This window comes from Vigna unguiculata, chromosome 5 (assembly GCF_004118075.2).
Source record: "Vigna unguiculata cultivar IT97K-499-35 chromosome 5, ASM411807v1, whole genome shotgun sequence".
Classification (NCBI taxonomy): domain Eukaryota; kingdom Viridiplantae; phylum Streptophyta; class Magnoliopsida; order Fabales; family Fabaceae; genus Vigna; species Vigna unguiculata.
The window spans coordinates 42,410,737-42,481,388 of record NC_040283.1 but is presented as its reverse complement, the minus strand read 5'-3'; the positions used below and the strand labels follow the sequence as shown (position 1 = coordinate 42,481,388).

General features: G+C 32.0%; 8 protein-coding genes across 21 annotated transcripts in view; 3 read left to right on the top strand and 5 right to left on the bottom strand.

Annotated features, from left to right (window-relative positions):
- Positions 1–6,840, bottom strand: part of LOC114185145 (serine/threonine-protein phosphatase BSL3) — a 12,507-nt gene extending 5,667 nt beyond the window's left edge. The window contains exons 1-10 of the mRNA XM_028072695.1: positions 5,937–6,840; positions 2,886–2,946; positions 2,706–2,784; positions 2,532–2,611; positions 2,350–2,444; positions 2,152–2,251; positions 1,250–1,319; positions 500–601; positions 334–415; positions 1–158 (exon numbers count right to left, since the gene is read on the bottom strand). The exon at positions 1–158 is cut by the window's left edge and continues 22 nt beyond it. Coding sequence (XP_027928496.1) covers positions 1–158; positions 334–415; positions 500–601; positions 1,250–1,319; positions 2,152–2,251; positions 2,350–2,444; positions 2,532–2,611; positions 2,706–2,784; positions 2,886–2,946; positions 5,937–6,336 — 1,227 coding nt within the window. The 5' untranslated portion in view covers positions 6,337–6,840. The remainder of the gene's footprint in view (positions 159–333; positions 416–499; positions 602–1,249; positions 1,320–2,151; positions 2,252–2,349; positions 2,445–2,531; positions 2,612–2,705; positions 2,785–2,885; positions 2,947–5,936) is intronic.
- Positions 6,841–14,890: 8,050 nt separating this feature from the next.
- LOC114185978 (tRNA-specific adenosine deaminase TAD3) lies at positions 14,891–20,850 on the bottom strand. The gene is made up of 10 exons (XM_028073968.1): positions 20,582–20,850; positions 19,682–19,787; positions 19,537–19,588; positions 19,382–19,455; positions 18,880–19,001; positions 17,880–17,962; positions 16,913–17,009; positions 16,244–16,693; positions 15,494–15,606; positions 14,891–15,192 (listed from the first exon to the last, which is right to left on the bottom strand). The coding sequence occupies exons 2-10, from the start codon at positions 19,749–19,751 to the stop codon at positions 15,027–15,029; spliced, it is 1,227 nt and encodes a 408-aa protein (XP_027929769.1). The 5' UTR covers positions 19,752–19,787; positions 20,582–20,850; the 3' UTR covers positions 14,891–15,026.
- Positions 20,851–23,848: 2,998 nt separating this feature from the next.
- Positions 23,849–28,330, top strand: LOC114183796 (outer envelope protein 80, chloroplastic). The gene is made up of 11 exons (XM_028070935.1): positions 23,849–24,078; positions 24,197–24,263; positions 24,369–24,404; positions 24,566–24,710; positions 25,291–25,449; positions 25,584–25,654; positions 25,738–25,816; positions 25,958–26,073; positions 26,252–26,399; positions 27,128–27,197; positions 27,840–28,330. The coding sequence occupies exons 1-11, from the start codon at positions 24,045–24,047 to the stop codon at positions 27,995–27,997; spliced, it is 1,083 nt and encodes a 360-aa protein (XP_027926736.1). The 5' UTR covers positions 23,849–24,044; the 3' UTR covers positions 27,998–28,330.
- A 7,484-nt stretch (positions 28,331–35,814) lies between these two features.
- LOC114185374 (glycosyltransferase BC10) lies at positions 35,815–39,275 on the bottom strand. Of its 2 annotated transcripts, none has more exons than XM_028073064.1 (2): positions 37,668–39,275; positions 35,815–36,670 (listed from the first exon to the last, which is right to left on the bottom strand). In XM_028073064.1, exon 1 carries the CDS (start codon positions 38,785–38,787, stop codon positions 37,681–37,683), a length of 1,107 nt encoding a protein of 368 aa, XP_027928865.1. In that variant the 5' UTR covers positions 38,788–39,275; the 3' UTR covers positions 35,815–36,670; positions 37,668–37,680. The 2 variants fall into 2 exon arrangements, with proteins under 2 accessions (XP_027928865.1, XP_027928864.1); XM_028073063.1 differs by having other exon boundaries at positions 35,886–36,667; positions 37,668–39,270.
- A 3,264-nt stretch (positions 39,276–42,539) lies between these two features.
- On the bottom strand, positions 42,540–48,957 carry LOC114185532 (protein IQ-DOMAIN 1). Of its 10 annotated transcripts, none has more exons than XM_028073311.1 (7): positions 48,740–48,957; positions 47,407–47,524; positions 46,351–46,584; positions 45,698–45,925; positions 44,850–44,963; positions 43,784–44,273; positions 42,540–43,089 (listed from the first exon to the last, which is right to left on the bottom strand). In XM_028073311.1, the coding sequence occupies exons 2-7, from the start codon at positions 47,488–47,490 to the stop codon at positions 42,947–42,949; spliced, it is 1,293 nt and encodes a 430-aa protein (XP_027929112.1). In that variant the 5' UTR covers positions 47,491–47,524; positions 48,740–48,957; the 3' UTR covers positions 42,540–42,946. The 10 variants fall into 10 exon arrangements, with proteins under 10 accessions (XP_027929112.1, XP_027929113.1, XP_027929111.1 ...); XM_028073312.1 differs by having other exon boundaries at positions 48,748–48,957; XM_028073310.1 differs by having other exon boundaries at positions 48,698–48,956.
- A 7,333-nt stretch (positions 48,958–56,290) lies between these two features.
- Positions 56,291–58,548, top strand: LOC114185577 (dnaJ protein homolog). The gene is made up of 6 exons (XM_028073392.1): positions 56,291–56,648; positions 56,915–57,083; positions 57,184–57,322; positions 57,408–57,684; positions 57,764–57,962; positions 58,049–58,548. Exons 1-6 carry the CDS (start codon positions 56,499–56,501, stop codon positions 58,369–58,371), a joined length of 1,257 nt encoding a protein of 418 aa, XP_027929193.1. The 5' UTR covers positions 56,291–56,498; the 3' UTR covers positions 58,372–58,548.
- Positions 58,549–61,017: 2,469 nt separating this feature from the next.
- LOC114186107 (probable receptor-like protein kinase At1g49730) lies at positions 61,018–63,792 on the bottom strand. Its single transcript, XM_028074131.1, has 7 exons — positions 63,532–63,792; positions 63,139–63,403; positions 62,749–62,801; positions 62,595–62,662; positions 61,593–61,682; positions 61,448–61,508; positions 61,018–61,350 (listed from the first exon to the last, which is right to left on the bottom strand). The coding sequence occupies exons 1-7, from the start codon at positions 63,593–63,595 to the stop codon at positions 61,043–61,045; spliced, it is 909 nt and encodes a 302-aa protein (XP_027929932.1). The 5' UTR covers positions 63,596–63,792; the 3' UTR covers positions 61,018–61,042.
- A 3,437-nt stretch (positions 63,793–67,229) lies between these two features.
- On the top strand, positions 67,230–70,377 carry LOC114184149 (putative phosphatidylglycerol/phosphatidylinositol transfer protein DDB_G0282179). Of its 4 annotated transcripts, none has more exons than XM_028071407.1 (4): positions 67,230–67,411; positions 67,702–67,800; positions 68,208–68,368; positions 70,120–70,377. In XM_028071407.1, exons 1-4 carry the CDS (start codon positions 67,312–67,314, stop codon positions 70,222–70,224), a joined length of 465 nt encoding a protein of 154 aa, XP_027927208.1. In that variant the 5' UTR covers positions 67,230–67,311; the 3' UTR covers positions 70,225–70,377. The 4 variants fall into 4 exon arrangements, with proteins under 4 accessions (XP_027927208.1, XP_027927207.1, XP_027927210.1 ...); XM_028071406.1 differs by having other exon boundaries at positions 68,193–68,368; XM_028071409.1 differs by having other exon boundaries at positions 67,259–67,411; positions 67,592–67,800.
- The last annotated feature ends 275 nt before the right edge of the window (positions 70,378–70,652 follow it).

Genomic DNA, 70,652 nt, shown 5'->3' with positions numbered 1-70,652 from the left:
AAAAATCAAGTCACCAACTGCTGCAGCTGCATGCCTACAACGCCGAGTCAACTCAACTGCAGCATCTCCTCCTGCTGCATCAGCACTGTACCTACCAGTTCTTGGACTAGTAACAACAGATTTCGTATCACACCAAACACCAGCAGCAGTGTCCAATACTACAAACAGGAAAAGGAATTCAAAAATACAGTTCCAATTAGAATAATGCCAAAAGATACCTCCTAGTACAAAAAAAATAAATAAAACAATAGTCCACTAACGCACAATCCATGTAGTATCGAAAAAAGCAGAGCAGCAGTGAACAAACAAAAAATTTAAGCAAATGATCAGCACCTGCAACACTTGATGAGTCTTCGACCATCCTTCCTCCACCAAGTGCCCCACCAGATACATGGAGTCTTGCATTGACAAATACCTATAATCATTAAATTAAGCATCATCCCTGAATGTATATTCAATGAAGAAAAATGAGAATAAAATAATATAGACTGAATCAAACCGCTGCATGCTGATATCTTGATGATGGTGAGACACCTGGGGCAATTGCCCATTCCCAACGACCATCTCTATGCTTAGCAAGTCCATATGCACTTGCCAATGGCTGCAAACACAAGTGGTAAACAAATATTCTCAGAAAAGTATAGGAAGAAATAATCCAGCCGCAACAAATAACTATCATTGAATAGGAATTCAGTTAGAGTCTGTCTGAATAAGGATAGGCCCAAAACAGAAAGCAACAATGATAGGAGCAATTTGCTGCCAACATTTGAACTCAAACATAAAATGATCGCAACTATGAATGCCATCTGTAAATAATTGAATTTTACAATCAGGTAAGCAAGCTGGAACTTGAACACTCAATAACTCAAAGAACTCCAGTAGTTTACGAATGTTTCTCATCACTTAAATGCAAACATCAATATGAAAAACATTCAATTAACTATCAACAGATTTTGTTCAATTATGGACCAGTTTCATTAAATTTAAAATAAGTGTTTCTGAAATCAACAATTTAAAAAGAAATCACTTATTTAATATGCGGATAGAATTTACCACTTTAAAAGCAGAAAAATGTTTATTTTTAAAATAAACAAATTAGATAAACACATAAAAAAGTAAGACTTATTTTAACAAAAAAAAAAAACACTTGTTTTGAAAAAACAAACTCAACCCTATATAAAGGAAAGTGGAATACTAGAAATTAAAAAGGAGAAGTCTCATGAATCAACAGAATGAATAGATAACTCACTACACTATTGGCATCTCTCCCTCCACAAAGCAGAAGAAGTCCATCCGAGCGTGCACTTGCAGTTGCATACCTAGTCATGATTAAATGGGAATACGAAAATCACATCATGACAAGTTGCACTGAACAATAGCCAATTTCATAAATACATGGTAAGTCTACACTCCACGTAATCCATTTGCTTACATGTTTTACAGTAAGATATTTAAAGTATTGAAAAGAAAGCAATAATGATATAACTTTGTTCCAGTTGAGCTAATACTAAAGCTATTTCAAACCCTACTTGAGCTGCAGTTTAACTATAGTTTTGTACATAAAACCAACTAGAAGAGGAATGTGAACATACTTCATAATCACATTCTTCACACAACGAGTAAAGAATAAAGCAAACACAAAATAACATCACAGTCCAACTTTACAAAGTAATAATAAACAAATGGACATTACTGCTACATGTAAAGACTACTGTTAGAAGTAGGCTTAAACTCTACTTCTAACATGGTATCAGAACCATCAGCAGCTGCATCAGAAACTGCTTGCCACTGAATATTTCTGACAATTCAACTTTCATTAACTTTTGTATAAATATAGAAAATTTTCATTTAAAGAAAAGGGCAAGGTGAAAACTATGAAAATATGAACATTTAAACCAATTTAACGACAAACAAATCTACAAAACTAACATTTAAATCAATTAATATAAAAGCAAACTAGAATAGAGTGTTTGATTTAGCCACTAAACAGTTTGGCTAGAGAAGACAGTCTTCAGAACTTATTGCATGATGTCAATTACTAAAAAGTACACAAACCCTATTTCGTGTTTGTAAAATCTTAAAATCATTATGCAGATAGGGACAACAAAACATCAGTCAAAACAAGTAGAATTCACGGAAGCAGAAGCACACATGCATGGAGGTGGACCCTCTCCTTCTGGCTCTAACTTGCGCCATTCATAAGGCTTGGCAGCTGTGTCCAAGGCCCATACATCCGCCAAAGGTCTCTTTCCTGGAAAGCAAAGACCAAGAAGTGTGACACCCTTTAAATTTTCACTCACAAAACAACAAAGGCACACATTACAAAAGGAGTGGCCTTTGAATAGTTACCATCATTGCCTCCAATTGCCATTAGATACCTCTGCCCCACCAAAGCCATTACATGTCCATAACGTGGCCCAGGTCCAGGGCCCTGAACAGACACTCTACATGAAATTCAGAACCCTAGATTAGATAAATAACATTGGTCACATTAAGTCGTTAAGGGAAAAAACACAGTTTACAATCCAAACCTATGCCAGCGTGGCCATTGTTGAGTTAGATCAAGAACATGAAGGTCCTCAGCGGACAAACCAGCAGGACCAATGCCACCCTGTGTAACATGACAATATTCCCTAATGAAGCAAGCTAATCATTTAAAGAAAGGGAATAAGTTCAGAAACAATAAGGTATACTTTCCATGTTACCTGAATAACCACCATAGTTCCCACAGCAGTGGCCACATGTGCGGCCCTTGGAGTCGGAGGTTCTCCAAAGGGAGTTAACCTGCATGTATTTCCCTTATCAAGCACTGATTTAAAGCAGGTAAGTCTATAAAAACATTAAGTCTTAAAGGAGGTGAGAAAGAATGACTTGGTTAAGCTCACCTAGACCACTTATTAGTCAAGACATCATAACAGTGGACATCAGCTGTGGCACCAGCTAAACCTGAAAAGCAAATCATATACCATGATAAATTTTAAGAAAACACATTATAACACTCAATTGTTAAAGGAACAATAAATGCTATTTTATTCACATAAGAAACTCCCCTAATCCAATCAAAATGAACTTTTCTTAAAAGGGAAACATGCATAAATCTATATAAATTATTGTTTGTCTTGTACCACTCCTCTCAGGAAGAAGATATGCAGATGTAGGCAACTCCTAAATAATCAAGAATGTTGGGGTGAAATCAAGCTTTTTTTTAGCAACATTGATATGCACCACAAATAATACATATTGTTCTGAACCGTTTCCTTCTAGGATGACTAATTTTGAAATTTGAGGAACAAAGGCAATTTGGCACTTCAAATTAATAAAAGCACAATATAGGGCGTGGAAACAATAATCAATTATTAATATAGGGCGTGGAAACAAATAATACATATTTTCAAGACATCAAGGTATACTATTCACAACATATAATGAGATAATCATTCTTTCTCAAGAAAAGAACAGGATTCATTGAGCTCCTTATACCACTAAACCAAAGATGACACTTCATATGACTTATCATACATGATAACCAAAAAAATTATATGGAAAATTGAAGGAACCAATCCAAACTTATTGACAAGTTCTCAGACCTCAACCTAAGTGCTTGGCTTTGAGCATTGTTAGTGTAAAGCTAATAGTTAGTGGTCAACTATGGATGGTCAACCATAAACAGTGGTCAACCATAGTCATTATTAGTTTTAAATTCTTTGTACAGCAGCACATATTGTATCATGTAGTATAAATACAAGTTGTAGAGAAACATTCAAGTGTGAAATTCATTCAATCAATTCAATGTGTTTCTCTCCTCTTTATCTCGTTCTAGTTATTCAACATGGTATCTAGAACTTCTTCTCCATCGATCCACTCTCCTCAAATCTGCTTTCACTTAACCTAGTTCACGGTTTAATCGGTGAAATGTGTCTTTCTCTTCTAGCAGAGCTCGTGACATTCGTTGAAATGTTCGTTAATTGCAACGATGCTTTGCTAACCACCACTTCACTTGTTCGTTCTTAGTGATTGTCATTTTTAGGAATTTAATTGGTGCAGTTGTCTGGCAGTCTTGTTCGCAATTAATTTCATGGTTAATTCAAGTTGAGATTGAAGTTTTGTTTCACTCTGGCTCACACCTCTCATTAGCGGTTCATTTCGCGGCTTAACTACAGTTTGAACCTCTTTTCTCTCTGTTTCTGGCTCGCAACTTTCAACTCTCACATTTACGCCACAAATCTTTCATTTTGTTCAGTGAATTGTTTGTTCAAGTTTTATCTTCTATTTTCTCACCTCGTGCTTCTTCTACTAAAGCTATGGCTTCTACTTCTACTTCACTCAATTTTCTTACTTCCATTGCTGAGAAATTGGATGATACAAATTACCTTCACAGGAGGTAGTACGTTGAACCACTAATTAAGTCTCACAAACTGCAACGTAACGTTGTAATTCCAGTTATTCCTTCTAAGTTTCTCAGTGAACATGATAGAACACTTGATATTGTTAATCCTGAATATGAAGGTTGGGAAGTTCAGGATCAGACTTTACTTGTGTGGCTTCAATCTACACTCTCAAAGTCTATTCTATTGCGAGTGCTTGGTGCAACTCATTCTTATGAAGTTTGGGATAGAATTCATCAATGTTTTGGTCTGCAAGCTAAATCTTGTGCATGACAACTGCGTACTGCAATGCGTGCTATAAAACTGGAGTCTAAATCCATGGAAGAGTATCTTCTTAAAATTAAAGGCTACGCTGATGACCTTGTTGGTGTAGGTATGCCCTTGATCAATGAGCAGAAGTTTTGACCAAACCACTATCTTAAACTCGATTTGCTTTACTACATGGCCAACTCAATGTGAAGAATTTCTCTTCCGACAAATCTTCTCCTTGAGTTTGAGGGGGGGTTCTTAGTGTAAAGTTAACAGTTAGTGGTCAACTATGGTCAATGGTCAACCATAGTCAATCATTATTAGTTTTAAATTCTTTGTACAGTTGTACATATTGTATCATGTAGTATAAATACAAGTTGTACAGAAACATTCAAGTGTGAAATTCATTCAATAAAATTCAGTTCAATTCAATGTGTTTCTCTCCTTTTTCTCTCGTTCTAGTTATTCAACAAGCATTATAGAAGAGTTGGTTCTTGACAAGGTACAAAAGACCAAGTGGCCAAGAATTAAACCTTGCCACTTGCAATCACCACTCCCCAAAATTAAAGTAATCTATAAGTAAATTGAATTTATGCATTGTCTACAACTCAAATGTGAGATTATCTTGCTTGTAGGGTGCGTTAGATATAAAATCATCCATGGCCTCCCACCTAAGAGAGTTTATCTGTTAAGAGCAGTAGTTCTTGACAATCTTGTTTGGGTGAATGCAAATGCTATGAAGTGGAACAGAACAGACACTGAGTGTTCCCTACGACATATTTTTCGTTTACTTATTATTCTCCTCAAAAATAGGAAAACAAGTAAGATTTATGGAAAGTGTTCTAAATAATTTTTTATGACATTTCAAATGACAAACAACCATAAAACAGAAAAAAGTTGCGATGTAAATAATTCAATTCATTCCATTTAATTGCATCACACAAACTCATTTTTTCCCTAAGATGGGGAATGAAATATTTGCAAAGAAGGAGTTTCACTTAAAATATAAAAAACAGTAGAAACTAAACTGATGTGGTTTGATCATGAGAGCAAAAGAACAACAAATGCAAACGAGAAAAGTAAATCAAATTGAATATAACTTAATTAAAAGGGGTAAAGAAAATCCAAAGAAGACTCCACAGCGGTTTTACTTCAAAACACATCGAGCATGCAAAGCTTGTAGTCAACAAACTAACAATACCAAAACTCAATTCTCAACCACAAAATTCGGAGGAATGTTATATTAACTTCATAGCATATGTTAAGGAAAATGAAACCACAGTATAATTATTAAATACATACGTATGCCAGCATTTCCAGCAGATGAAGGAGTCCCTGAAGCCGCAGAATTTCCTTCAAGAGCAGTGGCACCGCCGAACAGAATCAGCCTAGGGCCAATGTACCCCGGCGTCCCCTCCTCTCCGACCGCCGCCACCGCCGTCAACGTATGGCCGCACCTCGGCCCCGGTCCGTCCTCTTTCTTCTCCAAAATTGCATTCACCACAGTATAAGTTGGCGCCAGCCTCGGTCCACCCGACGGACTCTGCGGCGCCGCAGCAGGCACCGGAGATCCGCCTCCAGACGACGGAGGCTCCTCTAGCTGCTCTCCCTCCGTCTCAGCCGACGGCGGAGCAGCGGCGGCGTGGTTCTGCACAGCCGGATCGTGATCGGTCTCCGGCACCATCGAGGAATCGACATCCATTGCTTCAACCCTAAGATTCGAGCAATTTCAAAAGATCGGAGCTAAAATTCCGGCGAAATCAAATTTCGAACCAACATTTGAATTCGCTTCGCGGAATCCGAACGCCTCAAACGAACTCGCTACTCGCTACCTTCAATAACACGCACAACGAACAAAAGCCAACAAAATCAATGTTCGCAATAGGCAAGCCTCGGCTCGGACGATTCTCCAATTCGAAGACGAAAATCCGAAACAAGAAAATTTCAGAAACAGTAACCAGCAAAAGGAAAACAGTCTCTAGGTTTTCTCTCTCTCTTCTTTCTCTCTCTTCTGCGTTGAAAGTTGAAACTCAGAAAAGAAAGGAAAAGAAGCGGTCGACTCACACTATCGAAACCACAGCTACAACAACAACAACGAAAAACACACTCGCAGCCCCAAAGCCGAAAAAGGAAAAGAAATTAAAATAAATAAATTCAAACACTTTCTTTGGGGTTGAGTCGAAGGTGTTGTGTCTTTCTCTCTCTAGAATTTATTTTATTGCCTTTTTGGTTTTTCCAATTTTTTATATAAAATATATTTTTATTACGTATATTCTGCTTTTTTAGAAAAGTTGATAGGGTGACCCAATGAACCGGTTAGGACGTGTACAGAGTGGCTAGCGGTGGCGGCGCCCGCGTTACGGCGGAGAACGTGAAATGGGTAACCGGGGACTGCTTAAACCGTTTATTTAACGGCTCAGTTAGGAAAGCGCAATGTGAAAGCACGCGCTGGACAAAGCGCTATGCTATGCCGCTCTATATTGCTTTTGATTCTCTCTGTCATGTGTGTTGTTGGGTTGTGAGTAAGTTATTAAAATTTTCCTTTCGTTGTTATTATTAACCTTCACCTGAATTGATACCCTTTTTGACTGTTTTTCTATACACATGTTTGGATAGCTGGTAGCATGGAGTAAAATACTACTATTCAACGAAAATGAAGTTGCATTATTAAAATTTGAATATGGGTTTATATGAAGTAATAGTTAAAGAAATGTATTAAATACTAAGGAATTTAGTAGTGTATGTGAAGAGGATCTTCCTCCAAAAATTTAGCAACAATCACACAAATCATGGAATCATCAAACATCTATTAGGTCTCGTTGATTTTGTATTAAATATTTTAACTTGATATTTTATTGTTAAATATAGTTGTTAATTGATTGTTTGAGAAAAAAAAAGATGTTAAATGATTTTTCCTTCCGGAACTACTAAGATCCACGGAATAAATAACCTCAACTTTGATTAAATTACTACTAAGAAGTGTTTACAACTTTTACGATAATTAAAAACAACAGTAAATTTGTTTTATTAAATGCGATATTTCCATAGAAAAAGCCTATAACCGTTCTTGAAAAAGTTCTAATTCAAATTACCGTATGTCCACTCTAGAGTTATATTATACTATTTATATCAAAATATTTATATCAAAGCATGCACAGTATACAGCATAGAGTAAGCTACTCGTTCAAAAAAATGATATATTTTATTTTAATTAAATTGTGTTACCTATATTTATTATCAATCATAACAATCTCTTTATCGATGTGTTATCTACTTCACTCTCGTATTATCCATTATAAACATTATATATAATAGATAAATTTACTTGATTTTTGGAAGACTTGTTTAATAAATTAAATTGAAATTTTATATTATCTATGTGACTTTCTACTCCAGTATAATAACATCTTAAAAAAATTGATGTATTTCTCGTATGATAAAGTAAATTTCTTTTATCTATGAGACATAATTATTTTTTACATCGTCTCTCTAAATTATTAGAATATTCATCAACTCTCACTACCTAATTTTTGTCTTCTGATTAGCAAAGAAATATATATATATATATATATATATATATATATATATATAAAATATAAAAAATTGTAAAGTTTTTTGGGTTATGTTATTCTATTACAAAAGTATTTATCTATTGTAAAAATCATACACTTAAACTTAATAAAACTCATCTAACTCTCCGTTTAGTACATTTATATAGAGTGACTACAAAGCTACATTAGGTCCAAAGTTTGGGTTTGTAATTAAGCATCATACTCTTAACAAATCCATAATACATTGTTCAGTCCTCGATATCCATTTATTGATACACCTTTGTTTTGCATCTGATATTGTTGGTATTTTTAGTTGCCTCTAAATATTATAAGGGTTGCATGAGACAAAATCTTCCCTGATTTCCTGCACAGACAAAATGAGCACCAAACTAAAAGTCTTACATGGTTAGGTTGTCTTGAAAAGGGACAAAACACCTAACTCACATTTTTGACTTCCTGATAGACATTCTTAGTCCCTACCCAGTCCCTTATTTGTGATTGTGGTTATATTTTTAAGTAACAGAATGAATGCATTGAATTGGACAAAGAATTCAGTCTGAATAAGAGAAATTAGTGTTACCAATTTTATACTTCATTTAAGCTCAAACATTTAATTGTGTCAAAGTGAATATTTATTCTACATCTATTTTCCCTTGCCTAAACAATATTTTGTTTCTATGATCCCATATGTTCCTTATAATTGAAATCCACCTTCTATGCGAATCCAATATTAGTAGGATTAGGATAACTTCATCGTCAGAATTCTCATTCAATGTCATTCTAAAATCACTTAATATATAATTTTCTCCTTGGAAATAATCACATTTACATCAACATATATCTAGTTGATATTTCCTAGTAGATTATGACTAACACTCAAATTTTATTCGTCTCACAAACATCAACAGCTAATCTTAACTAATATTTATGCTTTATTCAACCTCACACACCTCCTATTGTAGATTTTAGCTAACACATTGACTTTATTTGCTCACATATCCACACATTTTATTTTAAAACCTTCAAATCATTTTTTTCTAAATCTTTTCCTCTCGCTCAGCAAGCACTCAAGCTCACCCAATAGGACAAAACTGAGAGTTTTTCATACTTAGGCTCAACTAGCAAGCATCCTCACTTGCTCAACAAGACATCTCCAGAGGTATACTCGCCTATAATTCACTTAACTTGTCCAACGTCTAATCTCCCATGAGCCATAAGGATTTCAATATTTTGAGTTTTGCTTAACAAGAGTATTGGCTCACCAAGCAAGCAAGTAGTGGAATCTCTCAAAAAAAATAATTCACCAATGAGACCAAACTCGCCCAACACTTTAACCACGTTGAGCTCTCTGAATTTTGGTTAAATCAATTTTTCTCAACAAGTGATTACTCGTCTAACGACCCAAACTCTCAAAGCCTTATTTACAAGGATTGCTTAGTTAGTTAAGGGACTTGGCTCTTTGAATTTTAAATTTTGAATTTTCGCTCAACAAATGGTTAGCTCGCCCCAATGAGTCTATGTAATTTAAAAATTTTCATAAACATATCATATCATCAAATTGGTCTATCTAGACAATTATACTTCTTTCTCATGTTAAAGGTAATACCATTTAGTTCAAAAATGTCTTCAAATAGAACAAGTAGACTAAAATGATATATCAAAATTGTTCAATAACTCGCTCAACACAAAATCATCTAATCAATACTATTTTCATTCAACATCAAAAATCCTTATCCATATCTTGTCTAAAACAATCTTACCACAACTAGTGTTACTCAAACCAAGAAAAGATAAAACATTTTAACATATATCATTCCAAATTCCATAAGTACACAAATTCAACAATTTAGAGGAAATTATGTATAAATCAACTCATTCACATTAATCTCATAAAAAATTAACTAGATAAAACATGCACAGAGTATATTTATCAAATTTATCAAGTTTAGTAGCCAAGTCATCGCTTACTAAAAATTATCCAACTTGAAATAAAATTCACTAACTTCCCTTAGATTAAACTCTAACTCAAATAAGCTCGTATAACTCTTACTCTCACATAATATTATATTTGTACACAAAAAACATATATCAATGATTTGAACATATTCTACTACTCCCAAAGAAACATATATTCATCTTAAATCCTTTAGAGTCACATAAAATCATTTAACCAGACATGCATGCAAAATTCTAAAAATAACTCAAGAAAAGGATAAAAGATTAACTCATTTTTACAAAAATTATAATTAGACAAAATTATTATTTCCTATACTAAGACTCTTATGGTAGACTATAATCTTCAAAAAGATTAATAGTTTAGTTGAAATTTTTAAAAGAATATAATAAATAAAAAATAATAATTTTAGAGAAATGATAGCTTTTATAAAATAATTTTGAAATAATTTTTTTATTTATAAGTTTTGTATTCTAATAATTGAAGCTTAATTACTTCAACTCTTAGGTTGTTACAAATTAATATATATATATATATATATATATATATATAAAGTGTGGATCTTGGATAAATAATGTGTCGTTAAAAGTAAGTAAAAAAAGTAGGTTAAAATATCATTTTCCTTAATACAAATAAGATAATTATGTTTGTAAGGCCCAATTTTATTTTTCTGGCCTGATGTTTAAGGGTTGGCCTTAATCTGTTGGGCCTAAAGGTTGGCCCATAGGGTGCTAAGGCCCTAAAGCTGCTAGGGTTTCCATTTCTGACTCATTCTTGCAAAAACAGAACCTTAAACGTTGCCTCTTCCTTCCAGAACGCTCTACAAGGGCTTGACTCCGATCTTGGCCAAAGATTTCGCGAGCTCAGTTTGGTCTTTCGCTCCATGTAAGTGTTTCTTAAGCTTGTATCTGTACTCCCTGAAGCTCGTTTTCGTGTACTTTCTTTTAGGGTTCCATAGTAACATTGTTCTTTCGTTGTCCTGTTGTTCTTCTAGTTTATGAGACTGCTCATCGAACTGTTGCGCTCTGCAGTTGGTGTCGAGGTCCTGAATAAGCCCTTTCCCAGTAAGGGAAGCTAGGGTTTACGATTTCTTAGGTTCTTCGCATGTTTTCCGAGTTTAAGTTACATTTCTTGAGGTGTGCTCGTGTTTTGTTGGTTTGACATTGGTAAAAATGTGTTTCGATGTGGGTTCTGTGTTGTGCACGAGAGAGCAGTGGCGAGCACTGGTTTTCTCGCCCAAACGAGCTTGTCTCGCCTAGGCGAGATTAGCAGAGGCTCGCCCAGGACCTGATGCTCGATCTTTCGCTTAGGCGAGAGGTTTTTATTTTTGAGCGAGTAGTGGTCTCGTCTAGGCGAGAAGGGACTCGCCTGAGCGAGACCTCGCAGAGTCCGCTCTCCCTTTTTCGCGTTCTCGCCTACGCGAGAAGGGTTTCGCCTGAGCGAGTGGACCTCCCTCGCCTGAGCGGGACCTGTTAGCCTGAGCGAGACTGTGGGATAATTTTGGTACTATTGTTGAATGGTGCGCTTATGTATGATTGCTTATTTGATCTAGATGCTTTACTATGTGGGTTGAGGGATGATGCTAGGGATGTCAAAAAAATCCGTACTCGCAGGTATCCGCGGATAAAACCCGCAACAAATAGACAATGGATATTAAAAATTGATATCCACTACCCGCGGGTACGAGTATTTTTGATACCCGCATGTTAATGGGACGGGTACGGGTATCATAGTATCTGTACCCGTGGATACCCGTACCCACTAAATTTTAATTCACAAAAAGTACCCATATATATATATATATATATATATATATATATATATATATATATATATATATATATATATATATTAGTAAAAAGTATTTTGTCTTCATTTTTCTAAGTATTGGTAGGTTGTCTTCTTCCCAGTACACCCTTGACGTTCTTCTCTTTCCTTTATTTGAAATGGGGCATATATATCAAATCCAATATAGACAATGGACAATAACATTTATGGTATGCTTGTTGTCAAATGATGGAATCAAAATAGGAATACTTAGCATGTGGTAATTGAGGTTTATTATTTGTTTATTTTGTTTATATTTTAGGAATCAATTGGAAAAATTGGACTTTTTGATGTAAACACTAATTAAAGAATTTTCATTTTGTTGAACGTCATTTTATATTTACTTTTATAATTATTTGGACTTGTATGAACTTGAGTTTATTTGAACTTTATTTAAAATTTATGACAATGATGTATTTTATTTTATTTAAATTTATGATTAAATATTTATTTTTAAAATAATTTTGTTAATACCCGCGAGTATCCGTGGATACCCGCAGATATGAAAAAAATAGGTGGATACCCGCATAACGGATACCCGACGGATATGGATACGGGTACGGGGTAGATATTTATCCAGCGGGTAGGGTACGGGGGAGCTACTATCCGTATCCTACCCGCCCCGTTGACATCCCTAGATGATGCCATGTTTGATGTATGAGATTGCGGTGGAAAGGGTATGCTGTTGTATGTTATATGAAATGAGAAAGCTGGAGTTGCATGATGGGATTGTTATACATGATGTTAGTATTATGGGGACTGCTGATTGGTTAGTGAAACATGTATAAAGTATGAGTAGGGCATAATTCCATGACTCTTGTAGTGAGAGATCTTGGTGGCGCCTCATCTGTTGGACGTAATTCTATGGACCCTCTTAAGGGGAGTTCCTGGTGGTGCCTCGACAAAAGGATGTAATTCCACGGGGGGTCGTGGTGGTGCCTCAGGGCCAGGGCGTAATTCCACGGAGGCCACGTGGTGGTGCCTCCTGTAAGGGTATAATTCCGTGAAGGCCTCGCGGTGACACCTCATTGCTAGGACATAATTCCACTGCTACGTGGTGGTGCCTCATTATGCGTATCCGGATAGTCAAGTCTTGGGGTCTCATATGTTTTGATAGCTCTGGTGTGATGCTTGTTATTTATGCTTGGCTTTGAGATTACATGTGGACTGTTATAATTATGAAATTCCTTTACACTAACTTACCCTTTTGCTTGCTTGTATGTTGTGTGTGGTCTCCTCTATTGCAATGATCATCAATTTTATTGATGTGAGCAGATGTGAGGACCCTTGGCAGTGGTATGGATAATAGGGATGCGGCAGCTTGATGGATGGGATGAGTATTGGGCCCACAGTGAGACCCATCACTGAAGGATTTTATTTAATTATGTTTCTTTTGTCCGCACAAGGCTTCGTATAATTATTTAATTTTCCAGTGTACTTTGTTTAGGCTGTGTGGAGCCTCTTTTATGTAATTTGGGGAAATGCCTGGCGTACTGTATGCCTGCATACTCCAAACTCCGCACTCTCTGGTTATTTATGCATGTGACGTTTTATCAATTTGAGGTTATCCAGTTTTTGGGATATTACAATGTTCATTACTTTTAATAGTTTGATCAATAACTTTTTAACACCGTATTTTTAATAAAAAATATTATGATTTACTTAATGACTTATAATTTATATTCTAGCCGTTAATATTGATATTATAATTATGAATTATCAAAAAAATATTTATTTTTTAAGGATAATGATACTTTAACCCATTTTTTTGATTCACTTTTAACCTACCACTCTCATCACCCTTAGATCATCACATCACTTTATTACAAAAAATTAAAATAGATGATTTAAGGGTGATGAAAATGGTGGGTTAAAAATAAGTTAAAATATAATTTTCCATTTTCTAATATATCGCAAACAAGGATTTCATCTCTAGGCAAAAAATAAAGCATGTTTCATATTTTTAAGAGTTATCAGTTAAATAATTGTTGATCTTTTATTTTTGTGCTTTACACAATTTAAAACTATTATAAATAATTTTATTAATAATATACTAATATAATTTCAATTATAGCTTTTAACTTTGAACTTAAATTTTTCTATTAATAACAATTAAAAATACTGATTATCTTTTAAAAAAAATAACATAAAATTAGTGTTTAAAATATATTCGAAATAAAATATTTGTGATACGTACATATAAAAAATGATAAACATATTGATTGAATTATATTCTGACTATTTTAATTAGCATTTTTAATTTGTCGTAAAAACTTAATAGATATATAAGTCATTGATTTAAAAGATATACAAGTCAATGATATCGTATTAGTTTTAAATTTTTAAGAATAGCAAAAGGATATAGTAATGACTTTTCTTTTATGTTGCGTATAATTTTAATATAGTATAATTATTATCCCTAAAAATGTAAAAATGCTTTTTTTTGTCTTTAAAAATAAAATTCCTAAATGTAATATTTTAAAAAATTAATAATTTAATGTCATAATATCAAAATTTGTATGTTGAAAATAAATTATAAACTTTAAGTAAAATATATTATTTAAATACAAAAATACTATATTAAAATAAATCATAAAATGAAAGTAAAAATCCTTGCAATGTACTACATAAAAAATTTATTATTTAAACAAATGGTGTTTTACCTTAATTTAGAATGTTCTTTGTTTTCTTAATCATACCAACTAATATGTTCTATTGCTAGTATTAAACTAAAAGTAATTAGCAAAATGGATTAAAAAAGACGGTTAGAAAATATCATAAATTTAAAGCTAACATATGTACGCAAGACTAAGAATAGACATGGCCATATTTGCAGAAATAAACATTTTTTTAGTTAAAATTTATTGAAAATAAAAAAATTAATTGTCATTTTCAACAAAATTCAACTAAGTATAGATAAACTGTTAGAAAGAATAAATCAGAAGAATTCCCGTTCGCATTTCATACTTGTCACTAATATCAGAAAGTAGTCCAAAGAATTAGAAAACAGTGCCATTCAAAATTCAGAAATAAATAGTCTCTGCAACTTAAACATAACACTTATGCAAGGTCTTCTTCAGGTAACAAAACCCTGAAAACAGCATAATGATGGTTTAAGCTTTTCTCTCCCTGTAATCTGTGAACACTGCCCAAGGCACCCGCATTAGGATTTGGAAAAGCATAAAATATTCTTCTAATTCTCTGATGGACAAGGGCCATTGCACACCTGACATACAGAGGAAAGCAAATTAAGGTCAGTATATCATAAAATAACTACTTTGGATGGAAAGGGAAACTTAATGCAAACAAGGACGAATCAGAATTAAAGAATTTCTTCTATTCTATGAATCAATAAGGGGAACTCCCTCATGCCATTAAAAAGAAAGGAGAATCAGAATGCTATTGGCAGCCTCTTCTCCAGATATTCCACTTCATTGACGAGAAAACTAGGCCAATTTAAACCTCAGAATTCAGCAAGTACATACAAATGATTTGAAGTTATAGAACTATCTTGTCTATAAGCTTACATTGCGCATGGTTCCCAAACAAGATATATGTCATAGCCAGTGCATAAGTACGGTCGCGCTGACGGCTGCCCAGAAGCCTGACTGCAAGCATTCAATTTATGATCGTCCTCACCCTGAAACACCATAATTGAACACAAATAAAGCTTTTCACAAAATATACTCAACGGCATAATCAACATTTATGATCCAGAGAAATGCCATTGCATATCTATTCTATATTTCTAAATTGCCAATGTTGAATTAATGAATTTGGTAGATGCTTCATTAGGTATGAGCGACTAATCATCACAGTTTTCACCCGGAGCATTATTTGGAAAGTTGTTGCAATGATAATAACCGCACCAAGCAAAGATATGAACAATTAATTATCATGGTTCTACCTTCTTTGCCTTCTGCATAATATATACTCATAGAAATCGGGCTCAAAAAGATCTAACGTAAAAAGAACCTATACGGATCGATTTCTGCTTAAAAAGGCCTAACTCAATATACACCTATCCAAACAGTATTTCAGGCTTTATAAAAATCAGGAACACCATGATCTATTAAGGTCACAAGAAAACTCCATAAAGCTTACGACAGAATAATTACATGAACTGAAACTAAGAAAATCACACCAGGAGTTTTTAATATTTTAATTGGAGTGACGTGGTTAACACTTAATACAGATGGGTAGCTGCAATTGATTATTAAATTATACACCATCCAGATTCCTTAAATAGACCTAACCACAGGTGTAGGCAAACTTACATTTCCACACACAGTTTTCTGTCTCTTTGCAGGAGAGCTAGTCCAAGAAGCATTCTCACTATCCAATTCCTGATAACTTGCTTCGTTGCTCCCCTCGCTGGGAAAAAGGTTTCTATCCCTGGCAGCAGATGATTCTATAGCTACAATGGCAGAATGTCGCAAAGGGTGCCAATAATATGAACTGTGAGAATGAGGTGGTTGCTCAGCCCATTGCCGAGTATATAAACAAGCAGCACCTGTACATGGCTGTTTGAGCCTATTGGAGGAACTGTTTGAATGCAATGGTTCATGGGGATCACATCTACTAGAAATATTCAGATGGGAACAAAATGATTCCGGCTTTCCATTACAGCTGTCATCTATGCAAGAGTTCCAAGAATAAATCTGATCACATGCACTTGAAATGATTTCCTTAGTTGAAGGATCCACAATCACTGCAGCATTGACTACCTAAAACATATCAAATTTAGTATGCAACAGTTGAATTTGTAATTTACTAGTAGGACACTTAAACCAAAGTTAGCCTTTACTAATTCAGCAACGAATAGAGGGACCAAAGACCAAATTAAAAATAACTCTAGCTATTACAATCAAGTGAAAACTAATCAGGACAAAAGCATCATTTCTTGTTGACAAATTGTTTGAAAAAGAAAAATTTTGCACACTTACCAAGCCGTTAGATTTTGCCAACTCAACAGCCGATTGCATAAACTTCAAAACTGATTGTGAGTCCTCCTCGCTAAATCCAGTAATGCCATCAATGTTGCTGTAGTTGATTAAAAATGTCAAAGCCAACATGCAAAGACAACTATTAACATATAAGAGAAGTTTTTTTTTTCTCATCCAGTGAGATTATTGACTAAATAGGAACCAAATAGAATGTTGAGACTCGAGATATGCAACCCATTTTACCAACAAGATTTCACTCCCCCCTCCCCAAAACAAACAGCATGTGTTGACGTGTTTGGTAGGAGTTTGATGATTATCATAATTTTTCCTGTATCCAACAAATATTACACTAGAATATCTCAATGCACCAAAGGGTTCTAAAAATCCAGCATACTTCCTCCAAAATCTAAACAGTCCAAAATTTCAAAAAACCCTTTTGCCCTAGTCAATACATAAACACCCCACTTTTTACCCATAGTATATACATCAGATACTATAACTACAAGAAATATAAATAAAATGTAAACATGCCAAGGTTATGTACGAAAACTAAATGTAAAAATTACAGAGTGGATGTCATACACACAAGGATGCTTGCGTAACTTTATAGTTTTAATCTAGGAAGAGCCGTTAATTATAACTAATATATACTGAACCAATTATACATAACTGGTAACGTGTGCAGTTCAGAGATATAATATTGTATATTGAGTGATTGGGTGTTTCCGTCAACGTTAAATTCCTTTTAAAAACCGCTTGTGCACATTTACTGCCTAACATAGAACCAAGTATGTTTTCCATGGAATTTTCATTTAACAAGTATCGCCAAGTTCACTGGATAAAAGATTCCACAAATATACTACTTGACTTGCATACGCTCAAACTAAACCTAACAGTTTGTGAATTTGATGCCACTGCAAACAATATACATAAGCAAATAAATAAGGGATAGTGAAACAAAACTTACTAGGTCCTTGGGTGATATGATGTTGGCCAAAATTTGCATTGTTCTTGCCACTCTTCTTTTGATGTTGCAACATACTTGCAGACCTAATGTTAATTACATTCAAATTAAATGCACACTAGAACTTATGCAAACACAATAAGACCAAGATTTCTAGAATTCTAACCAGAATTAACAATAATTTTAATAATCTTAGTCTTCATTTATAGTGGACCCTCAAATTATGGCCATTTAACTGATACAGTCCTAGATATCTGTATACACCATTTGATCAACATAGAAAACTAAACTCCACTCGCACATAGACCAATGATTTCCAGCACTATGGTTTTGTTGTTTCTTTTAAACATAATCATTTACCCTGTTTTTGTTTTGCTCTATGGTAAAAGTCATTTTGAAAAAATTGATTTGTGATTGGCTATGAATTATAATATTTCATTAGTGTGTTCAGAATTGGTTGTTTGGTTGGTAAAGTAAAATTATTTTTAGGGTGCAGATATAATTTTTGGGTACCACCACACCTAGCACCAATATTTGATACTGACTAATGGAACAGTTAAAAAATTTCAGTTCACCCAAAATCAATTCTGCTCACCCCGGAAATAAATTTGGAAGCTAACAGAAAACTAAATAGAATTTGCATTCAACAAAATCTATTCTAATCACTCCAACCCAGTTCTTATCAACACTGCGGATAAAACAAACAGGTACTTAGTGAGCTTTAGAAGACAAAAAAATGTTGGTGTTGTAAGATTATATTTTAATAATAAATGCAGAACCGTGAATGAACATATGGAATTATTTCCACATAAAAGCTACTGTACAATTACAACAATCGAACCAAAAAACAAGACAAAACTTTTCATGATTGTTTATATTATATATCAATATAAAGATAAAAATAGATATGATAAGTTCATCCTATATATTCCTGAGGCCAAACCATAATATATGAATGCATTAACTAGAGAACAAAGAAACACCAAAACAAACAAAGACCCACTTTTGTGATAAAAGGACTCAACTGATAGGAACTAATCATCTCCTGAAGATGAGGTGGCATACTATCCAGCTGATCTTGGCCTTCAGAGGCCAAGCACAAGATCACCAATAGCTGTATTTCTCCTGTCAAATATTCCCCATGTCAAACTATCCAACTGAGTCCCTAAGTTCTACCTCCTAAGGGCACATGTATGTATCTTTTTGTGTCTAAAGCAGTTTGTATGGCTTTTTCTTTTTAAGAATTTATTTTAATAACTATAAAATTTATAAAAATATAAGTGTTTTAAAAACAATCCAAAAAAATACTTTAATACTTTTTCTATAAAGCAGAATTCATAACTTCAGAAGAAAACTCTAAATCAAAAAATTATTTTTTTAAGCTGAAAAAAAATCTAATTTTACATTTTGTTAAAAAAGAGAAAAGGAAAAGACAACTTTTTCTTGCACATAATATTGTGGGTTGAAAAGGGGGAATAAGAGTTTCTACAATGATATCCATTCACCTCCTTCAAGAACTTTCTTTTGAATTCGTTTCACATGACGGAGATCATCGAGTGGTGCTATCTGATTCAAACGCCTAACAAGAAATTCAAGCAACTTCCATTGATCAGCACACTAAACTGAAGCAAAGACATCAAGATTTCGGTGGGGAGCTAACCTCACAATTTGGTTGGCATGCTTAGGGTTGATGGCAGAAGCAAAAACACTCTCTGTTCAGAAACAAACAAAATGACTGTTTCAATTCAGTGAATTCCAAAAGAAAAAAAAAAAAAAATCTAATTGATGGGTTTCGACAAAGTGACCAGTGGGTTGGTGGTGAAGGTCATATGGCTGCTTGTCCGGGATGTGAACAATCAAGCAGTTATTCATCATTCCCTGCTCTTGTTCTGCTCCCCCTGGAACCTAAAGCTGAATAGAGTTAACAGTTAACAAAATATTATTCATCATTAACCATAGGTTGTCAAAATTCAGTCCACATAGGGTTGGCTCACCATTGTAACAAGCCTAAATATATTCAACATGGTTAACTCACCACAGATGGTTGGTCAAACAAGTTGACCCCCATAATCAAAGAAAAAAAATACAAAAAGTTAACTAATAAAGTACAAAAAATAGAACACGTTATGAAAAGTGTACAAAATATAAAAGTGATCAAACTTTAACCTTCTATATGCTAGAAAATTTGACAATTGAATATTTAAATTATGCTAAGGTCTGAAGGAAATGAAATCAGCACAAAAAGTAGTTTGGTGAAATAAATATCAAGAAAGAAATAAAAGACAGAGTAATGGAAATTTCCCATGGACTAGCAGACTAGACGATTATATTGTGCAACTTTGACAAAGTTTACTAAAATGAACAAAGTTGCTGTAGTAAAAATGTTCATGGAACTGCATAGACATTTTGTCATTTTCAGTAATCTTTCTTTGTGATTATAATATAATTATCAAACTCGCATGTTAACTCGTAAACTCGTTCGAGTTTCGAGTTTACGTCTCCACACCCATTGCCCGAGTTGACTCGGCAGAAAACTCGTTTTTGAAACAGGATCGGTAGGCTCTCAATGAACTCGGTGAGCTCGGCCAAAACTCGCGAGCATGCAATCGAGTTGGCGAGTCCAGAGGGGTTTTCTTTTTAACCCAAAATGACGCCATTGATCGTCGTTTCTTGTGCGAAAAAAGAAAAGAAAAAAAAAAACTCACCGCGATTAGGTTCGTTCTTCTACTCCACCTCGCGGATTAGGGTTCTGCTCTGGTCTCTATTGGCTGCGCCGAGTCATTCTCCTCTCCGGTCACGCCAAAATCACCGTCGTTTCGCTGCGTGTTGGTGCGTCGTGCTCTGCTCTGTCGTCACGGTCTCTGGTCGCGGTTCTCTCTGCTCACGATTCTCTCTGTTCCCGGTTCTCTCCGTCGAGTGTTCTTGCTCTTCTCGGGTGGCGGTTCTTAAACGATGTAAAATTAATTTTTGTTAACTGTAATTGCTCTTCTAAGCGTGGTTATCTTTCAATTTTGTTTTTTAATTATAGAAAATTTAATAATAATTATATAATGTTTTTCTAATTTTGTAATTGAGAAATGAAATTAGAGAATAATTAAAGGTTGTCTGGCTGGATACAATTTGAAGACATTCCATGGACATTCTCGTATTAATATTTATATAAATATATTTATTTAGTATTATAAACTTATTTTTACTTAATTATATATTGAAATAACAAATTAATAAGTTACTTGAATAATTTTTTTTTATATGAATGATGTCAAGATAATATAAAATTGACATATTATAGAGATGTTGAGGAATATCTTATTACATCTTCTAACGTGACAGTTAACTTGATATATTATCAAGTATCTTAGCATGAAATCTAATTGCGAAATTTGGTTAAACAGTAGATTGATATAAAAATATCACTTGTCATAAAAATTATAATTTTCAATAGTGAAAAGAAATATTTTAAAATCGTAAAGGTCGGGTTATTTAGATTAGGAGAAAATTTATAAAAAGTAAATGGATTTGAGAAAAAAAAAAATTTAACGATTTCATGGGTTGAATAAATTAAAAAATTGTTTTAATTATTAAAATTAGAGAAATATTATTTTACTCTAAATTAAAAAAATAAATTAAAATAAAATACAATAAATGAAAATTATGTTAAAATGATATGTAAATTATTACTTAAAATAAAAATTAAAATGATACTATTAAAGTAAAATGAAATTAGTAGAAATTAAGTTTAAATAAATTTTGATTGAGTGGTTAATTTCAATAAAATTATTATTATTATTATTATTAAATTTGAATTGTTATTTTAAATGATAAAATTAAAATTAAAAAATTATACTAAATAATTTGTTACAAAATATGTATTTATTGATAAAAATAATTTAAATTAAATTGTAAATTGATAATAACATATTTTATGTGATGCTAAAAATATATATATATATATATATGGTTATTTTTCTAAGTTAAGATATGTTGAATCCTTTAAGCATATTTTATGTTACTTTTTCTTCTATTATCTTCCCTTCCCTCGGACAAAAATCTAAGAGAACTTAATTGTTCAACTTTGTAAATCAAAATTAGTGCAAACCACTTCAATCAAAGAGTATCTCCTCCAGTGATACATCACTCTAAACAAACACATTAAAAGTGTCTAAACCTTTAAATAAATTTTGTTGTTGCTAACAAAAATATTACAAATAAACTTAATAATAATATAAAAGTACCACTTATTCTGTGATGAAAATTCTAATTTTGAATGGTAAGAAATATATCTTAAAATCGTAAAAGTACGATTGTCTTGATTAAGAGGAAGATATTTCTAATGTGAACAAATAAGTCTATCTCTGATTTTTATATACGAAAATCTTTTCCCTGTTTTGTTAAATTAAAGTGCGTTGAAAAAGTTTTCTTAGTATCTATTTTTTTCGGTTTTGTCAATTTAATCGTTTTTTAATGAAGTATTATTTTTTCTTTTAATTTAGTCATTTTTATTAACGTTATCTAAACAATTAATGATAATAAGTGATATTTACGTCGATTTGTGTTTTTTTTTAATTTTATATTTTTTATTAAATTGTTTTAATTTTTTAATTTTTCTTAATTTTAAAAAATTTTACGTGTCAAGTTAATATTGTATCCCATGATAGTATTAGTATCACGTCACATGTCATTTGTTATTATTAATTTTATGTCAATTGAGTATCACATGTTAGTATTATGATTATTGACACGTGATACTGACACTGACATGTATCATTGATCTTATCATGTAACACTATTACTGTTACCTGACACGAAACTGATTATACACATGAATATTTTTTAAATTAAAAATTAAAAAATAAAATAAAATAAATAAGAAATAATATGCATTATACAAAATTCACTGTCCATTAATTATTTGAATGAGGTTAATAAAATGGACTAAATGAATAAAATTAAGAAACTTACACAAAAATTTCAATTAACAAAATTACAAACTATTTTAGACGTTACAAAAAGTACAAAAAACGACTTAATTCCAAAGCAGCATACCCTTGCGTTATGACATCTTAGTAATTATACACATTTAGTCCCATCTCATTTTAATATAATATTTACTGATAATTTATTAACAATATACCTAATATAATACTAATTGTGTTGTTATAACTACACAGAAATAAATGTCAATTTAATATAAACAAGACAAATATTATTTATTACAAATTACAAATATAAACATGTGAACATTTATTTAGAGAGTGTGAGTCTCAAATTATAAAAATACATGAAGAGTAAGTTTTATGTTAAAATTAAAGAAATATAAATGCTATTTAGCATACATTTAAGAATGATAAATATATTTTCTTAAATGAAAAGGTGTAAGAAGATTCTTTCAAGATGGTAGACGAATGAGCCCAACATTCCACCCTAAGGACATAAAATAGTTTGGGGCAAATTTTTTAGCACCCTTAATCTTCATTTTTCACTTGGATAACAATTGTGAAAAAATTCAAAATTGTTTGTTCTTGAATTTTTTTTTTAATTATTTAATCTATAAAATTATTTTTAATTGAACAATCACAATAAAAAAATATATTATAAATTTCAAAACTAAAAAAATATATGCAGTAAGATTTATAATACAATTTTAATAAAAAAATGTATTAAATTATATAATCCGTATTTTAAATTAATGCATTTCTATACTATTTATTCTAAAAATTTGGAAATATATTAAAAAGTATATAATTTAAAATATATTTCTTGATCTATGTAATCTGAAACATCAACTTTTTACAAGTTTTACAATCCAAAATTTTTAAGCATAATCAATTTAAACCTTTTAAAATTACTCGGAAGGTTCATAAAGAAATCATGGTGGGGTGGAGGAAGAAATATCTAGTTTGGGCATATCTAGGGCCCAATAGCAAGGCGAGTGTCGTGTCACGTGCAAGGTGCGATGGTCGTGGAGTGTAGAGAAACGAAAGGGATAACAGAAGTAGAAAGCTAGGAACAGAATAAACACGACACCGTCGTTGGTTGTTGTTTTGCCAACGTTACGGAACAACCGCAGCATTGTCTCCACTATATAACCGTTGTGACATTTTGGGGTCTATTGTGTGTGCCCAATTATTGTGTCCTCAATTTAATGGTTGATGCGTGTTTGATGGGATGGGAGCTCAGAAGAGCATCCATGCTGGGAAAGGTTTAGACTTAAGATGCAAATTGCAAAAGCTTTCATTTCATGTTTTTCGTTTCATCTTTTCTGCGTAACCGTGTTTTTGATACAAGTGTTGTTTCGCTTCGTTTGAGTGGTTTTACAGCAAAGATTGACGTTAATGTTGATTTTACTCACAAGCTATGCGCTTCTCTGATGCTCCCTACTCTCAGGTTTCCTTTCCTTCTGCACTGTCTTTGAAAATAATAATTTAATTTGTTTGAATTTTGAACTCACAAATATCTCTGGTTTTTTATTTTGCATTTTACCCCTCATAGGAGTACTGGCAGTCCATTTTCACTGGTAATTGGGAGGTGAGAGTCTCAGTTTTGTCTTTTTTGTGAGATGAATCTTGGTTGAATCTGAATGGCGAAAGTTTGAAACTTGATGGCTTTGTGTTATGCTTTGGGTGGAGGGTGTTTGTTGGTTTTCTTGTAATTGTGTAATGAATGGTTTAACTTCTTTTACTGAACAGTCTCTGCATCAAACACCCAAATTTGTTTGGTGGAAGTGAGAAGCTCGATGTTTCGTGGGACAAAGGTTTATATGATTCAAATGTCTTAGTTGCGTATAGAAGGCCACGACCAGAGTGGCTTGCACAGCAGTCTTTTGTATTACAGGTTGGTTTTTATGATTATCATTAATTTTATGATGATGGTGATGCAAGGCCGTGTCGGACAACCATTTTTGTTGAATTTTTCTGTACTGTTTACCTGTCGTGTCTTCAGAATACATTGGATTTTGATGTTTTAAAATATATTGAAAAGATTTTTATAGTACCAACATCGAAATATTTTTAATGTCCAGCAAAGGACAACACTAACTCGACAACGAGCCTCTTCTTAACTGAGATTCTTATTGTCAACGGGTTAAATCTACTTTATTTAGTTCATGTTTAATCCTCTTCTTTGTAAACATTTGTAGGAGAAGAAATTAAGAAGGTAAATGAATTCAATTTCTTTCTGAAGTTAAAATCAACTTTTGCCCCTAAAAGTTGTATAATAGTTCAAATGAGAGAACTTATATAATAGTTCATATGCATACATTGATTTTAACATATTACAGAAGCTCAATTCATTGTACCTTATTTTTTTCACCCGTATGTAGCTCTTTGTAAGTGTTCGGGAAGAAGTTTTTTAGACAGTACCTTAATCTATAACACATTCTTAAATGCTAATTGTTCTCTTTTTCCTCTTCCAGCATTCTCTTTCACCCGAGATTGGAATCCATGGTATCCCTGTAAACAATTTCTCTCGCTCAGGTAGCGGAGGAATAAATTTATCTCGATTGTCAGTGGGAATTGATCTAAAGGAACCAGCTAGTTCAAAATGGAGCAGCACAACCAGTATAAAGTTTGAGGTTCAACTGGAAATTTCATGAACTTGTCATAATATTAAAGCCTTACTTGCTTTAGTTTCTTTGCTTTACGTATTCCTTGATTCAGTTATAGGAAAATGGGAAACTAATACTCTGATGTAAACACCATTTTGCAGCATGTTCGTCCACTGAATGATGATGGTCGCGCTATAAGTAGAGATTATGATGGATTTCCTTTGACATCCAGGTAATTAAGGATTCTAGTATAGTATTCCAGTTTTCTAGATGTTGAACTGATTTTGATGATATGATGTGCATTGCTTGATGCAGTGGCAATCCACAAGACAGCATGGTAGTGTTAAAGCAAGAGTCTCAATTTGCGAAGGCGAATGATAATAGCTTTTTTCATGTAATAAGATATATTCTTATTTCCGGTCTTCTTCCAAGTTCCTTTCCATTTGTGATTGTGAATCATTTAGAGTTGCATGCGTGTTTATCACAAGAAATTCTTGTGTATGTATTTCACTGACTTAGTGCCTGTCTTTTTCAGTTTAATCTTCAAATAGAACAAGGTGTTCCAGTTCTTTCTAAGTGGATAATCTTCAATCGATTTAAATTTGTTGCTTCAAAGGGAATCAAACTTGGACCAGCATTTCTCTTGACAAGGTTGGTATTTGACATGGTTGACACATGAAAGGGAAAACATTATGTGCATTCTGAGACACAATCATGTGGAGTTGGGAAATACATTATAATGCATTAGTGCTTTGAAAATTCCCTTTTTATGTTCTCTTCAGGTTGTTTGACAAACATTTGGCTATCATCCTACCCTTTCTTGTGACAGACTAACAGGTGGCTCAATTGTCGGGGACATGGCTCCTTACCAAGCATTTTCAATCGGAGGGCTAGGAAGTGTGCGAGGGTATGGAGAAGGAGCGGTTGGATCTGGGCGATCTTGTCTAGTGGCTAATAGTGAACTGAGACTCCCTTTGGTATGTGGTAGCATTATTAACAGCAGTCCTATAATGTAAAATCAGACAGATTTATAACCTCCTTTGCCTAAAACATTCTTGTTCTGTTTAACTTCACTTCCTTTGATCTTTCTTCAAAGTTTTGTTTTGTCTTATGCTACTGTATCTGGTAAGCATGTCCCCATTTTCATCATCTTTGGCAAGAATTGCTTTTACTACTTTAGTTGTTGCAAGGTTGGACTTCCCTGTTTTAGTGAATGTTTAGGCACATGTGGGAATATATTTCCTATCTGGTAAGAAGTTGACAGGATCATATCACCATCTTCTGTGATGTTTTATTTGTGGCTCTACTAAGCTCATGAAGTATTGGCTTTAAAGTGCTATGTTTAGTGCCATCTCCTAAGAAATTAACAATTTTTGTATTGTCATTTCTATTCAAATATTCACTTTTTCCATGTGACTGACTGGTTTAAAAGTGAAAAAAAAATCATACGATCTTTTTGGAACTGAAATCCTGTCCTGGGTCGTTCTGCCTTCTCACTATGCTTCCACAAGTTACAATTAGCAATACCTTGTCTGTGATTGTGATATTAATATTTCCTGGGATCTGTCCTTTTAAAATTATTCCTGCTATACACACAAACAGACAAACAGAATTGGACGCATGCACTTTTCTTTTTATTTTGTTACATTTATTGTTGAACTTAAATTCTACATACTAAACTGCTTGATGTATTTTTGTAATGTAGAATAAGATGTTGGAGGGTGCCATTTTCTTGGATTGTGGAACAGACTTGCGGTCTGGTCACCTTGTACCTGGTGAGGAGACCAATACTATTCTGTTCAAATTACATGCAAATTTTCATTTCTGTGGTAGATGGAGTAGGACATATATTCTTGTTCTTCCTCATATTATTCTACGGCATGTTTTGGTGTCTAGAAACATAGCAGGGCTAGGATTGGACAAAACAAAACTGCGCGAATGATTCTTATTCTTTCTCTTCAGTGGTAGGAGAAAATCGCTAGGAATAATTTTTGTAGTAAAATAAAGGCTACTATCATAAGAGACAAAAAACTAGACCATAATCTGGAGTAGCAAATATTCCTCATTATTTAGAGTTACATTACTGAGTTTTATGATGAGTTTAGGTACATAACTGTCTTTTACTAGTGCATAAGCTTTTACTAATAGCTTATGAACAAACTTAGTTATTTATTTTTATAAAAAAGTACTTGTGAAAAAGTTTAATCAAAGAGACCCTTTATTACACTATAGGGTTTTCTTCATTTACAGTTTTCTTTCTTTTTCTTAGGAGCAGGGTTGTTTAATTGCTATAGCTTCCGCTTTACCTTCTTCATGTTCTTATCTTAAATTAATCTACTTGATCGAGTTTGCTTTTTAGTCTTTATCCAGACCCATGTCAAATGTGCTCTCATTGTGTTGATGTCATAAAAATTCAGGAAATCCAGCTCTGAGACAGGGTAAACCAGGATCTGGAGTTGGAATGGGATATGGACTTCGATTTAAATCACAGTTTGGTCATTTTCAAGTTGATTATGCTATTAATGCATTTCAGCAGAGAACTCTATATTTTGGCCTCAGCAACCTTCCTTCATGAGGAGGTTGTTGATCCTTAGTGCATTCCTCTAGCACACAGGGTTCTGAAGCTAGAATATTTTTGCCTACAATTCTAGGCTTCGTAAAGTTAATGAGCACCATGCATTCTCCCCTTTTCTAAGTCCAGGGTACACTTTGCATGTGGAGAGGGGAATCACTATCAGGTTCTTTTTCTTCCAATAGTTGGAGATTTGGTGGCAATTTTGTAAGGCTTTTGGTTTTTAGCAAAATAGGTGCAGACATGTTGATTATTTATTGTAAATGTTTTTCATTGGAAAGGAAATAGGATTGTATTCTTCGACATGAATAAAAGTACACAGAACTTTATACAAAATTGAGTTCTACTGGTTAATAGAACTTGGCTTTTACTTGGGAACAAACAAAGGATGCATATAAGTTCAATAGGGTAGCAACGAGTTGTGCTTCATTTTCAAGTTGAAGCTGACACAGTGAGAAGCTAGAATGGAAATGACACAACACAATGAAGGCAGTTGCTTCCTGCACCCATAAAAGCTTCCGAAAATTGTTTCCGTAATAGGAGTGGTGTTATTGTCTTCCGGAAAATAATTTCAGAATTGTTTTAATATGTTGCAGCGAATAAAATCCAAAATGATGGGATGCAAGGAGAAATTTGATTGATGGGTGCAGGAAGCAACAGTCCATAATGAAACAAAACATTAAGACCTAAGATTATTGTTCGGCCCAAAACTCATGCCGTGGGACTATGATGGGCTTGAATGCTATGGGCGAGTTTTGCAATTAGGGTAAAGTCAAGTCAATATTTGTCATTTGTAGATTAAGTTTACTTTTAAGATTGAAGTGATGAGATTTCGTGTTTTATATTAATAAACAAATATAGGTTGCCATGGTTAAGATTAGTTGAAATTGTAGTTTTATTATTTTTAATTTAAAATTTTCAAAATTAATTATTTTTAGAAGCATAATTTTTATATTTGAATTATGTATATAAAAATAGTGATTTTGTGATAAATCGCAATTTGATTTTGAAATCCTCTTGGTGGAGATAGATGACATTAGAGATGGCAAATAAACCCGTCCCCGTGGGTATTGCCCGAATCCGTCCCCGTTTTGACGGGGAATCCCCGCATTGACTGGGTATGGGTATGGGTATGGGGAATCCCCGACTTTTTCAGTTGGGTATGGGGATGGGTATGGGGATGTACATATACCCGCCATAATACCCGTCCCCGCCATATCTCCATTCTCGTTTAAATTATTAAAATATTCACAATTAATCAAGTAACCCCTATATATATATATATATATATATTTTTTTTTTTTCTATTTTTTATTTCTTTTAATTATTTCATTTGTCATGAAACTCATTCTCATCTCCAATATATTTTTTATCTTATCATAACCTTTATGTAATTATGTTAAAATGATGTATGTTAATTAAAAAAAATTATGCCTCACATTTGAATATTTATATTATTTTTTAATATTTTTATTTATTATAAATTTTTCTTTCACATGAGAATGTTTATACTCTCAATTTAAGATAATATAAAAAAAATTCTTTACTTATTATTATTATTAATTTTTGTTTAATTTGAAGAACTCTTTTGTTTCATTAAAATAATTTTCATTATTTTTCAACCATTAATTATATGTTAATATTTGAAAAGTTTTCTTAATTCTCTAAGATATTTTTCGTCTTATCATACCTTAGTTATACATTTGATTTCCTTTGTGTGATTTTTTTCGATAGTCTCTCAAATTATTTCTAAAACACACATTTGTTAGTTTTTTAATATTTTTATTTATTTTTTTTATTTTCATCATGTAGAATAATATTTCGATATATTCTATCTAATTATTTTTTATTTTATAACTCATTATTAATCATAATGTAATTTTTTCACTTTAAATTCTGTTTGAAGTGGTTAAAATTTTATATATATATATATATATATATATATATATATATATATATATATATAATGATATTTAGGAATAGTATATGATAATTCACTACAAGAAAAACATGAAATGGTGACTGATTTAGTCAGTAACCCATATCAGTCACTATTTTTCGTCATTGGTGGTAGTAGTTGATTTATTGTCTGAATCAATGACTAAATTAGTGACCGATTCAATGATCGAATCTGTACTTGATTTAGTGACCAATTTAATTACTAATTTATATGTAATTTAATGACAAATTTTTTGGTCACTAATGATATTTCTATTTAATTTTAACCACTTCAAACATAATTTAATAATTAGTTCTGTAAGGTATTTTTCATTTTATCATACATTTGATTTCCTTTGTGCGATTTCTTTCGATAGTCTCTCAAATTATTTCTAAAACACACATTTGTTAGTCTTTTAATATTTTTATTTATTGTTTATTTTCATCATGTAGAATAATATTTCGATATATTCTATCTAATTATTTGTTATTTTATAACTCACTATTAATCATATTGTAATTTTTTCCACTTTAATTGTATAAATAACTTTTATTTACTACAATATAAAAATTTAATGTAATTGCTATGAATATTTTTTTGTCACTATCCAACATATATTGAAGTTCAAAAGATACAAAATCTATGTCAAAATTTTATTATTATGTTTATTATTTGTTCTTTGTGTCATTTTGATCAAGTGATGTATTATAACTTTTATTAGTGTATAAAAAAGAGATTCATTATAATTTAAAAAATTGAAGTAAACAAACATTTAAAATATATTTTAATTTGAATATTTGTTTTCCTTTTATTATTATGTTTATTTTTTATTCTTTGTGTCATTTTGATCAAGTGATATATTATAACTTTTATTAGTGTATAAAAAAGATATTCATTAGAATTTAAAAAATTGAAGTAAACAAACATTTAAAATATATTTTAATTTAAATATTTGTTTTCCTTTTATATTTTTTTGAAATATTTTTTAATTTTATCAACTAAGTTCATCAATGTTGTAGTTTGCAAATTTAACAAATGTTTTGGTTCACATGAAATTTTATTTGGTATTCTAATATAAAATGTAAACAATTATAATTTATTTTAAGGTATTTGGCATCGAAGAAAATCCTCCTAATATTGAATATTTCATAATATCTCTTTACCGTAATTTTTTTTCTTTTATAAAAATTAATATTGAAGTAGTTAGAACACAGGTACGGGTATGGGTACGAGATTATACCCGTTACCCGGTGGGGATGGGGATGGAAAAAAAGTTTGATACCCGTTGGGTTTGGGTATGGGGATGGGGATGGGGATGAATTTTTTATGCGGGGATGGGTATGGGATAGCGAAACCCGTCCCCGCCCCGCCCCGTTGCCATCCCTAGATGACATTGATAGTAACATTCATAGAGGGTACTAGAAGTACAACAGTTGTCTTAGTAATTGTCACCATAACGATGATAAAAGACAAGACGATAAACTAATAATGTAATGGTACTGAAGATTATTTATACGTTTGGATTAATTTGATTAATTTTAAAATATAAAGTTAATTACCTATTTTGGTTTAGGTCTAATTGATTATAAAACGTGTAAATACGTAGTAAATTACTTAGAAGCGATAAAAACTGAATATTTTATTATTTGAGTATAAAGTTCGTAAATATAAAAAATAATTATTTAAATTTATTTTAGAAAATTCATATTTTTTCTACAAATTCTTTTTCTTTACTTTCTCTCTCATCTTTAAACTTATGAAGAATTTGATCATCCTATCCTAGATCAAAATCTTAAGAATCTTAGTGAGAACATAATAAGTCCATGTGATTGAAATTTGTTTTAGAGTAAATTTTTTAGATAATGATATTTTAATCTTTGTTTTTATCTATTTTTAACCCACTGATTTAATCACCGTTAGATTCTCACACTACATCACTAAAAAGAATTAAAATAGATGATCTAATGGTGATCGAATAAGTAGGTTAAAAGTGAGTCAAAAAAGATAAATTAAAATATTATTAATCCATTTTTTTTCTCCTTTTTCTTGGGTTGATTTTGGAAGGTTTTGCGTACATGAAAATTATGGATCTTGTCCTTGTTCCTTTTACAAAAAAGATGAATATTTGTTACTACAAAATTGTAAGGGTATTCTTAAATCATTGATTGAAGTTGAAATCTACACAAGATTTAATAACCCGAATGTGAAGGTGAAGTAGTCACAGTAATTAATTATTGTAGGAATTATGTTTTATTTGAATATAAATGTTTAAATTTGAGATGAAATTATTTGATTCAAATGAATGAATTCAAAATAAGAGCTTTATTGTATGTTGAGTAGTGAAATTTTTTTCAATTGAATTAAATTGTTGTTATTTGGATAAAATGTTTCATGTTAGGCAAAAGAAATGAAGAAAAGCCTCAGTTTGAACCAATTAGACCATTGTTATATTCTGCAAAATTTGTAAACTATACAAAGTGGTTGGGTGGGCCAAATTCATTAACTGAACCAAATATTATTGGACAAAATTTAATTAATTGAAAATCTAGGAGTTTTGGTCACTAGACAAGTAAATTCCTTAAAAGAGTTATTTGTATTAAATGCCAAATGTTCTAGTGGTTTACTTATTCGACAAATACTATGGTCGTTGGATGAGCAAAGCTTTTGCTCAGTGACAAAAATTCATTGTTTGTGTCTTTTACTCTACAAGTTGAACGGTAATTATGCGAACCACAACATGTGTTTAAGTCGCTAAATATGTCAAATGCTAATAGACAGAGTTTTTTGAAGTTTAAGAAAATAAGTTTTTAAATTTTTTTTACTCATGTTAGACAACACTATGGATCTTTTACATTTCATTTAGACCCTGATCCCAAAATTTATCAATCATATGCATCACATTAAAAAATCATATGAAAATGAAAAACAAAAACAAAAGAATGAGGGACCAAACCAAAACCAAGGAAAAAATATAGAAACAAATTCCTTTTAAACAAGTCAATCAGAATAAAAAGTAGGGAGTTGAAACTATTTTGAAAAGTGAATCTAAACAACGATAAGAGATAAAATATTAAATCACTAAAACTGATTTATATTACTAACCCCTAAATTAGTCGATTTGTTTGCACAGTGGTTGCTTTTATAAAAATGTGAGATGTATTAAACTTCATTTCACAACTTTTAATGCATTTCCTCCATCTTTCTTTAAGAGGTCAAGAAACACATGGGGAAAAGAAAAAAACATGAGAAACCAATAAATTTTTAAATGTTTATAAATATTATCTTTCACTAAATTGTTATATTTGATTAATATATTGTATTTAAATATTATTGTGTAATGTAATGGATAATTAATTATAATTTATTACTATTTAAATTGAGTTGAGTGTATATGTATCAATGAAAATCTATTATGGTATGATTGTGATACATGTGTGTGATGAATACCATAATTGTGATACATGTGTGTGATGAACATATATATTTTCAGGAAAGAAATGTTATGTTAGGATTTTAAGTTGTATATTAAAATTGGGATTACAAAAGAAATGATCCAGACTCTTTTGATATTAGACTCGTATAGGAGAGAATATCATATCGTGAGAATCGAAAGAAACCTAATATGTAGTGTGAAAAAAATTGTGTCTAGTGGGTCATAGAAATTCACCATCATGTATGAATGAAATATGTTCTTATTATATAGTTTTGATGTAATGACACCATATAGAATGTAATATAACAATTATAGATCTCATAGTCTAATATAATGTATATATCTTTCAAAAGTATAGTCAAATATTTACGATATTGATGTTTGTGATTTATGAGAGAGATAGGTGGTTTATTGGACTGAGAGTCAGATATTTAATTCTAATAGATGCCTCGCAAATTTATAAAACCTGTATCCATGAAAATATATGGATAAGATTATGTGATTTGTACACAAAATTTATTATAAGAATTAATATATATATATATATATATATATATATATATATATATATATTTATAATATAAGATTTTAAAATATTAAATTATCTGTTTTATGTATTTGTGTATTACTTGTCAACCAGTTGAAAAAGAATAAATATTTTATGTTTTTATTTTCCTTCTCTTGATGTTATGTAAATAAAGTATTATAGACCCAGATAAAACGAAAGAGTATCTTAAAAACATCTCAATAATGATTAGATCCAATCGTACAAAAACTATGGGACACATGTTTTCCGAGTTAGAATTTGTAAAGCATATCTACTGGCCGAAAGTTGAGGTCAGGTTTCTCCAAGACATTTTTCTAACAATAATTTACTCATTAATTTTTTTTCTTTATCTGTAGTCTAAACACTTAACTCTTAACTCATCTTAAATTAGACGTGTTATGGATGGAAAATATTCAATTTTTTTCTAAATGCAAATCGATTATTTACACTATTTTATTGAACGGTAGTAATATATATTTTAATACACGTTTTTAAGTAAAATAAATTCATACCAAGTGTACTAAATAATGTGAATATTTTATATTAATGTGTTATTGTTAAGAATCGTTTTTCAATAATTGAAAATTGTCAAAACTACGAAAAAGCAGAATTGTCAACTGTCAAAAGGACTAATGATTAAATGCACAATTGTGGATTGTTTGCTTCTGTTTCCAGGATTCTGTTTCCAGGATGATGAAGATCACATGTGCATCTGACAGAACAGAACCATACATTTCTTTGAGCACAAGATAAGTAGCCAAATACTACAAAAAGGTAAGAGACTATTCTTTAAACCCACTTTTAATCTAGGTTTAAATATATTTTTCTCTTTATTTTCTATTTTTGTAATGTTTGTTACGAATAATTTTTATTTTGACAAAATATTTAAAATGGTATTTTTACCTAATATTTAAAATGGTCCTCATTTTTACAATTCGTATTTTATTTGATCATTTTTTATTTCGTCGTTTAAATCAGTAACGGAACCATCTCTACAGCACATATAACACACTCCAATGCAATATAATATAAACAGTGTCACCTATACAACCTATAAGGTGCTCTGTTACCAACTTAAACGGTGTAACATAAAAAGACCAAATAAAATACGAATTACGAAAATGAGAATCATTTTAAACATTCAATAAAAATGAGAATCATTTTAAACATTTTGTCAATGAGAATCATCCGCAATCAACACTACGAAAATGAAGACGAAAAAGGTATTTAAACCTTTAATCTATTATTACAATCTAATGTTAAAAAGAAATCCTAAGCAACCCGTCCAACTAATCTGAGTTCCTTTTCCTTGAGCTAGCATAGCCCTACCAACTCTTTAATTTAGATGTAAACAACATTGAATAATGGTTCATTTTTCAACCATAATTTGGTGGTAAGCTAACAACTTACCTAACTTCCTCTTTGATGCTATTATGGTCCCTCCCCTATCAACAAACAACTTAGAAGAGCATAAGCTGATTAAAGTAATCCATTATTATAAAATGAAAAAGTGTTTCTTGCTTTTTATATGAAAGTTACAGTTATAAAACGCTGCTGTTGGTTCAATCATATTATATGCTCACAGATTAACTAACACCGACATCCAAAAATAACAAAATAACTTACTATGTTTTTGTCAGGTTTCAGAATGAGGTTAAAATTTAAAAGGAAATCCCAGTGAATTTACAGAGATACAAACTAGAAGTTGATCCAAACGTGTCTTGATAACTCAGAAAAATGGAAGCCAACTGTCTCTACGTGAGGCGTGGTCCCCCACACATCAGAAGTATGCGACTTTCCTGTCCTCTGGGGTCCATTTTTTATTGAGAAAGAGAAAAGAACCAGCCAGCACCGACAAGTTTCAATTTTGTCGCTATTATAGAAGCCACTTATGCATAATCTATGAGAACATGATCATCAACAATATAATAATATATGAATTTGAACAGTTCATAACTATTAACAATTATTATACTGCCACCGACTCCTCCCATGAATAAAATGTTTAAATGAACTAAGTCCAATCTAGATAAAGCATAGACAAGTATTACAACAGAGCAAGAAACTGATCCCGTGACTGCTTCACACAAATTCTAAAAGAATATTTATTTCTTTTTCTTTCATGAATTTATGTAGGGGAATGAAAGTAAAGCAACTATATGACACTTTCCACAGAAGGGCACAAAAAGCAAATGAAAGAGGTCAAACGGAATGAAAAAACAGGGCGGTGGAAATAGCAAGGTTCCAAATTTCCAAAGGATCGAATCGAGAATGGAGAAGCAAGCAATTGGCCAAATGTGGACAGTTTTTTTTTTCCTGTTATAATTGCAGTCACTGTTGCCTCACGTTTAGGCAACGGCTTTTCTTTTTTTTTCTTTTGAAAAGTAGTAACACTGTAGAGCTTTTAAACAATGTTTTACACAACTCTATGTACAAAACCGACCCACAAAAGGAAAAACTACCTACATGATTTTCTATGACAAATTCGCAATTACTTGAGCACTTGCACCATACTAAATACACTTGACTAGGGCACCCGCCATTCTTTTTCAACTCACGCAGGTGTTTACCTGTTTCTTTGATCTTTCTATTTTGATTTGATTCCCTCATTTGTGCAGTCCCAAGACTCGTAATTTGAAAGCACAGGGTATATAGGATGTGGGCTTTACGTGCCTCTTCAAACTATACACCACCATCAATTCATAGCCAAAGTAATATGATCTTTTCATAAATCTCTTCATTGACCTTTCCCACCTGCTAGAATAAAATTTGGTGAAACAAGATTATCACGACAGAAAAAACAAACGAAGAAATTAATAAAAAAAGTCTACCCACAATACCCTCGACAAGCCTCCGTATTTTGTGCATGACAAACCAAATTACTGAGAAAAAAGAGAATCCAACATGCCGATTAGAATCTAGGAAATGCCTACATAACACTGTAGATTAGATTCACCCTCGTTTTCATGTATTAACTCGTGCGAATGTGAATTAGGTAGAAAAACTTATGCATTACCTATGAATTAAGTGTACACATTCACAACCAGATCCAAATTCACAACAATGCAAAAGATAAGGAGTCCCTATCCTTACTAAACGCGGCAACTAACTACTCTAGCACCACCATGATTTTGACATTCAGAAGACAATAAGTAGACATCATAAACCTTTTTCGCATCACAAAGTAGTAAGGGTATGAACACCGCAAATGCCAAAAGCAAAATACACTCCATAAAGAGCGAGAGAATCACATTCCCTATACAAGCACTGATGAACCTATACACATATGTTGCTTGAAAAGCAACTTGAGGAGGTCCCTCCAAAATTTACATCAGTGCCTCACTTTTATTCCACCTATGGACTAAACATGTTCAGATTTCAGTTGAGAGATAACAAAGTTACTTTTACTATCAAAACAACAAATTTTTCTTCCTTCATTTTGTGCATTGAAAATTCAAAAAAAGTAATTCTCAACTTTAAACCCCTAGAAATATCATCATGCAGCATTTTGATGCTGCAAACGTAAGAAAAGCACATAACACAAGCATCAAACCCAGATTCCAATATATAAAGCTGAAGATGGAAACAGCCACCCTCCGGCAACAAATATCCAATCATTTTGACTGTAATACCACAGACAAACCCCAACTCAATGTATCTATGGCTTAAGTGCAGATAACTCTGATAAATCACAAGAACTAAAATAAACTAAAATAACAGAAGAAAAGGAAAAAAAATAAATAAATAAACGCACCGTGCTTGAAATTTCAATCCCTGAAGATGACAGATTTGGCAATGCGCATCAAGGGTTCCAAGCAATCCGGGGTGAATTTCCTGGCGAATAGGTAAGACTCAGAATTATTGGACTGGCGGAGCCGGAGAATGAGTTCCGAAGAGACTTCCGGCGGCCGGTAAGTATAGGGGTGACCGTTGACGGTGCCGGTCCAATTAACTTTGGTGAGCGTGTATTTGGTGCAGCCATCAGGATCTGCCATGGACAAGAGCGTGGGAAAGTAATGCTCCTCGGGGTAGCATTCGTCGTCGCGGTAGCAGGGGATCTTGAATTTCCTCCAGAGGGTTCTGTCCTTGACGACGAGGAGAGCGTGGCGGCGCGTGAGGGCGAAGAACTGGGAGCCGACGCGGAACTGTTCGAAGGGGACTTCGGGCATCATGGCGTAGCGGCCGCGGGAGGTGTAGCGTTTCCAGAGCTTGGGAGCGTGGGAGAGGATTTCGATGAAAGATTTGTACTTGAGGCGGATACCGATGCGGGAGGATTCAGGATCGGAGGAGTCGAAGGTGGGGGAGAGGAGGAGGGAGCGGTAGGTGTAGGTGAAGGAGTGGAGAGGGACGCAGTGCTGGGAGAGGAGGGCGAAGTAGGCGTTGGCGGGGTCGTCGAGGAGGGCAGTGGCGAGGAGGCGGCGCGTGGCGGAGATGAGGGTGGGGGAGGCGCGGAAGGTGCGTTTGGAGGGGATGAATTTGTCGGCGAAGAGCGGGGAGAGGGGGCGCGTGATGTTGACGGAGGGGTCGGCGTGGATGTAGATGTTGAAGAGGTTGGATGGGGTGTCGCGGAAGTAGAGGTCCCAGAGGGGTGAGAAGTGGAGATCGGTGTTTGTGAGGAAAAGGAAGGCTATTTTGAGAGAGGGGTTTTTGGATGAGAGGTGGAAGAATTTGGAGGGGTTGGTGGCGGAGGCGGTGGTGGCGCGGGAATTTGCGAGGGTGATGGCGCGGTTGAAGAGGGTGATGTCATCGAGTTCGTCGGAGGGAGAAATTGGCAGAGAGTGGGGTTTGGGAGGGAGGATCCTCGGAGCGAGGAAGAAGAGGATTGGGAGGGAGAGGAGAAGGGAGAAGGTTAACACAAATGGGGTTGAGAACATTGAATTTGGGGCAATCCTCAATTGAGGTAAAATGCTCCACTGCAACACTCTTCCTGCCACTACTGGCCAATGCCTCTGGTCTGGAATTGTGAACGATCGATTCCTATTCCCCTCCACAACACATCAACGATCACACTAACACTCTCTACGTATCTGTGTTTCTGAGACAAAAACAAGAACAAAAACAAAAACACAAACACAAAAACACACGGGTTTTTGTTTTCTAGGGTTAGGGTTAATGTTTTTGTTGTGTCCAGAAGATGATGAAGAGGAAGAGGAGGGAAAAAAAAGGGGTTTGGGTTTGGTGGGAGGAGAAAGATTGGGTGGGTAGTGGCTACAGGAAGGGTTGAGGTTGGGACTTTTATTTTTCTGTTATCTTCTCTCACGCTCTACTGTGTAACTGCGAGGTGTGTTACGGTACCTCATGTAACTTCACACAATTCAAATTCCGCTGGAAAACAAAATCTTTCAGTTTTTTTATTTTTATTTTTTTCAAACCCTGCCAAGTTTGCATTTGTTGGCAACAATAGCAAACTAACTTGAATCAGGCGTTAGCCAAAACAATTTTGGCTAACTCGCCACCACCTTAAGATTCTATTCTTAGACAAAATCCATCCATAGAGATAAACTGTAGTACCGGAAAATTAAACTTTCTTGTTAAAAATATAATATCAACAATAAAAGATTTTATATATATTATTCATCAATATTTATTGATATTGATAATATTTTGTTATTATTTACGTTTATAAACCAGAATCTTTAAAAGCCTTATATGACCGATGCTTTGTTAATATATTATAACATTTTATGTTAAATATTATAGATATAGTTATATAACTATTGATAAAACAAATTGTAATTATTAAAATAAAAAATATTATAGGTAATATTATGTAAATATTTATTTTATTACGAGTAACTATATAAATTTGAAAAAGTAGCTATTAAAATAAAAAAAGTGTGAATTACTTTCTATAATGAATAGTGATTTAAATTTAAAAAAGTAGTAATTAAAATAATAAAATTTAAAAGTAGCTTTCTGATGATAAATAATTAAGTAAATTTTAAAAATTTTAAAAGTAGTAATTAAGAATATAAAATTGAAAAAAAAAAACATTAAATATGTGTATCTCTTCTTATATAGTTACCTATTATTAGTAGTAATATTATTATTGAGGGTTATTTTTTATTAGTAGTATTATTATTATTACAAATTTAAACATCAATATTATTTTTATTTTATATGGAATTAAATGTTAGTATTTAATATTGAGGAGCGTAATTGTCATTATTATTAATATTAATAAATATTATTATTATTATTTAATTATTATTATTATTATGATTAGTATTATTATTTTAATTTATATGAGTATTGATATTAGTAAATTAGTATTAGTAGCAATTTGCTATTATTATTATTATTATTATTATTATTAATAAACACATACTATTATGTACACATCTTTTAAGTATTTATAATATTATATTAATACGTAAGAATATTAGAATTTGATTGTGAGCAAGATGAGTTATACATTGTGCACCATTAATTATAGGCCCGTAATAGTTATTTTTCAAATTTAATTCATTTGGTACATAAATGAAAATAGTATATATACAGAGAAAACCAAAACACGGGTATTATATAAAATAATAAATTTATTTATAAAAAAATATTTTTTTATTATAACAAATTATTTAAATTTTAAATATAGAAATTAAAAAGATAAATTAAAAAGACATAAGAGGATACACAAGAAGTGTATATAATTATAGAGCGATAGATAAAATAAATTTTAGTTATTAAAATAAAAAATATATTATAAGTAACTAGCTTACATGTAGACATGTCACACATGTGTACGAATTTTTTAAATATACGTGATTTTTTAAATATATGTGATATTATATTAGTAAGTGATAATAATTTATTGTTATTAAGTTATAATATATAAAATAAAAATTACATTTATTAAAAATGAAGTGAAATATATAAAAAATGAGAGAATCATCGTTGATAAATAAAGAAAAGAGAATAATAGATTTATTGTTTTGTTGTTTATTTATCTTTACATTTGAATAATTATTTCAATTCAAAAAAATTGTTACTAAAATTAGTAAAATAATAAAACTGAAAAAATATTTTTTTATTTTAAATAATTATTTAAGTTTAAAATATAACAAGTAAGAGGATAAAATTGAAAAAAATAAAAAGAGACAAAAAATGTTTATCTCTTTATATATGTAGTTATATTATTATTACTATTATTATTATTTTTATCACTACGCGATATTATTTTAGTGTTATTATTATTATTGTTGTTATTATAGTTAAACACACATTTTATATTTATTTATTAGGGAATCATATCTCAATTAATTACACTTTTTATTTGTTTTGTTGTTCATTTTATTTTTATATCTATGTAATTATTTGAATTAAAAAAATAGTTACTAAAATTATTAAAATGATAAAATGGACAAATAATTTTTATTATGAATAATTATTTTAATTTAACAAATAATAATTAAGAGGATAAAATTATATAAACAAAAAAAGACACAACAAATGTACATCTCTTTATATATATATATATATATATATATATATATATATATAGTTATTGTATTATTATTATTTTTATCACTACAAGATATTATTATAATGGTATTATTATTATAGTTAGACACACATCTTAAATTAATTTACTACTGAATCGTATTTCATAATTATATATTATTATAGTTGACATTAACCTTAGTGTTAACATTAATATTAATATTTATAGCATAAATATTATTATTGGTATCATTATTATTTTTATTATTATTATTACTATTCATAATGGTGTTATTATTATAAGTGTTTTTTTTTTAATTATAAAAAATATTGTTATACTAAATACTTTTGCTAAATAGAGTTTTAATCTTTTAAAAATTTTAAAATTTAAAATTTATATTAATATCATTATTAGTATTTTAAATGGTTAAATAAATATAATAACAATTATATTATTATTCTAAAAAAAATAAAAATAAAAAACAAAAATAAATGTTCGCACGGATCATAGACTATTATAATTATTTTGTAAAATCAATTACCTATATTATATTGAGATATCAACTCTATTTATTATATTTAAATCTAAAATTATTATTGCATTACTTAGATTTATTATTTCATTACTTTAATAACAACATTTACAACAATATAAATTAATTTTTATAATATTTCATTACATAATATTTTCACTATTTTATTATTTTAATATACAAAATAAAACAAAATACGCCGGGTCAATATACTAGTTTAAATTAAAAAATGATTAAAATATTAACACTGATAATTGAATGTGTTATTTTTTATCAATTAATTTTAAAATACAATCTAAAAAATAATAATGAGTAACATTACAAAAAATTAAACAATAAAAGTCCAAATGAAAAATATAATTATTTTAACTATTTAATAGTTTAAATAATTGAATAAAAACTAAATTAAAAATATCTAAGTTCATGAGATAAAAATTTAATTAAGTCTATTTAAAAATATGATTTTTATAATAAATATTTTCTTATAAAATTTGTAAATTATGTGAGGCTTGATAGATATAGTCATTAGAATTGATTTATATATATTCACGAACGTCATGTACCTGCTTCACCTGGATCTACTATTCATCATGATTGTCTGGAATTTAAACTATTTTAACCCAAATTTCATAACCAATTAACAAGAAATAAAATATTCGCAATATTGAGTAGGTAAAATACGCTCATCAAAGAACAAGAGGCAACAACAATACAATGCCTCAAAGAGTTATCGCACACTGAAAAGTGTACATTTTTTTATATAAATACATCATGTTATCACATACATTCTGACCACAACAAATAATCCATAAATAAAAACAAACTTTTATCAACCAGGCAAATCTTATTCCTATCACAACCCAAGCCAATCTCAACCGCAAAACCACATCACTGTCTTCAAGGATGAACAAAGAACAAAGCCCTGACCGCTTCCGATCATATGCACCCACTATATATGCACGGTATATATCAATGGAGAAAAGAGTGATTTCCCTTTTTCGAGATTCTCGAAACTACATTCACATCTTCTTATTATGATCACATCCTTTCTTCCATTTAGCTATGGATCTGATTTTGTATTCACATCCCTTCTTCCATTGAGCTTAGGCTTATCCCTACTAGACTTGTGTGTGCTTAGCGTCCCTTTCACGTTAGTAGTACTAATCGGGTGTTTGACTATTTGAGATCCTGCACCACCCCCTGCTTAGCATAGATAACAAATAATATTTATTAAAGACTGGTTCTATACTAACATAATCCAGACAACTGGATTCTCAGATTCCTTACTGGGCTTTCGACAACACTCAAATCTTAGAAATAAAGATTATTGCATAAAACTTCTAATCAAAATTGCAAATTAATTTCATAGGGGGTTTACGAAACATCAGAGAAGTTATTCCAGAGACTAACATTTTAGAATGAATAATTCAAACCATGGTGAATACAGCGGAAGGGGTTTCTATCAGTGCTGGCCAAAATTTATTTGCAAATTAAGAAATGCTAAAGTTTAGGAAAACTTCTCTACAACATTGCCATAAGGATCAACTTGACATGAAGTTATTTAGAAACCTTCTTTTAAGCCTCAACATAACTCTCCAAGTGATTGGTCATCTTTACTTGCGTAAAACCCTTAATGAAAAAAACTCGTAAAAAATAACATTGCTCTTGCAACTGTCATGCATGTTATCAATTTAATTTTAAGGCTTAGGGTCCTCTACAATAATGGCCAACCTCTCTAAATGAGTGAATGCACTTGGGTACACTTAAATTTAGTTGTCAATCTCAAACTCAAACTAGCTAAATTTAGTTCACTTAACAATTGTTCTAACCTCGTGATGCAGGTGTCAGACCCCCAGTGTACAAAAAGCAATAAAATTAACATAAATAGAATACTCACCATTGTTAGGCAGAGATAATCGTTTTTTCGCCTGCTTATCTACCTGGGATGTTCTCTCCTTTGGATTACTGTGAGATCTTGACCCAATTCTAAGTTTTGAGTTCACTTCTTCAGCAGCATTTTCAACATTACCCTTAGGAGTTAGCTTAACGGATTGTGTTTTTGATGATTCTAGCAAACCAGCAGACTTACTAGGTGAAGAATCACACTCATCAGAAATAGTGGGACCAGTTCCATGATTTGCTGGTTTTGGATGTGTGTTTGATGAGAATGGTTTCTTGTTAGCAGAGCTCAACTGAGGTGTGGTTCCACTTTTACCATCCTTAGCTTCATTTTCATGCACAGTTACCCCATCCTTCACATTAATGTCAACAAAGCGGTTCTCCCAAGGCCGGACAGCCATCCATCTTTCTAACCAATTCCAACCCCAGCTACTTTTGTCTGGTTCAAATCCAGAGGAAACTGGCTGTTGTCTTGATCCTGCCTGCCACTGCCAAGGGGAAAATTTGAAAAATCTTACACCAAGCCTGTGGACCAAAACGATGTATCAAAGGAAAATGGGAACTATAACCAACGAAAAACCACGGATCATGTGATTAAGGAAATCGTTGGACAAAAATTCTGACTTTGTTCTACTTTCACTACCATATGATATTACTATGTTAGTATGTTACACTATCAATGTCAATAATTAATAGCGACAAAACTAAGTGGCTTGATTGAATAATGTTTGAATTGGTCTAGTATTTTTTTTTTCTTTTTGGGAAAAAACAATTCCAAAGCTGTTACTACTCTTCTCTATGATTCTATATACAAACTTGTGTCAAAGGTGGACCGTTCAAAATATCTGATTGAGATGGAGTTCACAATAATAGAGTAGGATGTAGAAATTGACTTCTGATGATGTCTCCTGATGGAGAATAGCTAGAAGGGAAAACGACACCCTCCTGTGAATTACTGAAATTACAAATTTCGTATATTTCTTATCATGCAGTTTGCAGAAAAAAAAACTAATATATAATATTGACTACAGACATAATTAAAAAACATGCTATTGTAAATTCACCTGATGAGATAGAGCATATGCCATGGCTCTCTCACGTTTTGCTGCAGCCTCCTGTCTCTTCAATATCTTAGCCTGAATATCTTCAACAGATCCTACACTATCACACCATCCTTCCTATATGTAAATTTTTAAAAAGTTGAGTTATTAATCACCATTAGTAAATCACAATGTCCCTCAAACAGAAAAATTTGATAAGAAACTGCAATTTAATCACATTATATACGATACAACATGTATCAGAAGTGCAGCAGAAAAACAAGGAAATAATATTGAAAGAAGAATGGAAAATGGACGAGAGGAATGCCCTCTTGTTTACTGTTTCGAAAATACACTCTCCAGTCTCCACTTCATATCTTCTGTGGATTATTAATTTTTTACCCTTTTCCAAGTCCTATTTTTTCGTATCCTGATAAACCCATCAGAAACGTCTCAAAGAAATTAAACCGGCCTACTACATTTAACTGTTATAGGCACGTAGTTTGTACCAGTCTTAATTTAATATCCTGCTTAAGTAAAGTATGAGCCTTGTGATAATTATTGCGAATAAATTGGTAAATAAGAAACAGGAAATCATGTAGTCACAGTAAAATGGAATGACAGGTTGCTCCGAAAATACCAATGAATTGATAGATCCAAAAAGCTACATTGACCATAAATTTATTGCACTTAGATCCAAGTGATAAGTAGCAAGGAGGAAAATCAAAAAGCCATCTCAAATTTATGCCTAATTTCTTAATACCCATCCCTCAGGAAAATGGATAACAATAAAATATTAGTGAAAAATGTGAAGAACTGCACAACTAAAAAAGGGTAATGACAATTTCAGAACAATACTCCTTAGTCCTTACTTCTATTTCTCGAACTCGAGCTTCATTTGCAAGGTTTTGCTGAAGTTTCTGTTGTGATGCTTGAGTTTCCAAAGCCATGCAAACACGCCTTGCCCGAACACGAGCTTGAACCCTCACCAAAGCTTGCATACAACGGAGTGTTATTGCTGCTTGTTTTCTCACTGCATGGCCTCTTACTAGGGCCTGAAGCCTTACCACACCTTTCAAGGCTCGTAATGCTCTTCTGGCCTGATACATAAAACATAATTTTCCAGGTAGGTCAAAGCTGTTGCCATGTTGACTACAAAACTGCTGAATTTTTATTTTTAACAACTCTCAACAAATACAATAGTAAATAAAAAAAAAAGCTAATAAAAAAAATCCAAAGTGCATCTCAAAGAAAGATCAATTAAATTCCAGAAACAACGACACCTAGTGTTAGACAAGTCACTTTTGTCAATCATAACAATATCTGATTCTTCTACGCCAAAATAATTTTAGAGAAAAACATAGATTCCTGAATTGGGGGATGGGCACAACTAAACAGCATCACATAAACACTGCCCTAAAGTCACATTGAAAAATATAATAACAATTTCAGTTTATATGATTTCTTCTAATTAAAGTTTCATTCCAAGTGATGTAAATTAAGACAAATTTAATATGAAATTTACCAAAAATCCTCGAAATGCTGTTTGAATGTGTATTGCCGCCCGTTCCTCCCTCATCTGTTGATCATGTGCAGCATCAGGTGCTTGTTGGGAAGAAGAAGACGAATAATGGGCATCAAGGTTTGCACGGACATTATCATCTCCAATAGGTGGAGTAGCTTCACAATCCAATTCGTTTGAAAGTTTACCATTATCAAATTCAACAGCTTGCCTTCGTTGATGATGTAACTTGCCAACCTTCTAACAGTTGAAAAGTTAAAAAATACACAGTTATTTAACAGTATATAATGAGTAATATTTTATTATACAGGAATGGAACCAGTAATTGAGGCCTTGGGTGGCTCTTTCAGATTTCATCTTAAATCTTATTGACATTATGTTGCCCTATAGGTATTTAAATCGCGCCCCAGTAATTGAGGCAAGTCATGTGAGACTTTCCAACAAATCTCTCACATGCTAAGGCATTAACACTGGCTTGCCATCAGGTTTGGAGGATGACATATCTCCTCTAAAAACCAATTGGTATAAAGTGAAATTACGCTACAGGTATTTAAACTGCGCCCTAGTTACTGACACAGGCAATGCAAGACGTTCCAATAACTCTCTTACGTGACAGCAATAATATTGCCTTGCAATCAGATTTGGGAGATGCAGTATTCCCCCTCATCTCTAGTGAACCTGATTTTAAATTTTACAAAACTCAGTTTGTATAGTTTCCAAGAGGAATATTCCTTGAGCACATACTAATATTGAAAATATCACGAACAAAACTAGTTAATCAAGGTGAACCATGCTCTGATGAAGAATCAAAATCAACTATACTAAACACCCTCTGAGAATAACACTCACAAACACAAAAACAACACTTTCCCACTTAAGATGGAACCCAAGCAACAAAACTCTGGCTTTTCTTGTGGTAGCGTGGATCCAAAAAACTACATGGTGATACAGAACCTCAGTTAAAAGCTCCACATCTGATGGTTATTTTCGCCACCAGAATATGGAAAGGAATACTAAAACCCAGGAATACGAGTATGAAATGTTGAGAGAAAAACTTACATTTCCGTCCTTCTGAGAAGACTCTGGCTTTTCTGATTTCTTTAGACCAATCAATGCTCTAATCCATTTCCCTGATACACCCATTGCCAGTGCAAGTTTATCTCAATCTAGCACAAATCTGGAACACAAATATATGGCAAAGTCAATGCAAAAGTAGTTGAGTATTCACAATCTTAACTGGCCTATGAGCTATGGAAACAAAAAGGTAAAGACCAGCACAATGCATCAAAGTGAGCAAGCTTAACATACAAAATTTATTTAAAAATGGCAACTAATTCAAATATGTCACAGTAATATGCCTTCTCATGACTTTTATAGTCTATATTGGTTATTATGATTGGTCCAATTTCTAAGTTCATTTTCAAAATACTAGTACTTCACTGAATTGGTTATATTACATCTATAGGAAAGGAGTTTTCACTTCTAAGCAAACATAAGCAGTGGGGAAGTGAAGCCAGGAAAAAAGGATCTCGAAATCTGCCGCAACAGATTACGTGATGAAAATGCACCTTTTGAAATTACCAGTGTTTACTCGTTTATTTCTATTTTGGATTCATGACTAATACTACTTGATCAAGACATTGACCTCGTATAAATCCAAGACCATTTATAGAATGAAAAATGGTATTACATGGAATAGCTCCGTTGAAAAAGCAACATTTGATGTCATGGATGATCAGCCATAAACGGCAAATCTGAATAAAGGCCGGCCTACCAACTACAAAGCTTTGTTTTTTTCGTTGTCATATGAAGGCCCGGATAGCCAAGTGATATTAAGAAATGCAGCTTGTACCAGACTACAACGTTAGGTTTGTGTGTGCATGCTAAATTTCACTAAAAAGTGTGCTTAAATAACGCGTTAATCCGAGTGGCGAAGTCTGTGATAGTGTTTTAAACACATACACAGAGAGAAAAGTAAATAGAATTGCTTAACAACTTGCCGAAAATGTCTTTTCAACTAATGGGGAAGATGAAAGCACTTTCGAAGCATGAACTAGTGCACTAAACCTGAAGTAAAAACGACCACGAAAATTGAAAACGACAGATACTACAAAGATCGATATTCTATGGCAAACAGAGAAAATTAGATGAGCAATGATAACAAAGGACCTTGATAATTGCCCTGGATTAAAGTTTACTTGGTTGCTTGAAGAATGAATTTCGTGAGACATAAATAAATGCGAGATAGATTTGGTAACTTGGCAACAATTCGATTTAATGGCATTAAAACCTAGAATTCCAAACAAGAAAAACTCAGATCCAGAGATAGAAGCTTTGCAACACAATTCACCTAAAGTCAAGCAAGAGAGATTATCACAGAGATAAAATTCACCATCAGACCAAGAATGTGGCGAACCGTCACTGAGTCAAATGCCGAGTTCTCGTTCACACAAACTCGGTGCCTACTCAGAAGAGTTCCATGTGAAGCTCGTTCTCTATCACTCCGCAGTTATGTTCAATAGAAAATAATAATAATAAAAAGCAAAGAAGTAGATAACGAAGGTAAAACAAACGAAGAAAAAAAAAATTGTGTGCTAGAGGGAAATGCACGGTGAATGAATGTAGAATGTAATAATTATGATAATTCTAATAACAAGTAAAGAAAATGTTGGATAGTATATGCTATAATATTTTAATGATATTAAATGATAACTAATAAAGGTTTTAAAAGCAGATGGGAGGGAGCACGAGTATAGAATTCGGATTTAGTAGAATAAGTGTAGTCTAATGTGCACAGGGACGATAGCAGTACACAAAACGACGACGTCTAGCTGTCAATGGAGTGATTCACGGGAGTGTGAATGCATTATTCTTGCCTTATGTATCTTAGAGTAATTTTGTGTGGTTAATCAATAATCAATCATCGTATTATTGAGATAATGCAAATGATTGTATTTTATAGAAGTTTATACTCTGTTTGAAGATATAATTGGATTGAGAACTAATGCCAGTCTCATCTTACATATAGATAAGAAAATAGAGCAGGGTAATATTTCATAAATTTATTATCTTAATATTAAGTTAAAACTAGTCAATTATTTGTGTGGTCGAGCTCGATTCACGTGTGGTTGAGTTCCGGTGTATTGCATTTCTTTATATCACACATTAAAAAATATAAACTCATCGTCATCGTCACGTAAACTAGTTTTCTTTTAGGAATATTATATATTTATTAAGTCAAAATAGACATTTTTACATCATATCCATTATCTAATTAATATCATTCCAAAATATAAATATTTCAACTTATTTTACTCTCCTAAAACTTGCTTAATTGATTTAAAGACTGTGCATATATCATATTATCTTCATTCACGTAAGGTAAGGAGTGAAGTTAAACTCATGGTATATTAATTTTAATAAACTTTCGTGTATTTTGTTCATATTTTATTTATTTTAAGGTACATATCGTTTTACTTTTTCAATATACTTATGTTGTTTATTTGTACACTTGTCCTTGTAATTTAATTATATTTATTATAATTGTGTTATTTAATTTATAATAATTCTATTTATCATCAAACTTCCCCAAATATATTTTGTGTGAATACAGTATATTACTCTTTGCTTAATTTTGTGAACTTTTTAAAGTTTCATAATTTTTTGAACATTGAAAGTTTTATCATAAAAATTTAAAGAAAAAAAAAATGAGTTTGTCCGCAGGCCCACGGGCCCGCAGTTATGTGGGTCGAGTCAAACATTTAAACCCACAATTAAAATGCAGGGCGGGACGGATCGACCCGCATTGTGCATGCCAAATGTGGGTCAGGTCGGCCTGCATAGCCACCCCTATTAGTTAATCAACTTGACTATAAATACGTACTTTCATTCATTCTTCGTGCCATGTCTCATCACTTTTAGTTCAAAATTAATCCCATATAAAATTAATTGACCCAATTGATATATTTTAAAGGATCAAAGCCAAACAATCACACAAAACATCAAATATAACAAAATTAACAATACACTCAAATTAACATCAACATTCAACACAAACAATATAGAATCTACTAAAACAAAGGAAATAAAATCATTTAACGCAAAACATCAATGAAATAAAACAAGCTAATTTCTCTTACATGGACTTAAGTTTTTATCTCGACTAAGTTCAACAGAATATATCTCACATGTGTGTGTGTAGGTCGAAGGCACCTCGACATGCATTAAGAGACTAAAGACACGTAAATCACTATTATAGTACGAATTCACTTAAGCAAAAGGACAAATCACAAAGTGAGTAAGGACATGTAAAGACATTAGAAAACCTAAAGACAAGTTAATTTTGCGAACCTTAGGTCCAACAAGTAGGACCCATCCAAGTAGTATAAATAATATTATTCACGAGGTAAGTCAATGATCTCATTTAATCTTGATGTTATTGTTAGTAACCAACTTAACTAACTTGAACGTATGAGTGTTTTTGCAAGCTCCCCAATGAGGTCACACCATCCTCATCGAAATAGAACATCTCGATCAGAGTAGTAAAAAGACTAATGATTTGAAGGATTAGAGGAAGAGTGAATACATCTCATCCCAACAGGAACATCACACATGATACTTTACATGTACAAAAAAAAAAAAACTCAACAATTATCTGAATACATCCTAATGACACATACAAAGAGAGATTCATCTTGAACCATTTTTAGTCACATGTGACCATGTAGCATCGTACGCATGCAATATTTTAAAAAATGATTTAAAAAAGAAGATAAACTTACTTGCATGAAAATTCAGATTGGCTAGGGTGATAGTATTTTTCTTTAAAACTCTTATGATGCACTCCGATATTTAAACAAAATGAATAGATGAGTTAGAAGAAAAGCACAAAGAAAGAAGAAAAAAATATTTTTCTAGACAAATAGAAACTTTTATAAAATATAATTCAATTAATTAAATATTTTATTTATAATTCAAATTTTTAATAACAAAATAATGGAAATTTTTTTATAAAGTATGTGGCATCCCATTTTTAATAGAATTTTTCTAATAAATGATGCATCATATAATTATAATATAAAAAGAGCATGCGACAATAAGTATAAAGGTATCAACCATTACAGCCATGAATAATATACGGGAAGAAAAAGTCAAAGGCACAATACAATGTCATGAACAGAATCTAAACATGAAACAGTTTGACAAAAGGTTGCTCACAAAGCAATTGAATTTCAATTAAAGAAAGTTTCTTCAAAATAGGCTCAGTAGTGAGCCAAATCCAACGCACAACTAAAATACATTACAACATCTTCATCTGCATGGTAACTACTACGGGTTTCCACATTTGCTCACACAAAAAAATTGGTGATCATTGCAAAAAGGGAAAAGCGATGCAAAAAACACAACACATGAAGAAAGGGTAAGCTAGAGATAAAAAGATATTTTATCATATAAGTGAGCAGGCCATTCCTTAAACAAATTATAAACACATAAATAAGTAAGCATACAAGGCATGCGATGGCAAACAATGCAAGACCTCTGACTCAATTATCTGGATTATGCGCTTTATATAGAATTCTAAGGAAGTATGCACCTACATTGATTTTTAAACTCTGCAAAGTCTAGCCATAAGGGATTATCACCAAATCAATTACAAGGTTAATCCCAATATGTTTCAGGCTCAAACTCCTCCCAAGACTAGGATCTCTTGCAACTCTCACCACATAATCACTCTACTATACATGAGTGTGAGTGATTATTAGAGTTCAAAATACCTTCCTTATCTAGACATCTCCTATCTCAAGGCATACACTAACCATACCATCACCAATTATTTTCCTTTGAAACTCTTTTACCATTAACATTTCACATGTTATCTCAGAATAATTATCATCTCAAGCTAAACATATCAAGTACAGGTCAAAAAATGTCACATCATTCATGCATAGCTTCATAAATCATATTTCTAACATTAACTCAATCAATCATAAATTAAAGTAAATAATTAAAATTTTACAACAATTATCGCTTAAGCAAGACTAATATCGCTTAAGCTATAAATTCTCGCTTAAGCTAGATTGGTCTCGAATAAGCTACACTAATCTCGCTTAAGCTAAAATTCGAATAGAGAGCAAAGTTAAATTCTGCTATTCTCGCTTAAGCTAGACTGATCTCGCTTAAGCTATAAATTCTCACTTAACTCAAACTTATCTTAAGCCAAAAATTATCGCTTAAGCTAGAATAACAAATTTTTACTAGTTTTAGCATGCAAAAACCAAAAATCTCAAACAACAAAACTAACAAAAACACAACCACAAACATCAAACAAGCATTTTAAGCACGATTCAAAACCAAAAATATGCAAGACACCTCAAAAAGTTTTAAAGCCCTAGATTCCCTTACCTTAACAGATGTTAAACCAGCTAAAACCAATACCAAACAAAAAAGCAAAACCGCACGTCTACAGCTTAAGGAGTTGGAAACAAGAACACATAAGACATAATCAGTTCCTTGACCAAAAATCGCACTAGGCCAAGACTGGAACCGAAAAGAAAAGAAATAGAGAAGGGTTTTGAGTTCGACTTACGTAGAGGGACAAACTGTTCAGCTAGTTCGAAAGAGGATCTTGCTCAAGCCTTAACTCAACTTCTGAAAGGAGAAAATAAGTGGTGAGATATTTCAGTTTTGGGAGACAGAATAAGAGTTAGTGGCTGGAAAGGGGTTTTGAAGGCCCCTAATGAACTGACTATGGCCCCTTACCCACTAAAGTTGAATCCATTTACTTGAAACACAACAAAAAATTGAACTTACAAAGTTTACTTTTACATTGTTCATGATTATGTTATCTATTAAAAAATAAATTAAAAATGTAAACTGAACATGAAAAATTATTTCCCCAACTTCAAATTATTATAAAAATAACTTTTTTTAATGTTAATCACCCCTCTAAGACTCTTTTGGTGGAGAGAACAAATTTATATACCCAAAAATCATATTTATTTTAAAAATGTATTTCTAAGAATATTCACCTACGATTACTAATTTGTGACATCCCATTTAATATAGAATAAATCTACTAAATAAAAGTCGCATAATTATAGTAAAAGTAGAGCACGAGACATATAGTATAAAGGATTTTACAGTCATCCAAATATACTGAAAAAAAAAAGCAAAGGCACTACACAATGCCATGAACAAGAACACTAAGTGCAACAGTTCTTGCAAAAAGACTGCTTTTAGAGCAAGAGATTACAAAGGCATTAGTGCCTTAAGGCTGCTCAAGAGAGCCATAACTAACATTTTCAAACTAGACAACAACATCACCACCATCAGATCTATCTCCAGGAATTCCTTCATCTGCTTACACCAATAAAGGTGATCACTAAGCAAAGAACAAACACAAAGGAAAGGGTAAACTAATGTAAAAATATATTTTTTATCATGTTATTGAGCAAATAAAAGTTAAATCAGGTCACAATCATATAAAGCAGTAGACACCCAATTCATGCGATAATAAACAACAATATGATTCTAAGACTCAATTTATCCGGATATATATAAGAAGATCGAATTCACTGGATGCTTGCACTTATGATGACCTCTACTACTCTGCAGAGCAATTGTCAATGGGTTTTACCTTACCACGCACAAGATTAGCCTTCAATCATCTAAGGTCATTATCCTGCCAAAGATTAGGACATCCTGCTACTCTCATCACTTGAATCAGTTTGCTATACCTGAGACTAATTGATTATTTAGAGTTTCGGGATGCAATCCTTACTTGAATCCTTATCTAATTATATACACGACAACACCACCATGAAATCTCACCAATAGATTCATGGAATTATGTATATCTCATGCCACATTCATGTTTCTCATACCATATTCCACATGTTATCTCATAACATCTAGGGCGAGCCTCTACTATTCTCGCCTAGGCAAGACATGCTCGCTTGGGCGAAAATACCAATTCTCTTCCACTGTTCACGCATGCAGGACAATCTAGAAGCACAACCAAGATATTTCCACACAATCAACAATAACATCCAAGCTTGAGGAACATGAATCAGGCCAAACACATGCAACATACTTTAAAAATGAGAAAACACCCTAACTTTCCTTACCTGGACAATGCTAGCAAACGAAGGCAAACACCTAACAGATGAGCACCACAACTCCAGGAATCGATTAGTAAGCTGAAACGGGAATACCAAAACAAAACAGGAGTATGAGGATGAACCCTAGACCAAACCAACGCACCTGAACTGGAAAGAGGAAGAAAAGACACGAAAGTTTAGGGCTCAACTTACTTGGAGGCAGAATGAGCTTAGCTAGCTCGTAGAAGAACGTGATTGAAATCCTAACAGAGCTCCTACTTCATAATAAAGAGGGAGAATAGGAACAATTTTTGGAAATGAGACCAAATGAGAGTGAGATGTTGAGTGTGGGGTTCTAGAAGCTCCCTTATGGACTGACTTAGACCTTAAACTCATAGTCTGGCACATCCCATAAACAAAAAAGAAAAAGGGAGTTTACATAATTCGTCACCATATTAAAATGACAACAAAAATAATGATATTAAAATGACTTAATAAAAATAATGATATGTTATTTTCTTCATAATAATATTTTATTCAATAAATTCAATTTCCAATCTTCCGGAGGCTGTTTTGGTAGAAGATTTAGCCAAAAAGAATGTATCATAAAAAACTCCAATTCTTAAAAATGTTATTTTCTAAAAAGTTAATCAAACCTGAGAATCATATTTCCAACATTAACGGCCTGTTCTTTGTAGGGAGTTGCATTGTTTCAATGAATTTGGGAGCGCGAAATTGGTTTTCAAACGTGTTTGATTTCAGTGATTTGAAGCGATATGGGAGTGCAAATTTGAGGGATGGATGTATTATTTCATCCACGATAGAAAGGAGAGATAAACGAGTATAATGAGAGTCTTTACCAAATTGCCCTTGTGTGCATGGAGGGGGAAGAAGATGAAGTGGTTTGGGGTGTGGTGGTGGTCGTGAGAGGTGTTGCGGTGGTGCCATGAGAGGTGTTGCAGGGCTGTGTTTGGGGATGGTACCGGAGTTGTGTGTTAAAGCTGGGATGGCACCGGTGTTGTGTTGTGTGAGATAGAGGGGATGACACCGATTACGTAACTGGTGCCTTGTTTTCAAAGGAGCGACATCGGTTACCACACCGCTGTCATGGTTTTTTTTTCATTCAGTTGCGTGTTGCGTGTTTTTCATTCATTTTTTTTTTCAGTTTTCAAAAAAATAATTTATTTTTTATGACTAAAAATTACTAATTTAGAAATTATTTCAAGAACATCAATTCAAAAATTCATCCCTTTTTACACAAGGGTATTATGGTAACTTCATAAATATATCTATTTTAACAATTAATTTTATCTATCACATCAATCAAATCTTTCACTAACTTTCATAAAATTTATCTTCAAATCCACTCATTTTACCCTCTAAATTCACTCAAAAAAACACAAATATCCATTCACCCAAATCTACACAAATCCATCTTCACTTTTTTCCATATCCATCGTTACAAAGGAACACGCCCTAAGATTTCAAAAATCCAAAAAATTTCCGTTTACCAAACACACGAAAAATTTATTTTTCCAAACAAATCAAAATTAAGGACCGCATTTTTTCAATGATAATGACATTGGTCTTATTAAGGAATGGGACCAAGCGGTTAGTGGGGGCACTCGTGGAATATACTAAAGAAGTCAAGTCTGGCGCCAGGAGGTGGCAAATGATTTAATAATAAAAGTAATTAAAATAAATAAAATAAAAGGTAAAAAAAACCTTCGCTTTTCGCTAAAGAAGGATCTAGAAGAAAAACCAAGATCCGTCAAAGCTTCAGATGGATCCAACGGTCCACAATTACTCACAAAAACTTGGCGAATAAAAATTCTAGACCCTTCTGCAACCTAAGAATATTTGAGGTTGGATCGTGGCCATTTAACCAATCAAGTACGGATACTATAAACACGCGAGACGAGGAATTAGTGAATAACATTTGCTCGGAGCGCTTATTTCTTCTTCCCTTGCATTCCTTGGAGATCTAGTGCAGCCACAACACGCGGATCTCGGTGAAAATTAGGGTTAGGGATTCGGAGGTAGAAGAACAAGATGTTTGGGAGAGCGCCCAAGAAAAGCGACAGCACTAGGTACTATGAAATCCTTGGCGTCGCCAAGAACGCGTCGCAGGAGGATTTGAAAAAGGCTTATAAGAAAGCCGCCATAAAAAATCACCCTGACAAAGGCGGTGATCCCGAGAAGGTAACCGCTGTCGATGTTTCTGATATGTATTTGTTTTGATTATTCCGGATGACGATCTGAATGGTTATTGATTGATTAATTGGTTACGGAATCAATGATTTGTTATGTGATATGTGGTTACGAGTTTTCCTGATTAGTAATTTAGGGTTAGGGGAATTAGAGGGATGCATGAGAGTTAGAGAAAATGTGTTTGGATTGTAATTGGATGGTGTTGTTTGGTATTTCGTGATGTTGTGGTGATGAATTTTTGTACTTATTTTGTGTAGTTCAAGGAGCTTGCTCAAGCCTATGAGGTTCTGAGTGACCCTGAGAAACGTGAGATTTACGATACTTACGGTGAAGATGCTCTTAAGGAGGGAATGGGTGGCGGCGGCGGTGGCCACGATCCGTTTGATATCTTCAGTTCGTTCTTTGGTGGAAATCCGTTTGCTGGGGGTATGGTTTGTTTCTTTGTTTATTGTTGGAAGGGATTTCCTTCACTTGATAGTTTTGTGAAGAGTCTTAAGTGGAGTTTTTGATTGTGGAGTGTGAACAGGTGGTAGCGGTAGAGGAAGGAGGCAGAGACGGGGAGAAGATGTGGTTCACCCTCTGAAGGTCTCTCTGGAGGATCTTTATCTTGGAACGTCTAAGAAACTCTCTCTTTCACGAAACGTGTTGTGTTCAAAATGCAATGGGTACGTGTTGTGCTTTTAGGTTTTGCAGGGCGTGTTTATAGTTTCTTTGTCTGCCTTTGGGTAATAGGTTTCTAATTGGTTGCAGGAAGGGATCGAAGTCTGGGGCTTCAATGACTTGTGCTGGTTGCCAGGGTACTGGTATGAAGTTGTCGATCAGGCACCTTGGTCCTTCTATGATTCAGCAAATGCAACATCCTTGCAATGAGTGTAAGGGCACCGGAGAGACCATCAGTGACAGAGACCGATGCACTCAATGCAAGGGAGAGAAGGTTGTTCAGGAGAAGAAAGTACTTGAAGTAGTTGTGGAGAAAGGGATGCAGAATGGACAGAAGATTACATTCCCTGGGGAAGCTGATGAAGCAGTATGTATAGCTATTGAGTATAAAATTTTGTATACATAATTATGGGGCTTAGACTGACATTGAGCTTTTTGTTTTGTAGCCTGATACAATCACTGGGGATATTGTATTTGTCCTGCAACAGAAGGAACATCCAAAGTTCAAAAGAAAGGCTGAAGACCTTTTTGTCGAACATACTTTGTCTCTCACTGAGGCTCTATGTGGTTTCCAGTTTGTGTTGGCTCACTTGGATGGTCGACAACTCCTTATCAAATCAAACCCTGGGGAGGTTGTCAAGCCTGGTATGCAAATTGTTTGTGTCTTAGTTGTACTTGATAGTTGAAACATTGATGTTTTTGACATGGAACAAATTATTTCTTGCATGCAGATTCATACAAAGCTATAAACGATGAGGGAATGCCAATGTACCAGAGGCCGTTCATGAAGGGGAGACTATACATTCATTTCACTGTGGAATTTCCTGATTCTCTGAGCCTTGATCAGGTGAAGGCCATAGAGGCTGTTTTGCCAGCAAAGACTTCATCACAAAAGTTGACAGACATGGAGCTGGATGAGTGTGAAGAGACTACACTTCATGATGTGAACATGGAGGAAGAATCAAGGAGGAGGCAACAAAGTTCGCAGGAGGCGTACGAGGAGGATGAGGACATCCATGGTGGTGCTCAGAGAGTACAATGCGCTCAGCAGTAATGAATGGACCATAGGGGCAGATCGGAGGAGTAGTGTTGATGATCTTGATATCATTTTTAAACATAATTTGTGTTTGATCAATCGATTTTGACAACCAAACACCTTACCATTTATTCTTCGACAAATTATTTTACAGAAGCCATCTAAATACAATATATTTTTTTTCTACTCTGCCTACTACTGTCTCTTCCATTCTTTTCATTTATCGCTATGCAAGAAACTCTTTTCTTTTTTTTGTTTTGTGATGCTTTTAAATTTTCATATGCCTATTGCATTAGATATTATTATATTTTAAGATTACAAACAATATGAATTATCTATTTCACATACATAAACAACTAGCATAAATCAGAATAAATAAACCCTTAATAGAGTTTCTTTCTAATTTCACATACATAAATTCGAAGTCCAGTAGAGGTTTTATGTATATAAAACACTTCATCTAATTACTCTTAATATTTAAGAGAATAAATGTCAATTTAAGTTACTAAACATAAATCCTTTATAATTAAGTTGTAAAATAATACCAATTTTTATTTATATTAACATGAAAATCAAAAAGCCAAATAATGACATTATAAAATCATCAACAAATTTGGGGTTCTATTGACTTTTAATTCTCGTAGTACGGTATTAGTATTCGTAAATCATTTATAAAATATACAACACTTCAATCTTAACATAAAAAGAAAAAAAACTTGGGTGTATTTGTGATTTTATGTGAAATAACAAAATTTTAAAAATTTTGAAACAATTTAAAAGAATAAAGGTTAAAAGATCTACAAGAATCGAAGAAAGTTTAATACCAAATTTATCAATTACAAATGTTATCCTATAGAATATTCTATCACCTAAAATAAACGTTATGAAGTAAAATCATTAGAATTGAAGATAAGGAAAAAAAATCTTTCATTTTATTTGTTATTTTTACTAAACTAATTTCAATTTAAAAATTAAATCAAGACCTAAAATCAAATTAGTATTTAAAATAATCCTAGTTTAAAGATAAAAAATTAAAAAGACCTAAAACTAATAGTGTATAAGAAGAAAATGTTAGCTTTTATAAGAAGAAAAAACATGTAAAAAAGTTTCAACTTTTCCTTAATTTCACATATGAAACAAATCCTATGACTTGTTTTAAATATGAATTTGTAAGAATATGAAGAAAAAAAAAATATTATGTTTCTTTCATTATTGTTTTTTTCTTTTTCTTTCTAACATAATTTATGATAAAAGAGATAAGGTTAAAAAATTTTGTAGCTCTTCAACTTAAATGTAAAATAAAATAATTATCTTAAAATTTAATATATTTAATCTTTAAACTTAAAAAATAAATAAATATTATCTTAAAAACATTCTTAAACTCCAATGTAAAATAAAATTTGTGTTGTTTCAAAATTTAATATCTTTGGTCTTTAAATTAAAAAAAAATGTCGTCTCAAAAATGTTATTTTACTTTTGTGATGCTTTAGATTGACGGAGTTGTAACATGCTAAATGTATAAACAGTTTAAATAGATACGTCAATTTTTATTTTCAGTAATTAGAATAGAAAAAAATTATATCTATTTATCTTTAAAATTTTATTAAGACGAATTTTAATTTTGTGATTAAATTTAAAATTTAAAAATATTATATATATATATATATATATTGGTTATCGATGATCAAATTTGTGAGGTCAAAATCTATTATAAAATAATATTTTCGATGGATTACAAACAGAAAATATTTTATCAGCTGGTAATAAAATTTAATAATGAATTTAATAGATTTATTGATAATTATCCATAACATAAAATTTTTGTAATTGCATTTACGAATATATATATATATATATATATATATATATATAATTGGAAAATAGCTTAATTTTAACTTAAAAATTTAACTTTTTTCTTAAGAATAATTATTATCAACTATACTTATATTATGTAATAATATGAAGTAACGAGTAATTTAAAATCATAAAAATGCGAATTTAAGGACATGATCGTAAAAAAGAAAGTGGTGCAACCACGTAACTACTTATGATTTCATGTATTATTAGTTATGGTGGAGATTTGTGCTCCACCTTTGATGAACGTCGATTTGAAATTAAATTAAACAAAAAGAGTTATAAAGATAAATTTAGAAGGACTTTTTTTATTATTAATAATGAAATAAAAATAGGAGGTAAGGAACATATTAAAAAACAATAAAAAAATCCCTTATTTATTTATAAATATTTTTTGTTTTTTAATTAATGTATTAAGTAGTTATAAAAATACTTAATTCGGTTTTTTGTCAGATTAATGGAATTTTCTTTTTATACGTGATGCTTTCATTTTCAATTAATTAACAATATTTCATTGTTCTTAAATTTGTTATATTTGTTATTTCGATTATTTATTTAGTAATTTAATTATTTGTAAAAAGAACCTAACGTTTTTGAAGAAAAAGTATTTACCTAAACTTCCTTTCTTTTATTTTATAATTTAAGATTAGAGCTGACATTGAATTTCACACTACAAACAGTGACAACTAACAATTTTTTTCTCTTGATGTAATTTCAAATGAACATCATCGCAGTTATCAAAAAGCAACACGAAAAGTGAAAGCACTTACACAAGGGAGTGCTAAATATTCTCCCTAAGAAACTACAAGGTTTTCAAAGAAAACAGGTCACAATTCTATTGATGATGAGTAATATCAATCTTCCTCTGGAGATGCCGGAATAACTGAGGAATTGTAAATGAAGGCTTGTCCCATGATTTGATACATAGTTTTGCCACAGCGAGAAGACTTTTAAGCTCCGTACAGTCATAATTGTTACCTAGATCAGGGTCTATCATCTTATCAATGGAACTGTAAAATCGTGATTCTTGGATCCATTCAATTAAATCGGAACCTTCCATCTCTGAAGACTGACCAGTGACCAGTTCTAGTATGAGCACTCCAAGCTGGAATATAATCCTACAACTTTTCTGCTTCAAGCAGTCTGAAATAGACGAAGATGGTGAGCAAATATGTGTAGTAACAAATTGTTTGAAATTTGATTTTGTTGAAACTTGTGAGACTAGTTTACAAGAAGTGACCTTCTGAATATGGCATCATATCAGAATTTCCACCAGATGGAAGAAGGCCAAAGTCAGATAGCTGTAATTGCAGAAGTCAATCTGAAACGTGATATAATGTGAAGAAGGCAAAAGTTTACAGTGAGAAAGGGAACTGTTTCCTTACCTTGGCTGTGAAGTTTTCATCTAACATAATATTGCTTGAGGTGATAGAGACATGACATACGGGTGGTTCACTGAAGAGAAACAAATATTCCTGCTTCCACATGGACAAAAATTCAGATAACAATGCTTGAAAAGAGACTCTTAATCTTTCAGCTAAATATTAAAATTCATCAAGAAATTATTGTTGGAACCACAATGTTCTTTGCCAATACTTTTGTCTTCCTGCTCACCCTTCTAACTATCACTTGCACAGTATTATCCTGTGTTTACTTTTCCCCAAGCTTTACCTTTTATTTTATCCTGTCTCCTTACTGTTCATCTCTACTTCCTATTTTTTCACTCTTTCACTCCTTCAAGGCTTTAGATTAAAGCACCAAAAGAGAATTTAACTATCACCCTGCTTGACTTCAGTACGTATGACTCGTTAAGCAAAACTTTCTTAGCTATCACAGTGTAAGCCCCAGGTAGAAGTCAGAACACCATTTGTGCAACTTGGTACTTATGAAACAAAGAGTTTTGTGATCTTAGCAAAGAGCAATTGTCCCCGTTTGTTTGGGTTTTACTGGGTTTCCGTTCAAAGCTATGTCGTCCTTCCAATGCTAGAAAGTTGCCCCAGACTCTACAGTGTCAGTGTGTTATCAATTACAAGAGTCCTATGTTTCTAATAAAGATCTAATCTAACCCACGCCATATTTTCAGTACTTCGCTTAGCAGAAGATAGATACTAAACGAAACTGATCGCCAATTGAATCGACGCAGAAGCTAACTTCTTCCCTCGTGTATGGAACCAAGTGAGCGAGTTTCCAGTATTCACTTTGCTGTATGACTAAGTTATCAAGAGTTTTCCCGTATCCACAATCAATTTAAAAAACTCAACAAGACATAAGAATTTCAGGTTCTTCAAATTAATTGCCACGAAAATTTAATAAGAAGATCGCAGTTTCATGCTCTGAAAATATTAGTATATTCTGGTTTCAGACATGCTTTAATTTGCAGAACTTACCAGTGCAGCCACAACGCCATTGGCTATCTGCAACCTTGTTCTCCAATCTAAGGGAGTTTTCAAAGGGTCTGCCGACACCCAATCATTGAAACAAAATCAAAACATGTAATTGAGAAGCTCCTCTAAAACATTTTTTTCAGCTTTCTAAATTTACCGTTTAGATGATCCTTCAAGCTTCCATTTTCTATGTTGTCAAATATGAGCAATCTGAAGAGATAAAAAAAAAAATAATCAGAAAACTGGTTTACCTACCCACACCAATACCGTGAGCACAAACTGTAACAAACAGTGATCCACGTCCACTTCTTACACAATAGAATTCAACAATTACATATTGAAAAATTAAATCAAGAAGATAAAATACATAACATTTTTCAAGATTTATTAAAAAGCAGTCCATGTCTATAATTTCAGCTGCAACGTTAACTATGAGTGATTCTAATTTTCCGAATATCAAGAAACAAGATATGATCGCAATTAAAGACCTTCTAAATTTGTTTTCATAAATCCCTGTGAAATGCGAAACAGAGCATACTCGACGAACCTCTTGCGATTGCGCCCGACGGAAAAACCTTTGAGCGAGAGAAGGTGGCGATGCCGCAAGCGTCCCAAGAACTGCACGTGTCTGTAAAAATGATCGCTTCCTTCATCGAAGCCTTTCACTTCTCTCACCAAACAAAGGCCGCCACTGTCTTCAAACCTGGCAGCATACGCAGAAACATCGGAATTGCTATATACAATTCTGTGGAAGCCATCCGTTGCTCTTCGAACATCTTTATAGGAAATTCTCCGCACGAAAAACACCGCACCTGAACAATTCAACACAGCGATCGAGAACTTCGAGCGTGGAGTTCAATTTGATAATTGGATTGAAATTTCATGAAATTGAGAGAGAAGTGATTGAGATGAAGGAGTGTAGAGTGAGAATTGTGATTACCGGAGCGAGATCGGTGAAGCCATGCGCGAAGGTGGCGACGGAGCTTGTGGACGAAGGGATCCATGGAGATGTTGGTTTAGGATAACGGAGTTTAGAGGAGATGTAACACCGTCAAATTCCATTCGCTTTGTAAGTGTTTGCCAAACGGGAACCACGGACTTTTTATGAAAACGAATCTGCGGATTCCTGTTATCTTTGGTCCTGAGAAGAGAGAGAAAGCGTTGAGACACATAGCACCTATAACAGAACCGTGGAACAGTTTCAACGTGCGTCAACGTCACCCTCCAAAGGTCAATTAAAAAAAGGTAATAACGGGACGCTAATCCAAACGGTTTCTTATTTAATTCAGTTTAGTCAGAGGCGTAAGAGTCAAGAAAAAAAATACTACCTTTTTTTTTCACCTGTGCACTCTTTTCAGAAACTAATTTACATTAAAAACGTATTATCAACATGTTTATTGTTCAATAAAAAACACCTTATTAATATTTATCATTATTTTTATTTTTTAAATAGTTTTAGAAAAATATATTTAAATTAAAAGTACTTATAATATGTTTTTCTTTTAATATTTGAGAAGAAGGTTGTTGGTAAATCTTTCCGAGTCTAAATAGAGTTGACAGCTACGTACCTTATAGTGGGTCAAGATGTTAGACTATACTTTCAAATAACTACATCAAACATTTATTAATATTAATTGTCATATTTTTCTCTCAGATTAGAACAATTTTATATATGGTCAATTTGCAACATTAAAATCAAACTTACTCAATTTCACACTTTCATAAGGCCACGCTGGCGTGGCGACATAATTGGGCAACCCTAAGTACATACCCGTGAAGGGGATGTACTACTAAACTATTCGATTTTTTTGTTAAATTGGTTTGAGTTTTTTAAATTAAATAAATAATTATAAACTTAAGTTTAAACTTATTGTGAATAAATAATTTTTAGCACACGTGGTCAACTTTTTTCTCTAATCAAATTAAGTCTCCTAATCAATTTCAGGTTAATTTATTAATAAGAGATAAATGTCTCATAAAACATAAATATTAAATGATAATTTTGATGTGATAATATATTAATAAAACATATTATGTGATTTACTTAGGTTGTCATTTACTCATTTTTATACTATTTCTGAACTTCTGAAAGATTTCAAATCTCTAGAAATTATCCTTCCTTTGATTTTCAATTAAATTTAATGTATTAGTTCAGCATTAAATTATTTACTGGAAACAAAATGGTCCACATCACGCCAGCCAACGCAATATAGTTAAAAATAATTCACATCTACTCTATTAACTAAACAATTACTGTATATATATATATATATATATATATATATATATATATATATATATATATATATATTTAAAATCACACACGGCAATAAAAACATTTAGTTTAATTTAATTTATCAATGTATTAAATATTTATCACCATTAATATTTTAAAAAATTAATTTTATATCAAACACAAATACTTATCATTTTTAATATGGGTAAATACACAAAAACAGATCTGGTATAAAAATTATAATTTGAAATAACTTTTTTACGTTGGTGTTTTTATATTAAGTACCTAATACTTATTTTTCTATTAGGGATTTGCCATTACTTTGTTTCCTTATATTAAAAACACATGTTTGTTAATTTGATACATAATTAGTCCATGTGCACCCACTCTTTGTCCGGTTTATCCGCTCTTCAACTCCATTAACTTCAACTTCTCTCACCATCCCACCTACCAACACCTTCTATATTGTCTCCACCTTCTCTATTACTAATCTAATCTAATCTCAGTTATTATGATTCTTAATTAGGTTAACAATTTGATCTTGTCTTCTTCTTCCACTCAAAATTATTGACTAGAGATTAAGTGTAGAGCTATATATTCTAGAAAGTTCATATAGAAACAACATGCTAATCAAACATCAACGACAAAAAAAAAAAAAGAGGAAAACAAGTGAATTAGAAAAAATGAAGTTACACACTTCTATTTCGAATAAGAATATATATAAAATTCGTAAATCGTGTATGATACTGACGATCATGGAAAAATATATTAAAAAATTAAAATAACTTTACACTTAAAGATCTTATTAAAATATTATTTCTTTCTAAAGATTAAGTATGCTAAACTCAAGAAACACTTACTAAAAAAATGTATATAGATTAACTATAAGATGTTGATGAGTAAAGAAATTTAAACTCTTGAAATGCGGGAGCATGGTTTTACTATGGGACCTTTGGTGTAATTTTGCATATCTTAGTCATTGTTGTACTTGGCGATATGAATAATAGAAGATAAGAGAAATAAAAAGCATTTTAGGTCACTTTTTTAAATTCATTGTACATATATAGTCACATAAAGACACATATAAAGGGTGTAGAGTAAGAATGAAATATGTTTAATATATTTTAAATGTAAAAAGTAAGTTAGATCAAACACATAAAATCTAGATTAATTATTTACAGCACATGTAAAGAAGAAGCACATGAGAATAATTTAAATATTCCTCTCTTTTGGTTCAACCCATACATGAAAATTTATTTATATAAAATCCAATAATATCATTAAAGTTGGTTTAAAATTAACTTGAAAAGTATTTAATAAAAAAGTAATTTTAATATAAATACAAGCATAATGTTAAAAAATTAATAAATTTGATTTCAATTTGAAAAGAAGTTACATTAATCCATTTTAAAAAATAAATTGAATAATATATATATATATATATATATATATATATTAGATTAAATATAAGACAATGACACTTGACACTCTCACACTAACATGTGATATTTTATTATATGATATTGACAATATTGCATATCATGTCACGAACTTGACACTTAAATAATAAAAATTTGTAAGAAAAAAATTAAAAAAATTAAAAATATTTAAAAAACAATTACAAAACGTATGAATCGTCATATAATATGTCTTTAACGGTGTTCATATAATAATAACTAAAAATATTTAATTGAATTGAAAAGTTAGACATAATTAAAATAAAATCAATAACGATGAGTATTTTCTTTAAAATTAATGTCTACCTATATAGTTTATCTATTATTTGTTATTTCACATTGAATTTGAATAAAGATAAGTATTATAAATTTTCTAAGAGAAAAAAAAAATCTCTTTTCATCTTATAATGTTACACCGATTCAAATTGCAATTACAACTTTCCTTTTACTATTTTTATCTATTCTTTTTAATTTAAAGTATATGATTTTTTTAGGTGATAAGTTTCCTCCTTGACACAAACATGTACATTTTACTTAATGCATTTGAATTTGCTTTTCCTTCCAATCTAAGAAATTCAAAATTAACTTCAAAACAATTTAAAAGCAAAATTTTATGGTGAATATAAGAAGATGAATTTAATTTGAACAAAATTACTGGCCGGTATTTCATTTAAACTTTATTTTAGATCAACGAGTAATTAAGATCCTAAATTTCTAATACTTAAACTATTAAAAACAAATTTAATCAAAGTAACCGAAGAGCTTAATAAAATTATTGAGGCTAATTAAACAATAGAAAGTATGAAAAAAATATTTTTTATTGGAAAATAAAAAAAATAACTTTCTTAAAAAGTAAAATAAAAAATTATAATGCATTCCACATTATTTCCACTTCTATCAATTAACTAATATTATTTTGCACCATGTGTATTCATTCTCCCCCTCCAATTTCTATCCAACCAAACAGGTCATATGAAAAAGGCATGCATCCTGGTACATTGTTCCATTTCTTTCAAAAACATTTTCCATGGCGTTTCAGCTTCACCCAAAGCTCAACCATCTTTTATGCTTATTCATCATTACCCTTTCGTTTGCCCACGCTCAAGCTACTACCTTTGGATACTGCGGTACTTCCTCTCTTTCCGTTTTATTCTCTTTGAAATTTTATCCTGCAATTCTGATTTTTTATTTTTAGCTCACCACATTGATCCTCCACATTAAAATCATGAACTCAATTTTTGGGGATTAAATTGTAATCGGATCCAATTTGTTGATAAATTCTGCTCTGTCTTTGATGCCACGCACAGGTTATGCATAATGAATTCACGGCTAATCGCGCCCAGTTTACTCATGATATGGTCTCGTTGAACTTTATTCACTTTCTTTTATGTTTAATTTTCCATGAAAATTTATGCAGCTGATGTGAACTATTCTGTGAAAGTTTCTGGAGTTGAAATCACACCAGACCCTGTTGTGCGTGCCAGGCCTGTCACCTTTAAAATTTCTGCTGCTACTGGTAATTCCTATCTTCTGTATCTCCATTTCATTATGCTTTCCCTCGAATTCGATTTTTCTTTTTTTCATGCAGGGATCATGTCAGTAGCCTTATTTATTTATTTCTTCTGTAGCATTTTAATATGTCACTTAATTATTTGAGTAAACCATCAATGCAGTTTCTCAAGGATTTCTGCAAAAGACAAAAGGTTTTTCTCAAGGATTAGCCTATATAATCCTTAACATAATGAAGTTAATTATATGTGTTTAATATCCACTAGTTTATTCCCTAAGTTGATATACTTTACTAAACTAATTTGAAAAAGTTGTTGATACTTAGGAGACTATTATTTAGTATTATTGCTATGGAGTTGATGGTTTATTATTGTAATTATTTTTAGTCATTATGAACAGATTTGTTGAATGCAGGTGAAGCTATTTATGGAGGAAAGTGGGAAATTGCAGTTTCATACTTCGGATTCGTTGTCCATAAAGAAATCCATGATTTTTGTGAGCAAGTATCTTGTCCTGTTGCTACTGGCAGTTTTGTGGTTGCTCACACCCAGATGTTGCCTGCATTTGCCCCACCGGTTAGTTTCAATTTTCCAAATATATGATCTTTTAGATTAAATATGTTTTTGCTCTCTTAATTTTCTCGGTGAAAATTGGAATTTATCTCTTTTCAAAACTTTGATCCAGTTTAGTTTTCTAACTTTAGAACTATGTGGATTTAGTCCTTTTAAACAAGTTTTGTTAAGTTTATTTAATGTTTTAAACGCATTTCATAATAGCATTTGAGTTGTTTACACATTTTGACATATCTTTGTTTCAACGTTAGTTAAGAAACTATCATGAAATATGTTTGAAACGTCAAATAAACTTAATAAAAGTTGGTTAAAATGACTAAATTCACGCAGTTTTAAAGTTGGGAGACCAAATTGGATCAAAGTTTCAAAGAGAGACTAATTCCAATTTTCACTAAAAAGTTAAGGGACCCAAACCATATTTAATCCTAATCTTTTAGTTAGGAAGCCTGTGAAAAACCTTACCCTATCATGAATGAAGTCTCCATTGACATCTTTGAAGAGGTCCTTAACATATAACTCAGTAATTATAGAGTAAGACAAAGAATAATCTTGTGTTGAGCAATAGAGATAATATTATGGATTGTTTAGCAGCAATGCGTGTTCTTGGTCTCTCCTCTCTTCCACACACATTTTGCACTCTTTAGAGCTATGTATTTGATGTGCCGTTACATGTAGGTTTACATACGCTGAAAAATTTAACATGTGATTACATTTCAATTATCTGATTAAAGATATTTGATGGTCTATTATTCTGTACTTCTGTTCTATCTAATAAGCTTTTGAGTCTTTTATAATTTATGGAATTTCAAGTCATTTAAACTCTTAAAGGCAAAATCAATCCAGTAAAATGGACACTTTGAAGTTGATGTCTCTGTGTGTGTAAGGCCTCGTTTACATTTGAGGAAAAGATTGTCAAGGATTTCAAGTGCAGAGTTAGGAGTCCTATAATTGAATAATAGATTTAATTACTCGTTTAGTTTCAACTTTCACCCAAAAACTTAAAAAATAGGTCTCCATTTAGATTTTTGTTCAATTGAATTCCAAATTTAGTTAAAATACTTCGATCAGTTCCTTTCCTTTTTGATAGTCTCTATAAACGACGATAAGAAGGTTGTGATTTGATAAAGTGTAACGGATATGTTGATACGTATCAAAGTTTTTAAAATTGATGTGCAGATGCATATGTTTACATGCCAACTTTTGACATATATTTATGTATCCATAACACTTTGTCACATCACCACCTTTTTTTAGAAATTTAATGAGAAGATCTAATTGAAATATTTAAAAAAAAAATGATATTCAATTAAAACAAAAAATATGTAGGAGATCCACTTAAAACTTTCGAACCAAACTTGAGAGAGAAAGTAATGAAGCCTAAATAGTATGTAAAGAGAAAAATATACAAATTTATTACTTTCAGATTTTGAAGGCAAAGTGGCGTGAGATGAGATCTCTTTTACACTCAATTACTAATTATGATATGTCGCTACCCTAATTTTAAGGACGAATTTGTCTATTTATCCGTTGGCTTGATATTGTCTTCCTTGATGTTGGACTTGGCTGTTCATCAATTTTATTACCTGTTTTGTTGATGTGAAAATTTCATGCACTCCTGTTTTTGTTTCAAGCATGCTTTTTTCTATTTCTATTATAACAGTTGATGGGGATGTAATCCTTTTCTACTTTCTTGAAATTTGGAACATTATAACGATACGTGAGATCAATTCCTTGTCTGTTATGTTTACTTACAGGGCACCTACACCGTGGAGATGACACTAAAAAACGAAAAGAACAAGCCATTAACTTGCATCACCTTCAATTTAAAAATCGGTTTGGGATCTTTAACAACTATCTAAATGATCTGTGGATAATAAATTATTTATATGATGTTTGAGTTATATTTGAAAATACCTTGTAAAAATTGAGAAAAAGCAATACATAAGAAACATAGTTATTGTTATAGACAGAAAAAAAAGCACAATTATTATTGTTTAACCATTCTTATGAGATATCAAATGCGGTTCCACCACAAAATAAAATGGTTTGCTATGTATGAGTAATATAAAAGTGATTTTGTAATGAAAAAGCTTCAACTAGGATTTAAGCTGACTTTTAGTAATTGTATCAAAGTCATGAAACTTTTCCTTGTAACACATCATCACTCAAACAATGACTACTTTACTAATTATCCATTTAATTCTAATGAGTTCACACATATTTGTTAGAGTTCATATAAATCGATTTATATTGAAGTTTCCAACATCATCCTTCAAATAATTAATCC

Excerpts from the sequence above, each read along its gene's own strand:
- LOC114184149 (XM_028071406.1), top strand. The coding sequence starts at position 67,312 with ATGGCGTTTCAGCTTCACCCAAAGCTCAACCATCTTTTATGCTTATTC. Across the intron at positions 67,412-67,701 it reads TACTACCTTTGGATACTGCG|CTGATGTGAACTATTCTGTG; the intron begins GTACTTCCTCTC and ends AAATTTATGCAG. Across the intron at positions 68,369-70,119 it reads TGCCTGCATTTGCCCCACCG|GGCACCTACACCGTGGAGAT; the intron begins GTTAGTTTCAAT and ends GTTTACTTACAG.
- LOC114185532 (XM_028073305.1), bottom strand. The coding sequence starts at position 47,490 with ATGGGTGTATCAGGGAAATGGATTAGAGCATTGATTGGTCTAAAGAAA. Across the intron at positions 44,964-45,697 it reads CTCGAGTTCGAGAAATAGAA|GAAGGATGGTGTGATAGTGT; the intron begins GTAAGGACTAAG and ends ATTTACATATAG. Across the intron at positions 43,090-43,783 it reads ATTATCTCTGCCTAACAATG|CAGGGGGTGGTGCAGGATCT; the intron begins GTGAGTATTCTA and ends ATCTATGCTAAG.
- LOC114183796 (XM_028070935.1), top strand. The coding sequence starts at position 24,045 with ATGGGAGCTCAGAAGAGCATCCATGCTGGGAAAG. Across the intron at positions 24,264-24,368 it reads CTGATGCTCCCTACTCTCAG|GAGTACTGGCAGTCCATTTT; the intron begins GTTTCCTTTCCT and ends TACCCCTCATAG. Across the intron at positions 26,400-27,127 it reads GTGAACTGAGACTCCCTTTG|AATAAGATGTTGGAGGGTGC; the intron begins GTATGTGGTAGC and ends TTTGTAATGTAG.
- LOC114185577 (XM_028073392.1), top strand. The coding sequence starts at position 56,499 with ATGTTTGGGAGAGCGCCCAAGAAAAGCGACAGCACTAGGTACTATGAA. Across the intron at positions 57,084-57,183 it reads TGGAAATCCGTTTGCTGGGG|GTGGTAGCGGTAGAGGAAGG; the intron begins GTATGGTTTGTT and ends GAGTGTGAACAG. Across the intron at positions 57,685-57,763 it reads CTGGGGAAGCTGATGAAGCA|CCTGATACAATCACTGGGGA; the intron begins GTATGTATAGCT and ends TTTGTTTTGTAG.
- LOC114185978 (XM_028073968.1), bottom strand. The coding sequence starts at position 19,751 with ATGATGAATAACTGCTTGATTGTTCACATCCCGGACAAGCAGCCATAT. Across the intron at positions 17,010-17,879 it reads TCATATCACCCAAGGACCTA|CAACATTGATGGCATTACTG; the intron begins GTAAGTTTTGTT and ends AATCAACTACAG. Across the intron at positions 15,193-15,493 it reads GTTTGGGAACCATGCGCAAT|GTGTGCAATGGCCCTTGTCC; the intron begins GTAAGCTTATAG and ends TCTGTATGTCAG.
- LOC114185374 (XM_028073064.1), bottom strand. The coding sequence starts at position 38,787 with ATGTTCTCAACCCCATTTGTGTTAACCTTCTCCCTTCTCCTCTCCCTC.
- LOC114186107 (XM_028074131.1), bottom strand. The coding sequence starts at position 63,595 with ATGGATCCCTTCGTCCACAAGCTCCGTCGCCACCTTCGCGCATGGCTT. Across the intron at positions 62,663-62,748 it reads CTTGAAGGATCATCTAAACG|ACCCTTTGAAAACTCCCTTA; the intron begins GTAAATTTAGAA and ends GGGTGTCGGCAG. Across the intron at positions 61,351-61,447 it reads TATGATGCCATATTCAGAAG|ACTGCTTGAAGCAGAAAAGT; the intron begins GTCACTTCTTGT and ends CGTCTATTTCAG.